Source organism: Moschus berezovskii, chromosome 4 (assembly GCF_049115385.1).
Source record: "Moschus berezovskii isolate FMDL1 chromosome 4, NW_MosBer_1.0, whole genome shotgun sequence".
Classification (NCBI taxonomy): domain Eukaryota; kingdom Metazoa; phylum Chordata; class Mammalia; order Artiodactyla; family Moschidae; genus Moschus; species Moschus berezovskii.
Window position 1 is genome coordinate 13,627,057 of NC_142463.1, and position 72,089 is coordinate 13,699,145.

Sequence of the window (72,089 nt, forward strand, 5' to 3'; positions counted from 1 at the left end):
ACTTTTACTGTGGTGGTCCAGGTTCAATTCCTGGTTGGGGATCTAAGATCCTGCAAGCCATGTGGCACAGCCAAAAATAAAAAAAGAGGTAGTTTAAATCCATCTAAATTAACATGAGATTTCTGCTTCTGGATGCTTGAAACACCCATTCATTCAATCATTCTCAAAGACACACCATACATACTAGGATGATCATATAGCACTGTTGGTAATGGTACAAAATCAGCAGCAACATAAGTGTTCAATGGAGGAATGGTTAAGTAAAGAATAGCACACCTTTTGTTTAGTTACTAAGTCTTGTCCCACTCTTTGTGACCCCATGGACTGTAGCCAGCTCCTGTGTCCATGGGATTCTCCATCCTGGAGTGGGTTGCCATGCCCTCCTCCAAGGAATCTTCCTGACCCAGTAATCAAATGCACGTCTCCTGTGTCTCCTGCATCACAGATGGCTTCTTTACTCACTGAGCCATCTGGGAAGCCCTGTCAAGTCATTAGCAACCTTTTAGTCCTGCCCCCTCTTAGACAAATTACTTGATTTTTTTCTTTTTTTAAGAGTTCTCATAGCCTCCTCTCTAAGATGCAGAGTAATAGCTGCCTTTCTGGGTTGTCAACAAGATTAACAATAATGCACATAAAGCACACCAAACAGTGACCTACTGACTCAAAACAGTGATGGAAAGTGATAATCAGTAGTCTGACAGATATGAAAAGTTTTTATTATCAGCAGAGTACATTATTTGTGGATTCTATCAAGCAATATCTATACCATATCCTCCTAAGAGCAAGTTCTTTTAGAGAACGCATTCCCTTGACACGGCATGCCTAGAAAAGAGCCAGTCTCTGGTTCTCACTTCACTTCCCTTTTCTCTCTTCCTCTTCCCCCTCATTCCCTCAGAAGAGCTCCTTCCTTAAACCCTAACTAACCCCTTTTGTAAGCAGTCGTTGAAACTGACAGCTTCAGGGGTGTTTGTTCTCTTTATAAAATTGTTAGCATTTGCTGGGACTTATCTGTTTCTTCATAGAGAGTTCTCCAGTTTTGATTTTTTCCCCCAGATGGCCTTTTTTATTCATTGGTTTGTGTTAGGGGCAAGTCAGTTTGCTGGGGATAGGAAAATGTTGAAAAACACAGCAAATAAAACAAAAGCTAAATAAGCTGCAATCGCTGTCCAAAACCTTGGATCTTTCAGCAGTGCCTGATCAAAGCAGCTGAACACGGTGTAACCAATGGACATTCCAGCAAATCCACCTGCAATGTGAGCTGCAAAAGACACCTTGGGAGAAAAGGGGAAAATACGTGAAGAAAATGCTAATTGTATATTTCGGCTGCATCTCTCTTATTAGAGAACAAATACCATCCCAGTCAGAGTCTTAAAAATCTGAACAGCAAGGCAGTGAGACAAGAGACAAGAAACCTCCATCATGCAAAGCTAAAAAAAATGTCATTTCACTGACTCTTGAGTACACGCAACAGCCATCCTGTCTCTCTTCTAGGCCATCACTGCATTTAGGATGGTTTTGTTCAAGGCCAGCCAAGAGAGTAAGAGTTGATATTAGTGAGGGTTCTTTTTAGGAGCATAATCTATCCCACATAAATGGAATGTCTGAATTAAAACACAGGTAATAACATATACACAAATACTCAAGAAGAAATTACCAAATTCAGGAACCAATTTCAATAAAACTGGAAATGTTTGTCAGTTTTCTTTATATTATAAATTCATCTGGACCCATATTATTGTTGCTTTCCAATCTGCATTTTATTCTCCATAGACAGTAAAGTCACTTCACTCCTGCTTTTTGGAATAGCTACCCGTATAGCAGGTGCAGAGAACTAGAGCCAGTTATCTGGGCTATGAGAGCAGTGAAAAGGACAACCCAAAAGGCTGGTTTGCTCAGGAATTTTCTTAACTTCCAAATGGAAATCTCACAGCTTTAAATCTCAGAATTATTGCTGCCCATATTTGGTGACCCTTTTTAGCTATTGCTAGTCTATGGGATCACACAGAGTCGGACACGACTGAAGTGACTTAGCAGCAGCAGCAGCATCATAGGTAAACAAATTTTCCTTTAAAAAATAAAGTGAACTTACCGGAGACCCATTTGCAGGAACAAAGAACCGTCTGTAGAGAGCAAATCCCATGTCCGACACAACTAGAAGGGAAAACAGCCTGATGAGGCCCCAGGACCCCCACAACAGTGCACCAGTTATTTTTGGTTCCCCTCTAGCAATGGTTTAACATTTATTGAGACTTCCTCTGTGCCAGGTACTGTTCTAAGAACTTTACATGTACTAACTTTGTGTCATTAATCCTCACAACAATGCCATGAAATTGGTAATGTCATCAGATTGTCAATTGGTAATGTCATTTTACAGATGCATTGATCCAACAAGTATTTATTAATGATCTCCCATGTGCCAGCCGCTATTCTAGGTGGTGGATATACTGCCATGAAAAGATTAGACTGCCTCATGCAACTGAAAGTCTAGCTGGAGGAGGCGAATGAATAAGTAAAACATGCAGTATTGTCAGAGGGAACTTAGTGCTGTAGAGAGTACACAAAGAGGAGAACTGAGAATGCTGGGAGTAGGGTGTGATGTTTAACCGGAGAGTCAGGACGGATCTCAAGGAGACTACACCATTTGATGAAGATAAGGGAGCAAGCCATGCTGACCTTTCAAAGAGCCTTCTAGGCAGACTGAAGTACACAGTCCCTAAGGCAGGACCAACAATGCCTGGTGGTGCGTTTGAGGAATACCAAAGCAGTTGATCTGATGGCACCGACGGTTTTCCCGCTGGGGATTCCCAGCTTCACTGGGAACTTACTAGAAATGAAAACTCTCAGGCCCACCCCAAACTTACTGAGCCAGAAACTCTGCAGGTACGATTCAACAATCTGTGCTTTACCAAGATCTGCAGATGATTCTGGACTGAAGCTGGGGATGAAGTTGTAGGTGAGGAGATCAAATTGAGGCAGATGCAGATCACGTAGAGCCTTATGACCCTTGTAAGGACTTTGACTTTTACCCTTCAAAAGCTTTTGAGCACAGAAGTGACATGTCTGACTTAGGTTTTTAATACTTTTTATTTATTTGCTTATTGGCTGTACTGGGTCTTCACTGATGCATGAGCGGCCAGTGGGGGCTACTCTCTAGCTGCGGTGCACAGGCTTCTCATTGCAGTGGCTTCTCTTGCTGAGCACAGGCTCTAGGGTTCAAAGGCTTCAGTAGTTGCGGTCCCCTAGGCACGATAGTTGTGGCACATGGGCTTAGTTGCTCCATGGCATGTGGGATCTTCCCTGATCAGGGATTGAACTGTGTCTCCTGCACTGGCGGGTGGTTTCTTTACCACTGAGCCACCAGGGAAACCCCCTGACTCACATCTTTAAAAGATGGTTCTTGCTGCCATATGGAAAACATGCTGTATCTAAAGAAGCAAAGAAAGAATCAAGCAGACAAACTAATTACTACTATTGCAGCGCCTGGAGTGAGGAAAGACCTGGTGTTTTATACATAAAGAAACCAAGACACGAAGGCTAAGTGCTCACCCAAGGCCACATATCTCGGAGGCAGCGGTGGGATTTGAACCCTAAGCCGTCTGACGGTGGGGGGCTTCACCCTCACCCACCTAATCGCCCCAAATTAAAGGATGAAAGCTTATACCTTGTCTTGAAGATCCCAAACGAGCCCCCAAGATGAAAGGTTGTGGCTATCAGCCATGAACGATGCCGGGATTCTTGGCCTCCAAAGGAAAAGATTTTGATGTGGAGCCAGAGAGAAGGCTCGACCACTTGGAGCTTTTATGTAGCCAAGTTTTATTAAAGTATAAAAGAGACAGAGAGAGCTTCTCACGTAGACATCAGAAGGGGGCAAGAGAGGAGCCCCTTTCCAGTTTTTTGCAAGGCATCTTACACTCTTTAGCAAGCTGTTGATCATAGATAAAAGAAACACCTCAAGGCTGAGAGTTGCACCAGGTGCAGCTCTCCCCACAACAGACATATCTACAGGCGGGGAGTCATCTCTGGACCTAGATGTCTCTGGGCAAGATACTAAAGGAAAACAGACCTCCAAGCAAGATACATAGTTTTATGAGCATAGCCTAAGAAAAACATTCCCATGAGTAAGATGTATTGTTTTGTTGGGCAATCAGCCCCTCAAGGTTGGGAAAAAGTAACTTTCAGGAAGAGCCGATTGTCTCATAGCAACAGAATTAAAGGCGCCTCCTACCTGGCTAAAGCAGGAGCAAAGGAAATGTAGAAAAAAAAGTTCCACCACTGCCCTTTGCCATTTGTCTCCTCCTGCAGCTTGGGGACCTCTGGGCCCCTTAGTGCGACCTGCCTACCCATTAACCCTTTCATAATTACCATCAGGAATACAGAAGACAGCCCAAGAAATGAAGTGATCCCACAGTCACTAATGGAACAGTAAGAGCCAGAACTTAGACATACCTTAAATAAGGACCTGCCAGGCTTCTTGGGTTAGAAGAACTCTGCCCTACATGTGTGCTTGGAAACATCTCCTGCCACTGTCACATTCCACACCCATCCCCCAATACCCTATGCTCTACTTAGTGAGTATCCTAGGAGACCGAAAGACCTAGTCCTTGCCTTTGGGAAAATAGCATCAGGACCATGTGTTCTGGCTAGCTTCCCTTTCAATACAGTATTGACGCTGAAGTCACTGGGTAGGAATTGAGGTCAAGGAAGTACTCAATATTAATTTAACTATAAATGACCATCACCCCAAATGCTAGATAAATGTGGCTGTTATTGTATTTTGAGTCGTTTGCATCTCCTGACGGAGTGTGAATAACAGATGCAGTGCTAGGGACATATATACGAAAACCACCACAGGGCGGGCTTACTTGAAACAGTTGCTTTGGTCTAGTCTTTCAGACAGACGCTCAAGCGACTTAGCAGCAGCCTGAGTCTTTCACAGTAGGAGGCCTCCTTTCAAAAACTCTGTAACTCAGCATGTCAGTTTCTCCAGCTTTTCTCCTGCCTTCTGATTTGTATCTGCCTGGCCCTTTCTGCTTCCAAAGGTAGTTTACTTCTAAAGTGCTGCAGTCTCTAAACTGAGACCTGTCTTCCCACCTGAAAAGAAGCCCTTCTTCCAATAAACCAAATAATTATCTTCAATAAAACCTAACACTCATTTTAAGGGAGTTGCCTTTATATGGGTTTTTTGAAGGATGAAAATCGAGATGTCCTGAACTTTTTCCAGGGAAGCTCAGTTGCTTTGTTGGAAAACATCTAAAATTTGGTGCTTAATGAAGGAAGGTCCTTAAGGCCAACGGTCCTTCACAATTAAGAATAATATTTACCATTTGAAAAATCTATAAATTTTCCCAAGGAAACATGTTTAAAATTAAAATGTATTTGTGTTTCATTAATCTGGAGTTTGTTGGAGGTGTGTGCGCGTGATGCTCAGTTGTGTCTGACTCTTTGGGACCCTGTGTGCTATAACCTGCCAGGCTCTTCTGTCCATGGAATTTTCCAGGCAAGGATGCTGGAACAGATTGCTCTTTCCTTCTCCAAGGGATCTTCCGAACCCAGGGATCAAACCCGCATCTTGCATCTCCTGCATTAGCAAGCAGGTTCTTTACAGCTGAGCCACGAGGGAAGCCCCAACGAGGCCAAAGAACCTTTAGAAACAATGGCATGTGGGGAAAGTTGATGTTAGCTGTCCTACCTGTGTTTGCAGGACATAATAAAACCACATCGTTCAGGTACTACTTACCTCAAGAATGACAGAATGTTACATAAACTGTATTTGGAGATAAATCTGTGCTTGAGGAAAGGGTTTTTACTCCACCGATAAAGAGTATTAGAGAATTAAAATCATTTCCCCACTGAGAGTTTGAGGCTTATTTTACAAAAGTCAATATTTGAAAGAAACAGATCAACTGAAAACCCAGGTAGCTTGGGTAGGAATATCTTTCTGTCTAAGGGCTTGTTCCTCGGTCCTGTTTCTGACCCTTAACAACTCAGATAGCTCCGCCCACATAGTGACTCCTCCTAACTCACTCCCAGACACAGACATCTGCCCTCCTTCCTGTGCTGACTGCTTTCCCTCTTTTTAAATTTTTCTGTGTCTATGGAAATGTCTGTGGAGAAAATCATTATATACGGTATGGTATAAACTACAAACAAGTCACTTTTCTATCTGGGTGAAATACTGCTTTATACCATTCATAAACTAAACTTAGTCTCTTTTTTGAACACTCAATACCAATTTGCGGGATCATGTTCTTCCTACCATGTGGACAGCCAAAAAAATTGCGTGCGCGTGTGCTAAGTCTCTTCAGTCATGTCAGACTCTTTGCAACCGATGGACCGTAGCCCACCAGGCTCCTCCATCCATGGGATTCTCCAGGCAAGAATACTAGAGTGGGTCGTGCCCTCCTCCAGGGTATCTTCCCAGCCCAGGGGTCGAACCCACGTCTTATGTCGCCTGCATTGGCAGGCGGGTTCTTTACCACGAGCGCCACCTGGGAAGCCCTGAAAGCCCAAAGTAGCCCGTATCAGATGTCACTTCTGTCTTTGTCTTCAAGACTGAGCCTCAAGGTCAGCCTTCTCCCCACACCCTCTGTGCAGATACATCTGCAGCAGGAGTAGGCTCAGATATACAGGTTATAAGCCCTGCCTTTGGTTGTTCGCTTCTGCTCTGTATGGCCTGCCATCATCCAAAATCCTGACTTTCAGACCCAGGTAAAATTCCACCTCTTCTCCCAAATGAGGCTTCCCAAGCTCCTCCAGCATGTCGTTCTCCACTATCATGCCTGAGATTTCCAAACCACATCAGTCATCCTCCTAGTTCCCTAACCCCTCTCTTCCTCCGCCTCCACTCTCATCATCAATCCTCAGCCACCACTCCATGCTTATATCCTAGATCAGTTTTTTTTTAATCTGAAAATGTAGAAATTGAAGAAGAAAATGGATAATGTTTTTAAGTTTTCCCTTTCAAACAAAATTGTATACAGAATCTAGTTTATGAATGAGTGAGAAAAAGTCCAGTGTATAAAAAATAAATGACAGGGACTTCTCTGGTAGTCCAGTGGGTGAGAATCTGCCTCCCAATGCAGAGGATGTGGGATCCCTGGTAGGAGAATGAAGATCCCACATGCCGCAGGGCAGCTGAGCCCACACACAACTAGAGAAGCCCTTGCACCACAATGAAGAGCCCACCCAGTCAAAAATAAATAGGGCTTCCCAGGTAGCTGAGTGGTAAAGAATCCACCTGCCAATGTAAGAGACACAGGTTTGATCCCTAGTCTGGGAAGATCCCACATGCCATGGGGCAACCAAGCCCATTCACCACCACTATTAAGCCTATGCTCTGGAGCCTTGGAACCGCAGCTACTGAAGCCCACACATCTAGAGCTCCTGCTCCTCAACAAGAAAAGCCACTGCAATGAGAAGCCCAAGCGCTGCACCTAGAGAGTAGCCCCCACCCCTACAACTAGAGAAAAGCCCATGCAGCAACAAAGACCCAGCACAACCAAAATAAAATTAATTAATTTTTTAAATTTAATAAAATAAATGACAGGAGAAAGTAACAATGTAAATCAACTATACTCCAATAAAAATTTAAAAAAATAAAAAACATAAGTGATGGTATGGCAGATGAAGTGGATGGAGTACCTCGAGCCCTACTCTCTTAACTCCTCACACCCCAGAAACAGGCACCTCTAAGAACCACCTACAAGGGTCTGTGAAAACTCCACTCATATCTTTCTGCTTCGGGCTAGTAGCCAAACCATTGTTTCAGACTCTGGGCTAAACACATCCTGATGGACATGTAGGATGTGTTTGGGAAATATGAGAAGGCCTTCTGAAAGCCGAACCCATAAACTTGAAGATGTGAAGTATTCACAAAATACACTTACTTATAAGAACAATGATGAGTAGTCTGACAACTCCAAAAGCAGGAATCATTTCTTGAAAATTCTTGCAAAGAGATAAATGACAGTAATAATAACACAAGTTATCTATTGGCAAAGGAAATCTCAACTGTACTCCCCCTCCATCTGCTTTTTCATTTAAAACCAGTTCAGTTCAGTTCAGTTCAGTTCAGTCGCTCAGTCGTGTCCGACTCTTTGCGACCCCATGAATCACAGCACGCCAGGCCTCCCTGTCCATCACCAACTCCCGGAGTTCACTCAAACTCATGTCCACAGAGTTGGTGATGCCATCCAGCCATCTCATTCTCTGTTGTCCCCTTCTCCTCCCGCCCCCAACCTTTCCCAGCATCAGAGTCTTTTCCAGTGAGTCAACTCATCGCATGAGGTGGCCAAAGTATTGCAGTTTCAGCTTTAGCATCATTTAAAATAAAGGGTGTCTAATGTTTGCCAATCTAAGCATTGGTGTTAACAGTCCAGTTTTCAAATGTATTTGGGAAATACAGTGCCAGTATACTTTGGAGTGAAAATGAAACATGATATTCCTTGATATAGCAAGAAATACTCTGGACATAAGTAATAAAAAAATCAACTCAATATGTCGCAGATAGTTAATAGATGCTCTCAAACTAAATCTGGTGAAAATATTTCCAAGTTTTTTGTTTAATATTCATTTGATACAGCTTTACCCTCTTTCTAAGTAGGAGTTAGCAAAGACAGCTAAAATTTGAGCATTACCTTGATTTTTTTTAAGATAATTTTTTAAAAATTTAAAACACTGGTCCAAAAACACTCAGTTTGATTTTAGTTTCGAAAAGCCTCAGACCAACTTGCATTTACCCTCATGTGTTACCAGAGGACCAAGCAGACTCAGAAAGACACCTCTACTTCAACCCAAATTGCTTGTCCCTTCCCTTTAAAGTTATTAACTCTCTTCCCAGAGAGAGATGCTAAAATAGCTGTGTTAATTCTAAATCAGTTATTTTCAAACTGTTGTGACCAAGACTTACAGTAACAAATAATTTACATAAAAATCCAGCACACACATAAACAGTACTTTTATTATACATGATGCATGCTGAAATTTCTGTGTAAAAGGATTTTCACAGTCCCTTCAACTGAGTTCACAACCACTAATGTGATATAACCCAAAGTCTGAAAACCATTTTTCTAAATGACTTCTAGTTTTGGAACAGTTTTTTAATTGCTTCACATTTTTCCTCTTAGGGTATTTTTAAGGCACACCTATATGGTTAAAGGGTTAATTTAATCAGGACTTTACCCTGTTTTAAAAAGTGATTGGCATCTCACATACTATATCATGGTTGTGTAAAATGGTATGCCAATTTTGGAGGCATTTATATATAAAAATGTAAAGCCTTCATCCAGTAAATCCACTTCTAAGAATTTGCCTACAAAAGAATCACACAAATGCAAAAAGACAGGTAAAAGAACATTCCTGACAGCATTATTTTGAAATGTAAAAAGCTGTAATCACTCTGAATCTTTTCTTTCAATTAAAAATTGAATAAGTAGAGCTACTATATAGAAGATGCTGTGGAGCACTTGAAAAGACTGAGGTTGATTTCTGTGTCCTACTCACGTATCCTATGAGTTGATAGGAGACTTTATGTTAAGACGCAGAATAATGTAAGGGTAGTTCCATTTTTGTAGTGTTACTATTGGTAGAATTTTGAATACATGCAGAAAACATCTGAATGGATGTATATCAGACTGGTAACATACTAAATTGGGGGCTTTGACTTCTGTTTTTCAATTTTGAACTTTCTTTAGTCTTTATTACTTTTGAGATCAGAGATGAAAGGAAAACTCTTGTGGTCAGATGGAAGATGTGTTCTTAGTAAATATTGATAAATAAGATTCCCTGAACCAAATACCAGTAATTATTTTAAATTTTTTTCTTAAGGTCCATAGATTCATTCCCAAAATTCTTACCACGAGAACATTCATAAAATAGCCTCCCATCAGAGCATAGACTCCTCCTGAAGCACCCACAAGAGATTTGAGTGGGTCAAAGATGGAGCTGGCAAGGGATCCTAAAGAAATAAAACACAAAGAATTTCAGACATGACTATAAGAATCATGAAGGATAAATCTTTCTAATCTAAGGTAAAAGTTGGGGAAGCTTGGGCCATTGTATTAACAAACAACAAATTCACTTTGTTCCTTTCATACTAGAAAAGTATAGCCGTGTGATCTCTCTCAATTATTATGAAACATTAAATGTTCAAAATGAAGACAATATAACAGTGACAAAAACAAATACTCTGAAGCCAGAATTAGCAACTGTGTGACTTGAGCAATTTTTTTAATGTCTCTGTGCCTTTGTTTCCCTTTCTATAAAAATGGAGGTGTTAAATAGAACTTACTTCAGTGAGTTGTCAGGGGAAGTAAACGAGTTTACATGTACATTATGATTAGAATGCTCCCTGACATGTGTTAAATACTTGTTAGCTGTTGTTTCAAAATATCCTACACATTTAACCAAAACTATCAAAATACGTGAGACATTCCAACATTTTATTATCTATGGGCTAGCTTTCTCAGGGAGTCAAGATGTGGTCTCAGAATCCTTCTTAATATACCATTCAGTCAGTTTCACCAAGCAAGATGAAATTGTTTGCTAATTGAATCTAACCTTGTCTGAATCAAAACAAGGCTTTAGAACCACCTTACTCCAACTCTGAAGTGTTCCCTATACTGCTTAGTTCTGTTATTCCCTTGCCTTCAAGTCCCTCCTTCATTTTTTAAGATACAATACAATTCAGTACCTACTTTAGGACTGCCCTAGTGGTGCAGTGGTTAAGAATCTGCCTGCTAGTGCAGGGACGGAAGTTCGATTCCTGGTCCCGGAAGATCCCACATGCCATAAGACCACACCCCAGAGCGCATGCTCCACAACAAGAGTAGCCACTGCAATGAGAAGCCAACTGCAGAGTAGCCCCCACACCCCGCTCACCACAACTAGAGAAAGCCCAGCAACAAAGACCCAGTGTAGCCAAAAAGAAATTAAATAATTTTTAAAAAAGAAGTTCTCATCAAAAAGTAGCTACTTAATGCAAAAAGGGGAAGTGTCTGACCTTAGGAATCTGACAAATGTATGATCAAACAGTTATCAAAAAATGCAGACTCTAATAAATACTGATTTTTTTAAAATGTGATAAACTTGCTATGGAAGCACTTAGGAAAGAATGACTTTCTAAGCAGAAAGGTGGAGGCCCTGCTACTCTGAGAGGAGAGAGACAGCATTTTTTTTTAATTAATTTATTATAATTGGAGGCTAATTACTTTACAATATTGTGGTGGTTTTTGCCATACACTGACATCAATCAGCCTCGGCTGGATTGTCCCAGTGCACCAGCTTTGAGTGCCCTGTTTCATGGATCCAACTTAGATTGGTCATCTGTTTCACATATGATAATATACATGTTTCAATGCTATTGTCGCAAATCATCCCACCCTTGCCTTCTTCCACAGAGTTCCAAAGTCTGTTCTTTATATCTGTGTCTCTTTTGCTGTCTCACATATAGGGTCATTGTTACCATCTTTCTAAATTCCATATATATGCGTTAATATACTGTATTGGTGTTTTTCTTTCTGACTTCATTCTGTATAATAGGCTCCAGTTTCATCCACCTCTTTAGAACTGACTCAAAGCATTCTTTTTAATAGCTGAGTAATATTCCATTGTGTATATGTACAACAACTTTCTTATCCATTTGCCTGCCGATGGACCTCTAGGTTGCTTCCATGTCCTGGCTATTGTAAACAGTGCTGCAATGAACATTGGGGTACACATGAGGAGAGAGCATTTTGATTAAATTCTGAAGACACTTTAAGATTTGGATGGGAAAAAAAGGGGGAAGAAGGCCAGGATTTAGGGATCTGGAAAAGCAAAGACATAGAAACAAAGTTATATGGGTTACTGAAGATCAATGAGAAGCAGTCCATTAGGGTTAAAGCAGTGGTTCTCAAATGTTAACCTACAAGCTAGAGCTGGGGCAGTTGTATCTTAGTTATGAGAAATTTTATTTTTAAAACATAGGTGTCCACTTCTGGCCACAATGAAGTAACGCGACAAGATTTTTCCTCCTGCTTGAAAGCAATGGACAAAATATATGAAATAGTGGTATTAAAGATACTGGACATCAGAAAACAAGGGACAATGAACCCTAAGAAACAAGAAATAAATGAGTTGACTAACTGCCCAGCTACTGCCTTGAGAGAGACTGCAGGTAGCCATGCATGAAGGGGAAACCTAGGCAGATAACAGTAACCTTCACGTTGATGAGATAGAGTCTAGAGTCTGGGTCTATATAGAGCTCAGCAGCGGGAGTTCAGACTCCTTCCAAGTAACTTAACTGAGTTATAGAACAAATCTAAAGAATACTTACATGAATACAATAATACCCACCATCCAAAGACAAAATGTCTAGCATCCAAACAAAAACTCAAGACATGCAAAGAAGCATGAAATTATGACCCATACTGAAGAGAAAAAAATCAGTTAAAACCTACCAAAACTAAAAAAAAACCTAAAAGTAAATTTATTTATGATCTAGCAGTCCCACCCAGAGGGAACTATAACTTGAAAAGATACACACACCCCAGTGTTCATTGTAGTACTAGTTACAATAGCCAAGACATGGAAGCAACCTAAATAACCATCGACAGATGAATGGATAAATAAGATTGGTGTATATACACAAGAGAATATTGTTGTTCAAGTCATGTCTGACTCTTTTGCAGCCCCCTGGACTGTAGCCCTCCAGGCTCCTCTGTCCAAGGGATTTCTCAGGCAAGACTACTGGAGTCGGTTGCTATTTCCTTCTCCAGGGGATCTTTCTGACCCAGGGATTGAACCCACATTTCCTACATTTCAGGCAGATTCTTTGCCACTGAGCCATCAGGGAAGCCTCACAATGGAATATTAGTCATAAAAAAAGCGTGAAATAATACCATTTGCAGCAACACAGGTGAATGTAGAGATTATCATACTAAATGAGGTAAGCTATAGAGAGAAAGACAAATATCATATGATATTGTCTATATGTGGAATCTGTAAAAAATGATACAAATGAAATTATTTTTAAAACGGAAATGGACTCACAGGATAGAAAACAGACTTATCGTTACCAAAAGGGAAGAGGGAAGATAAATTAGGAGTCTGGGATTAATATATACAACTATTATATATAAAATAGATAACTAACAAGGGCTTACTATATAGAACAGGGAACTATACTCAATATCTAGTAGTAACTTATAAGGGAAAAGAATCTGAAAAAAAAAGTGTGTGTGTGTGTGTTCAACTGAATCACTTCTGTACTCCTAAAACTAACACAACATTTTAAATCAACTATTTTAATTTTTAAAAAATCTACCCAAACTGACACAGGTGTAAGATTTAGCAAATAAGGGCAATAAATAATTATTTCAAATATATTCAATGTGTTCAAAAGTTAAATAGCAATAAAACAGGCTCAAATCAAACTTCTAAAGAAGAAAAGTACAACGTCTAAGATGAAATAATAAACTTGTTGAGTTGATTGACCAATTAGACACAGCAAAAGAAAAGTTTAGTGAACATGAAGATGTGGCAATAGAACTGTCCAAAATAAAACACACAGGGGACTTTGCTGGCAGTCCAGTGGTTAAGAGTCACCACTTCCACTCCAGGAGACACAGGTTCAATCCCTAGTCAGGGACTAAGATCCCCCATGCCATGGGGTTAAAAAAAAAAGAAGAATATTTTTTAAAATATATACAGCATCAATGAGCTATAGGTCAATTTCAAGCAGCCTCATAATATCTATAATAAGTGCATAATTGGAGTCCCCAGAAAAGAAGAATGAAGGCAGATAAAAGATACTTGAAGAAATAATAGCCAAATTTTTTCCAAAGTTTTGTGAAAACTATAAACCCACAGATCCAAGAACCTCAACAAACCCGACACAGGAATCATGAAGAAAACTACAACAAGGCATAACAAAATCACATCTTCAAAACAGTGAAAGTCTTAAAAGTATCTAGAATAAAAAGACATGCTTCATACTGAGAAACAGGTAAGGATGACAAAAGATTTACCATCAGAAACAATGCAAATGAGAATGACAGTAGAGCAACGTTTTAAAGCAAAGAAAGGAAAATACTGTCAAGCTAGGACTCCAAACCTCAAAATCTATTACAAAAATGAAGGCAGAAGACAGATTTTCTTTGTCAGACATACAGAGGCCGAAATAATTGATGACTAGCATTTCCATGCCATAAGAAATGTTAAACGCAATCTTCAGGAAGAAGGAAAAAGATATTAGATGGAAAAATAAAGCTACACAAAGGATAGGGAGCACTAGAAATGGTAAGAACATGGGCAAATATACAGGATTTTGTTATTTAAATCTCTTCAGAAGTTCATTGTTTAACAGTTAAACGATTGGACTACTAGAAATAATAAGTGACTTTATCAAGCTTAGAGGGTACAAGATCAATACCAAAAAAATCAACTGTATTTCTGTGTAATAGCAATGAAAATCAGAAATAGAAAATTTAAAAATAGTACTATTTACAGTACATCAAAAATATTAAATGTAGAAATAAATATGACCCCAAAAATGTGCAAGCCCTAAACACTGAAAGCTAAAGAAGATGCCGAAAGGAATTCTGAAAGACCTAAATAAACAGAAGTCTATACCTTGTTCGTCTGTTAGAAGACTCTGATATTGTTAAAATGTCAATTCTCCCCCAGTTGATCTAAAGATACATTTCCATCCTAATCAAAATCCCAATAGACTATCTTATAGAAATTGACAAACTGATTCTCAAGTTTACGTGGAAATGCAGAGGACCTAGAATAACCAAAACAACTTGAAAAAGAGCAAAGTTGGAGCACTGAGGTGTCCCAATTTCAAAACTTAATAGAAAACTAGTTAATCAAGATAGTATGGAATTGATATTCAGTTCAGTTCAGTCGCTCAGTCATGTCTGACTCTGCGACCCCATGAACCACAGCACGCCAAGCCTCCCTGTCCATCACCAACTCCTGGAGTTTACCCAAATTCATGTCCATTGAGTTGATGATGCCATTCAACCATCTCATCCTCTGTCGTTCCCCTTCTCCTCCTGCCTTCAATCTTTCCCAACAAAAGGGTCTTTTCAAATGAGTCAGCTTTTTGCATCAGGTGGCCAAAGTTTTGGAGTTTCAGGTTCAACATCAGTTCTTCCAATGAACACCCAGGACTGATCTCCTTTAGGATGGACTGGTTGGATCTCCTTGCAGTCCAAGGGACTCTCAAGAGTCTTCCCCAACACCATACTTCAAAAGCATCAATTCTTTGGCGCTCAGCTTTCTTTATAGCCCAACTCTCAAATCCATACAAAACTACTGGAAAAACCATAGCCTTGACTAGACAGACCTTTGTTGACAAAGTTTTCTGAATGTTGAGCTTTAAGCCAACTTTTTCACTCTCCTCTTTTACTTGCATCAAGAGGCTCTTTAGTTCTTCTTCACTTTCTGCCATAAGGGTGGTGTCATCTGCATATCTGAGGTTATTGATATTTCTCCCAGCAATCTTGATTCCAGCTTGTGCTTCTTCCAGCCCAGCGTTTCCCATGATGTACTCTGCATATAAGTTAAATAAGCAGGGTGACAATATACAGCCTTGACGTACTCCTTTTCCTATTTGGAACCAGTCTGTTCCATGTCCAGTTCTAACTGTTGCTTCCTGACCTGTATACAGGTTTCTCAAGAGGCAGGTCAGGTGGTCTCGTATTCCCATCTCTTTCAGAATCTTCCAGTTTATTGTGATCCACACAGTCAAAGGCTTTGGCATAGTCAATAAAACAGAAATAGATGTTTTTCTGGAACTCTCTTGCTTTTTCCATGATCCAGCAGATGTTGGCAATTTGATCCCTGGTTCCTCTGCCTTTTCTAAAACTAGCTTGAACATCTGGAAGTTCACGGTTCACATATTGCTGAAGCCTGGCTTGGAGAATTTTGAGCATGACTTTACTAGCATGTGAGATGAGTGCAAAACACAACAGAAAGTCCAGAAATAAACCCACATATATATGGACAACTGATTTTGACAAGATGCAAAAGCAATTTATTAAAGAAAAGATTGTCTTCTCAACCAATGATGCTGGCACAATTAGACATTTACATGCAAAAACGTGATATTTCAGTCCATACCTTGCACCATGTATAAAAATGGATCATATACCTATATGTAAAGTCTCAGATTATAAAACTTCTAGAGCAAAACACAGAAAAAATCTTTGTGATTTTAGATTAGTCAAAATTTCTTGAATATGACACTAAAAGCATAATTCCTAAAATTTAAAAACTGATAAATTATACTTAATCAAAATTCAGAAATTTGAGTCTTCAGAATGTACTATTAAGAGAAAAAACAAGCAATAGACTCAGAGGCAGTATTTATAAGTCATATATCTGATAAAGAACTTAGAATATATAATAAGGAATGTAAATCAATTTTTTAAAATATTTGTTTGTATCTGTGTCAGGTCTTAGCTATGGTTCGTTGCGGCCTTAGTTGTTCTACGGCATGTGGGATCTTAGTTTCCCAACCAGGGCTCGAACCCATGCCCCCTGCATTGAAAGGCAGATTCTTAACCACTGGATCACCAGGGAAGTCCCTAATTCAGTTTTTAAATTGGCAAAAGATTTAAACATACACACTTTACCAAAGAAGATGTATGGGTAGCAGCTAAGCACATTAAAAGATGCTCACCATCATTGTCATTAGGAAATGCAAATTTAAACACAATGAAATACCTTTATATACCTAACAGACTGGCTAAAATTAAAAGACTGATCATACCAAGTGTTGATGAGGAGATAGAGGAGCTGAAACTTACGGCGGGAATGTAAAACTATACACTGTTACCATATTGACTTAATTCCACTTGCAGATATTAATATATACACAAGAGATTCATGAAAAAACTTGTACACAAATATTCATGACAGTGTTATTCATAATAGACAGAAGTGAAAACTACCCTAATGTCCACCAAATGGTGAATGGATAAAGAAAATGTGGTATATCCGTACAATGGAATATCATCCACCAATGAAAAGGAATGTGGTACGGATACACACTACAACACGGGGGAAGGATGAAAACATTATGCTTAAAACAAGTCAAGGAAAGACCACATATTTTATTATTTCATTTATATGAAATGTGTAGAATGGGTAGATATAAAGAGACAGATATTAGATTAGTGGTTGCCTGCTGCAGATGCTGATTGCAGCCATGAAATTAAAAGACGCTTACTCCTTGGAAGGAAAGTTATGACCAACCTTGGTAGTATATTAAAAAGCAGAGACATTACTTTGCCAACAAAGGTCCATCTAGTCAAGGCGATGGTTTTTCCCGTGGTCATGTATGGATGTGAGAGTTGGACTGTGAAGAAAGCTGATCGCCAAAGAATTGATGCTTTTGAACTGTGGTGTTGGAGAAGACTCTTGAGAGTCCCTTGTACTGCAAGGAGATCCAACCAGTCCATTCTAACAGAGATCAGTCCTGGGTGTTCATTGGAAGGACTGATGCTAAAGCTGAAACTCCAATACTTTGGCCACCTCATGCGACGAGTTGACTCACTGGAAAAGACTCTGATGCTGGGAAAGGTTGGGGGCGGGAGGAGAAGGGGATGACAGAGAATGAGACGGCTGCATGGCACGACCGACTCTGTGGACATGAGTTTGAGTGAACTGCAGGAGTTGGTGATGGACAGGAAGGCCTGGCATGCTGTGATTCATGGGGTCGCGGAGAGTCGGACACGACTGAGCGACTGAACTGAACTGAAATGAACTGAAGTGATTTATGGGGTCGCAAAGAGTCGGACAAGACTGAGCGACTGAACTGAACTGAACTGAACTGATACATTAAATATGTACAAAGTTTTGTATGTCAATTACGCCTCAAAAGTTATTTTTTTTTAATGTTTTATGTTATGTAAACATGTCTAACATCTCCATATATATTCTTCCCTGAAGAAAAAGGAGAAAAGAATAAAAGGCAGTGGGGCCAGATGGTGGAGGGTAATACAGAGCAATCTGAGACATTTCAGGGACTTTCTGGTTCAATGGTTGAAAACCCACCTTCCAATGCAGGGAACCTGGGTTAATTGCCCCATGGCAACTAAAGCCCACCTGCCACAATGAAGACCCACCCAGCCCAGCTCCCCTTCCCCCCCCCAAAAAAAAAATCTTGGATGTTTCAACTTTTTTATCAGCCACTGTAAATGTTTTAGGAAGGATGTGTTTGAGGAAGGTGACCAGCAGCAGTGTGAAGGAGAGACCGATACAGCAAAGAGATACCTGCCAAAAGGTATTGCAAAAATAGGCAGAGGATGTGAGCAGGTTATTCACGTTCTCTCCTCTCTCTCTGTACACTGAAACTGGGGCACAGCTGATTCCACAGGTTGAAATCCAGCTGTGGGGGAAACAAGCATAGATACTGGAGCCAGGAAAAACGAATGTGTGCAGGAACACATGGAGGAGGTGGAACAACAGCATCCACAAAGGCAGGGGGGAAGTGAGTAGGGGAGCTGCGTCACTAGGCCTGGCCAGGCCCATCGGCGTCCCACTCTCCACCCCACTGCTTGGAAGCAGGCACAGTTGTGACTGGTAAAGTTTTGAGCACTGCCGTGGATCGGATGGGGTCCTCCCCCTCCCCAAAATACGTTTAAGTCCTAACCCCCAACACTGCAGAATGTGACCTTATTTGGAAAAAGGATTGTTACAGATGTGACTGGGTAAGAGGAGGTCATATTGGCCTTGGAAACTAATACAGCCATCCCCTGCAATACAGGTGTATTCACTTAGAAATTACATGTATCGATATATGTACCGCTTCTTTAATGTTTTGTAAAATCACAAACATAGAATTTTAAAGGATGGGACTTATTGATATTTTTATATTATATATATTATATTTATATTATATGATATTTTAAAATTATTTTTACTTCATTAATGATACAAAAAATTCTTATCAAGAAATAAAAAGACATGGGGGAAACTGAAATGCATATTACTAAGTGAAACCAATCTGCAAAGGCTACATAGTGTATGATTCCAATTATATGACATTCTGGAAAAGGAAACAGTGGAGACAGTAAAAAGATACCCTTTATAATAGTATAATGATGGATACATGTCAGTATACATTTGTCCAAAACCACAGAATGTACAACACCAAAGATGAACCCTAGTTTTAAAGGACTTTGGGTGATTATGATGTCATCAATGTAGGTTCATCAGTTGTAACAAATGTACCAATCTGTTGATAATGGAGGAGGCTATGGACATGAGGTTGAGTGAACTCCGGGAGCTGGTGATGGACAGGGAGGCCTGGCGTGCTGCGATTCATGGGATCACAAAGAGTCGGACATGACTGAGTGACTGAACTGAACTGCACTGATGCAGGTGTTGGGGCAGGGGATGAATGGGAAACTTCAGTACTGTCCTCTCAGTTTTGCCGTGAACCCAAAACGGCTCTAAAAATTAGTCTTAAAACAAAAAAAAATCTTTCAATGAGCAGTGTTATTAAATAAGGGCTTCCCAGAACCCACCTACCAATGTAGGAGATACAAGAGACACAGGTTCAATCCTTGGGTCGGGAAGATCCCCTGGAGGAGGGCTGGCAACCCACTGCAATATTCTTGCCTGGAGAATCCCATGGGCAGAGGAGCCTGGCGGGCTACAGTCCACGGGGTCGCAAAGAGTCAGACACGGCTGAGGCAGCTTTCCACGCATGCACATTATTAAATAAGCATCATTGTATTTTAAAACCCTGGTTAAATATCACGCCATAGAAATGCAAAGATTTTTTTTCAACTCAGCAAAGTTTTACTTTAATGTTATGTTTGCTCATAAATGACTCTGAAAAAGCTGATATTCTAGAGACTAACATGCTGAGGTCTAAAGCAATGTCAAGGCCACTGAGAACGTCCTTCAGGAAAGAGACTGTGCTCTAAATCTCCCCCACATGGGGCACGAGCAGCAGAAAGGGGGTACTGGGGCAGACAAATAAATACACATGGTCTTAGCTTTGCCACCAGGGCTGGCAACCCAGGACCCCAACGCACATGATCGGAGGTCAATTGCTTGGAACTTCCAAAGCCTCCCAAATGTTTGGGTCTTAGAGGGAAAGGCTGAGGTTTTGGGAGGGCCCGTGTGCCAGCTGGAAGGGCCCTCAGCCAGCTCCCTCCTCCTGCTCCAGCCCCAGGGAGAGCCTAACTCCCTGCTGGCCAGGCCTGCTGGGCCCTGGGATGGGGGCAGACTTTCACCCCAGCAGCCCCTGCCGAAGGGACATTTTGGTGTTCCCTGCCATGCAGTGTCAGGTGTTGAGCTCTGGCAGTGGCCCTGAAGCAGAAATAAGCCAAATGCACATGAAAAATGGTGACTGCCCAAGACACTCGTAGTTATACTGGCACAGGGTTGTCATTCTTCTCAGGGGTAGATTTGTGATTGCTGGGCCTTAGGAAGAGGGAGTGGGGGGCTGTTGAGGCTCCTTGCCTGGGTGGAATGGCAGGTGAGAGGAGGAGGCAAGGGTCCCGAGGCAGGGGGTAGGGGCTTGGCACCTGCAGCTAGGGGCTACCGATACCTTCATGTTTATTACCAGAGTGTGGGATGCTCTGGGGAGGGTGGGGCACATGGTGCTGGCAGCCTCTACCCAGTAGTGTGTGTGTTGGCTGTGAGGAAGGGCAACGGTCCAAGCATCTGTGGCAAGGCCCAATCAGGAATCTGCCCTAAAGGTGGCCGAAGCAGCCCACCTGTAACAGAGCCCTGCTCCCAAAGGCAAAGGGCCAGCCCAGCAGGGTGACCTCCCAGGCATGGGCAAGCCAGGCTGAACCCAGCCACAGCAGGAGATGCAAGGGAAAGTGGTGGTAATAACAGTGGTAGGAGAAGTGGGTAGGGCACAGTGAATGCAGGGTGGGCCCAGCGGCCAGGGCCCATCCATCAGAAGGCAAAGTAGCACTCCTTGGGGTGGCCCACATGGTCCAGGCAGGTGTACTGGCTCATGGGCAGGGGTCTGCACATCTGCACCAGCAGGCTCCTCCTCCAGGGATGGAAGGTGGCCCTGGATCATCTCCCCATTCATGAAGCCCTGGATGTAGTCCCAGGCTTCAGGGGCTCTGTCCACCATGTACCAGAGCTTAAAGCGTGCAGAATGTTCATTCCTCAGTTTCTCCAGCTCGGGCTGCAGCAGTGTCCTTCTCGGTCTGGTTGGCAAACAGCAGGTGACACATGGTGCGATCACTGGGGTCCTTCATGATGGCATGGATCACCTGCAGCATTGAGGGTGATGCCAGTCCCTCCTGCAATCATGCCCACAGACTTCAGCATCTTGAAGACAGGGTTGGATTTCTTGTCCAGACAGATGGCAAACTTTGCTTTGCCCTGGTAGACCAGGAGCCCATTGGAGCCCCAGCACTCAAATGGTGTCTCCAATTTTAGTGCTTTCCTCGTACTGGGACATCTTTCCTCCAGAGGGAAACGTGGGATGGGTGTCTTTAAAGTAAACCTGGATGACCAGGTCCACAAAGCCCTGGTCGTCATCACTGGAAACAGGCGTTTAGGGCCAAAGGACCAGGTTCCTGTTGATTCAAGCAGAGGGCTAGATGTGCTGGCCAACGGGGAGGCCCAGGATGTGCTGGGGTGACGGCAAAGCAAAGCAGAACCGCCGGGTATCCTGGCTGATGACCTCCTTGTTGATGAGCCACAGCGGGTCCTTGATGTCCCAACTCTGGAGCATGATGGCTGGGGTGGAGCGCTGAAACAGTTTCCTGAGGAGGCTGCAGAGGAGCCACACTGGGCCCCCATATGGCACCACTCTGCACTCACTCCACAGCCGCCACCACCAAGACCCACAAAGATGTAATTTTAAGTTTGGTTATTTTCCATAGAAATTTTTTTCTTAATCACTTAAAATATGAAATTAAACAAGTGATGCCCAGTTTCAACTGGAAGAATTGCATCATTGTCTGTGTGTGTGTGTGCGTGCGTGTGTGTGTGTGTGTGCGTGTGTGTGTGCGTGCGTGCGCGTGTGCGCGCGTGCGTGTGCACGCGCGTGCGTGTGTGTGTGAGCGCGCACACACTGTCTCTTCAGTTGCATCTGACCCTTTATGAGGCTATGGACTACAGCCCGCCAGGCTCCTCAGTCCACGGGATTCTCCACAACACTGAGTGGGAACACTGGAGTGGGTTGCCATTTCCTCCCCCAGAGGATCTTCCCCACTAAGGGATGGAACCAGTGTCTCCTGTGTCTCCTGCACTGCAGGCAGATTCTTTACCCTCTGAGCCACCGGGGAAGCCCCATCATTGTATATGCTTATTCCAATTATACAAAAAATTGTTGTAATATGGCTATTAATTCCCACCTTCCCTAACATCAGTCAGTTGTTCTTGCAAACTAATCAGAAAGTGTTACAATCAGTAAGTTTAAAATTTACTAAAACTCTCCACTGAGAAATTTTAAATCAGATGAGAAAAGTGTTTGCTGGCTTTTTTAAGTGTGAACTTAAAAGAGTTACTTCATCTTCTTCGGCAGCAAAAATCACATAATGATGGAATGATTTCCAATAACCAGTTTTCAAAATGCCCTTTTCAAAGCATGAGTGTTTCTGGAAAAGCAGTTACATTCTCACTCCTTAAGAGAAAAATACTACTGTGTCTTCAAAGGGACATCTTTTGTGTTTGCTTTTCAGCATCTGTAAAGTAGCTTACTAGTGAAAGCCTTTTGTTATCACAGAAAAAAAAACAGACACCCAACTTTTTAAAAGAAAAATACATAAACTAATCAGTAAATGAGCAAAAAATAAGAGGAATCCCTCTCGCTCATTTCAGGACTTAACAGCTACAGTGGTACTAACCGTGAGGTATTGGTAGAGAGATAGACACACTGATCAATGAAACAAAACAGAGAACCCAGAAACAGTTCCATGAGACTACAACCACCTGATTTTTGACAAGGTATAAAAGCAGCTTTTTGGCACCCTACTCCAGTACTCCTGCCTGGAAAATCCCATGGACAGAGGAGGCTAGTAGGCTTCAGTCCATGGGGTTGCGAAGAGTCAGACATGACTGGGTAACTTCACTTTCCCTTTTCACTTTTATGCATTGGAGGAGGAAATGGCAACCCACCCCAGTGTTCTTGCCTGGAGAATCCCAGGGACAGGGGAGCCTGATGGGCTGCCACCTATGGGGTCGCACAGAGTCGTACACGACTGAAGTGACTTAGCAGCAGCAGCAGCAGCAAAAGCAACTCAGTGAAGGAAGAATGATCTATTCAGCAGTTTATTCTGATATTCACAGACAAAAAGGAAAATCTGAACCTCATGCTTTAACTGCTGCTGCTGCTGCTAAGTCGCTTCAGTCGTGTCTGACTATGTGTGACCGCATAGACGGCAGCCAACAGGCTCCACCGTCCCTGGGATTCTCCAGGCAAGAACACTGGAGTGGGTTGCCATTTCCTTCTCCAGTGCATGAAAGTGAAAAGTGAAAGTGAAGTCACTCAGTCATGTCCGACTCATCATGACCCCATGGACTGCAGCCTACCAGGCTCCTCCGTCCATGGGATTTTCCAAGCAAGAGTACTGGAGTGGGTTGCCATTGCCTTCTCCGCATGCTTTAACTAGCCAACTCAAATAAATCACATATTTAAATGTAAAGTGCAAAACATAACTTTAGAAGATAACAGAGAATAAATTCAAAACTTAGGGCTCAGTGAAGAGTTCTTAGACATGACACCAAAAGCATGACTCATAAAAGGAAAAAACTGATAAACTAGACCTCATCAAAACTAAAAACTTTTGCTCTGTGAAAGATTCTGCTAAGCCAATGAAAACATAAGCTACAGACTGAGAGAATATCTGTAAACTACATATTCTATAAAGGACTGGGTCTGGGATATATAAAGAAGTCTCAAAATTTAACAGTCAAAAAAATCTAATAAGATAAGTGGGCAAAATTCACGAACAGATATTTCACTGAAGAGGATACATAAATGGCAAATAAGCACATGAAGAGATGCTTACCATCATTAGCCAACTAGGGAAGTGCAAGTTAAGACCATGATGAGATCACACACATGTGAGCACAGCTAAAATTAAAAATAGTGACAGTGGACTTCCCTGGTGGTCCAGTGGTTAAGAATCCACCTGCCAACTTAGGGGACACAGGTTCGATCCCTGGTCCAGGGAGATTGCACATGCTGCAGGACAGCTAAGCCCACGCGCCACAACTACTGAAGCCTGTGTGCCTAGAGCCCGTGCTCTACAACAAGAAAAGCCACTGTAATGAAAAGCCCGCACACCACAGCTAGAGAGCAGCCTCCACTCGCCGCAACTAGAGAAAGCCCGAGTGTAGCAGCAAAGACCCAGCTCAGCCAAAAATAAATAAATGTTTTAAAAAATAGTGACAACACCAAATGCTGGTGAGGATGTGGAAAACTGAATTGCTTACACAGTACTGGGAGGAAAGTGAAATGGAACAGCCATTCTGGAAAACATTTTGGCTGGTTCTTAAAAAAACTAAATATGCAACTACCATACAACTCAACCAACTTGCTCTTGGGCATTTATCCTAGAGAAATGAAAACTCAAGTTCACAAAACTATACTTACGTTTTAAAAAACCTGTAAACAAATGCTTACTGGAACTTTATTTGTAATAACCAAAACCTGGAAACAATACAGATATCCTCCAGTGAGTGAACGATTAAACCAGTGGTAGTACTCCATCCGTACCTTTGAATACTACCCAGCAATAAAAATGAATAAACAGTTGATATATGCAATAACCTACATGACTCTCCAGAGACTTATGCTGAGTGAAGAAAGCTAATCCTCAATGGCTATACACTGTATTATTCTATTTACATAACATTCTTGAAGTGAGAAAATTACAGAAACAGAGAACAGATTAGTGGGGTTGTCAGCGGGGTGGAAAAAAAAGGGGGTATGGCTATAAAAATGAAACTGTGAGGAATCTTTGTGATGTTGGAAATATTTTGTACTTTGACTGTATCAGTGTGGATATCCTGATTAGGATACTGTACTGTGGTTTTGTCAGCTGTTACCATTGGGGGTAACTAGTTAAAGGGTATATGAGACCTATAGGTATTTATTTCTTACAGTGTGAATTTATAAGTATCTCAAAATAAAAAGTTTAATTTTTTAAAGTTTCTGATAAATAAATGGATAGATAGGAGTTCTAATATTTCCTGCCCACACCCTAATGAATTTTCGGCATACCCAATTTGAGAGATCACTGGCATATGCTGCTAGTCCCTACCCAGTCTTTGGGTCCCTTTAGCTATTCTCGATGTTCTCTTGAAGTTATCTTTCTTGAATGCAAATTTGATCACGTTATTTCCCAAAATCATGAGTCTTGGGACATAAGGACCTTCTGGCTTTAGTCCTTTATCCAGTACATACACCTGGACACCAAACTACTCAGTTTCCAGTTGTGCAGAACTCTGACTCTGCGGTCCCTGAGAATGGCACAAAGACCTCTCGATGTGCTTACCTCTAGTGAACTTATTTCTAAACTTAACAGGAGCCCTAGCGCATATTAGGAAAGCAGTAAATCTTGATTTAAAAGTTTATTACCTTTGCTTATTACCTCCTAAGAGTGCAGAGATGTTGATTCTGTGTTATATTCGGAACACTAACCTGCTATCACTCCTGCCAGGTACACCAGCCCCACTCGGAGGCCTTTGTGGACCATTTCCAAGGGGATACCCAGACCGAGCTGCATAATAAGATTCCCCAGGATGTGCTGAACTCTGCAAAGACAAACACCATTGTCAAACATTATGACTAGCCCAGGCAGTTATTTCCTTGGGAGGTTAACAGGCATTGATATGTTGTTTCTAGTTTAGAACATGCTTAATATGAATTCCATTTTCTAATTTTTTCAGATGACTTTTTAAAGAGATAAAATCCTACATGGAGCTTCAATATGTGAAGCAGATAAAAAGACATTTTAGAAATATACATTTACTTTATAAGTTTTGTTTTACAGTAATTACTGATAATGTCAAACAGAGCAATGAGGAAGCTTTAAGGAATGGAATATAAGCTTGCAATTATGGGTTTAGCTGACAGTTGCCATCACATGCGGAGAAGGCAATGGCAAGCCACTCCAGTACTCTTGCTTGGAAAATCCCATGGATGGAGGAGCCCAGTAGGCTGCAGTCCATGGGGTCACTAAGGGTCAGACACGACTGAGCGACTTTACTTTCACTTTTCACTTTCACACATTGGAGAAGGAAATGGCAACCCACTCCAGTGTTCTTGCCTGGAGAATCCCAGGGAAGGGGGAGCCTGGTGGACTTCCGTCTATGGGGTCACACAGAGTTGGACACGACTGAAGTGACTTAGCAGCAGCAGCAGCAGCCATCACATGTCAGCCTCAGCACTTGATTTTGTTTTAGTTGCACAGTAATATTGAGAGAATACTAATTCACTCACATTGAGTTGAAATTTCAGTAGGTTTTTAAACATCTCTTGCAAGCTCAGGGTAGTCTTTGATAAAACAGAGGCGGTGGGACTTCCCTGGTGATCCAGTGGCTAAGATTGCACTCACTCCTAATGCAGGAGGCCTGGATTTGATCCCTGGTCAGGGAACTAGATCCCACATGCCACAGCTAAGACCTGGCACAGCCAAAGAAATAAATAAAACAGATATGGCAAGAGAAACCTCATTGCCAGTTCTGTATTTAAAAGGTTTTAAATTTACCAGAATGGAAAAAAATAAAAATGTTTACCTAGTAACACTAGCTAAACTTGGTTTCTCTCATATAAATATACTATAATTTGGTATATGACACCGTTGAGTACAAATGCTTTTTATTATAGTTTATAAATATGGAAAAATATTTTTAAGTGATATTGACATTATTTTGCTTGTCAAACCCCATAAGCACCTATGAAAACTCCCTGAATGTCATTTGGCAAATTTCCATATAACAGTAATCCTTAATTTAGTTTCTATGTAGCAAAATGCTTTAGTTTTTTTGAGTGGGCATGGTGAATCAGAATTCTGAGCGAGGTCATAAAAGGCTATTAGCATTTAAGAGACTGTAAGCAAAACTAAAAGGCAGGCACTGCATCACCCATTGCTTGTATTATTCTAAATTATTTTACACCCATCAAAATGTTGATGAATTACGTTTTTAACTTTGGTAGAGGTGGGAAGGAAGGCACTGGCAATTCACATTTTAAAGGAAACATTTAACAACACCACACAACTTGGGGGACACAGTTCTGGTTTGGTGACAATTTGGTCTCTTTTCATTGGTATTCCTCCATAAATACCAATATTAGGCAGTTACAGTACAGAGTCCACTGGACTTGGAGTTAGCACTAGTGGGTGGAGGTCCTCACTCTACAAATGACTGCATCCCGTGAGCCTCACACAAAACAGCGGGAGCAGTGCTCACCTCCTAGGGTTGCCAGGAGCATCAAACAAGAGTATGGATATAAAAGTGCCTGACCAATAATAAGGGCTTCCCTGGTGGCCCAGGGGTTAAAGCGTCTGCCTGCAATGCAGGAGACCTGGGTTTGATCCCTGGGTCGGGAAGATCCCCTGGAGAAGAAAATGGCAACCCACTCCAGTATTCTTGCCTGGAGAATACCATGGACAGAGGAGCCTGGTGGGCTACAGCCCATGGGGTCGCACCAACTATAGCACAGGGAACTGTGCTCAATGTTCTAGAACAACCTCACTGGGAAAAGAATTTGAAAAAGAATAAATACATGTACATGTATAACTGAATCACTTTGTTGTACACCTGAAACTAACACAGCATTGTTAATCAACTACAGTCCAATATAAAGTAAAAAGTTAATAAAGGACCAAATGTTCAGGGTTATGGTTACTTACAGTCACCTCTGACATCAGTGACTCAACTGTCATTCCTTACCCAGCATGAACCAGCATGTACGAGATAAATCTCCAGGCTTCCTCCCGCTTCTCAGGACGGTAGATAAAGGGACTCTCCAAGATGCCTGTGTCCAAGGTGATCCACTGTTTCTGAGGCTTCCATACAGCATAGTAAATAAACACCGCCAGCTGACAGGGAGGGGCAGACACTAAAGTTAACCATACCTGCTGCAGAAAGCGGCCCCATTAAAGCCCGCGGGCACTACCTCTGTTTGAAATAATTTGCTCTTAAGAGGGCTGCTCCACAGCATGTGCCCAGACGGCAGGAATTCAGTTCCCTGCGTGTACCTGACCATATAACTGTAGGCATCTCCTTCCTCTTCCAGCAGTTAGGAGCAGCCCTAGAGCAGACTTCAAAGAATCTTTCCTGAACCCACTTTCCCCTCCTCCTCTGCCCTCCTCTTCCCACATGCACCATTTGGCCATTCATTTACAACTAAATGTGAAATTAGGTCACTGCTGGCTTCTGAAAAATAGAGGCAGGAAAGGGAAAAATAGTGACTTTACAGTGGGAAAACCAGGCAAACATGACCTTAACCAAGTGATGAAGGCTCATGTCACAGGGATGTCATGTGGATGTCCCCCATTCCCTAATGTGATGTGATGAGAAGGGTACTTCACTTCTGTGGTCTTCCTCCCGCAAACCCATAACTCCAGTCTAACCATGAGAAAAAAACATCAGACAAACCCAGACAGAGGGACATTATATAGGATACCTGGCCAGTACTCCTCAAGACTATCAAAACCATGGAAAGCAAAGACTGAGCATCAGAGATCAGAGTAGACTGGGGAGATGTGACAACTAAACACAGTGTGATGCCCTGGGTTCGAAAGTACAAAAGGGACAGAAAGAGGTCACCGATGGAAAAACTGGCAAAATTCAAATTAAGCCTAGAGTTTAGTTAATACTAATATATCAATATGAGTGTCCTAGTTTTGACAAATGTAAATCTATGAAAATGTAAGATATTAACATTGGGAGAAATTGGGTAAGGGGCATAAGGAACTCTCTTACTATCTCTGTAACTTTTCTATAAAGCTAAAATTACTCCAAAATAAAAAATTTGCTTTAAAAAATTATTTGGCAGCACCACTCAGTCTGCAGGATCTTAGTTTCTTGACCAGGGATTGAACTCAGGCCCCTGCAGTAAAAGTATCGAATTCTAACCTCTGAACGGCCAGGGAATTCCCCCTTTTCTTTTTTAATGTACAGTCTATCACCTCCAGCATAATATTGAGTAGAAATGGTGATGGTGGGCATTCTTGTCTTATTTTTGGTTCTAAAGGAAAAAACAATTTTAACATTTCATTGTTTGTAGTATTAAGCCCCTAAGATGGTCCTCAAGGGTCCTCACCACTTAATATTCACACCCTTGAACAGTTTCCTCCTTCAATGAATCAGGGCTGGTTTCTGTGTCTGCCCCAACCAAAACAGCACTGACAAAAGCTTCTTTCAGGAACGCCACATTTTGCCCTTATCTTTATATAAGCCCTAAGAGGCCAGGTCCCTATGATAGTTAACTTTATGCAACAGTATTTGGTCAAATATCATTCTACATGTTTCTGTGACTTTGCATAAAGCAGACTACCCTCCGTAATGTGGGTGAGCTCATATCAATTGAAGGCTTAATAGAACAAACACTCCTTGAGCAAGAAGGAATTGTGCCAACAATTGGCCCTTGAACTTCAACTTATCCCCAGGTTGCTAGTCTGCTGGCCCACCCTGTAGATTTTAAATTTGCCAAGCCTCTGCAATTACATAAACCAACTCCTTAAAACCAGTCACTCTCTCTCTCCATATATGTGTATAGACAGATGATAGATAGTGGGTGCACGTGCACATCCTACGGATGCCGCTGCTTTAAAGAACCTGACTAATACAGCCCTTGATGAGAAAGCTGAGGCATCAGTGGAACTAAGAAAATAACTTCAGGAACTTTCTCATACTCTTAACTCGGGGCTTCCCTGGTGGCTCAGAGGGCAGAAACATCCACCTGCAATGCAGGAGACCTGAGTTCAGTCTCTGGATCAGGAAGATCCCCTAAAGAAGGGAATGGCAACCCACTCCAGTATTCTTGCCCGGAGAATTCCATGGCCAGAGGAGCCTGGAGGGGTGCTCATCACGGGGTCACAAAGAGTCGGACGTGACTGAGTGACTAACACACACAGTGCCCCTAAGTCACATCCCACAGGCAGCCATCCTTTGTCAATTCCTTTATGAGACACCATGGTGTGGGAGAAAAAGCTGGGTGAGATAAGGCTCAGGAGAAGCCCACATACGGCCTTGGGCAAGTCACCCCACTCTTTTCTGGAAAACAAAACAGCTGACTGGACCAGAGTCTGATACTCGCTACATGCTGCCCAGAGCCGACATCATTAGAAGATCCCAATCCCATTTTTTCCTACTGAAATCTGGAGGCAACCTATAGCTCTTTTAAACATTGAGCTCCTGATAGACCTTACCAATCAAAGTTGGTTCATAAGATCAAACCAATTGGAAACCCAGAGATTATTTGATCTCTAAAGCCCTCCACCAACCGAAATGAAATGAAGCCACCTCAATTGTGGTCACTGCTGGGCAGAGGAGTTGTTTGAAAGATAAAACTCAACACTCGACTGAAAGCGCCTGGGAAGGTAGAAGAACCTGGGAAGGGAACTCTGAAGAGGACGAAGTCTAGCTCTGTGTGCTGTACTTGCCACCCCCAAGCTCTCTTCACATGTTTCCCAGTCTTTCCTCTAGATCTGATCTAAAGCCCCAGCGTGTCTGCAGCCCCCCAGCCGTCCTTGCGCCAAGGCCCCCAAGGACCTTGCCGTGGTCCTTACACCAGCCGGCGTGTTTACCTCGGCTATGCTGATGGAGATGATGAACACAGGGGGCGGGAAGCAGTTCGCTCTTTCCAGGTATGTTCTTCGCACTGGTTCAGGAAGCATCCATTTTGAGACAATCCTGTGGACTTTTCTAGGCTTGAAGGGATCTTTATCTGCCCTGCCCTCTCTCACTTTCTCCTCTTCCAGCTCTTCCTTCATCTCTCTATCCATATTCAGATTCACATCCTCCTCTATCTCCAAATCATGAGCAGCAGCCATTGTCCTGGGTCCTCCTCCACCTGAAAGGAACAAGACTTTCAGGGGAAAACAGATGACCCCACAGTCTTCAGGCCGTAGCTCTTTCCTGGGCTCTCTGGCACAACCACCAGTTTCCAGTGCCTTCCCAGTGAGTCAGTAGAAGGTGGCTGAAGATCTGTTGCCCAGATACACGTAATATCCATACCCTCACCATCCGGGTATAATTGTGAAAAAGGACTAAGTTCTCCCCAGCTGAGGAAGAGGACTCCCCAGGGTCACTTATGGAATTACCTACTGTCATCACCAAAGGATGGACTGGAGCTTTGGGATGGCAGCTCCACCTCATACTCCCTTTCCTTCCCCTCTGCCGCTGACTCCCAAGGCAATTAGTGTAAGAGAGAGCTTTGCCACGAGGTGATGCATCTCAGAGTCTAAGCCACACGCATGCGTAACCCGAAGTCAGTTTTGACTAGCTTAAGTAAATAGTCTCCTCTCAGCTCTTAGTTTCATCTTGCTTCTACTCCCAAGCCAAACACAGGTCTCTAGTTTCCGATTTCGAATCAAAACTTATTTCATGACCATGAACTATGTATCAGGTACTATGCTGAGAGGTACTATGTATCAGGCACCCATTTTAGTTTTAAAAATTCTCCTCCCCTCAAAAAGGATTTAAAACCACATCTTCTCTTTTTGAATTACCAGTGTCCTTTCTAACATGCCACCACTGCCATTCTGTGGCACATGAGTTAAGTGGGCCACTGCTTGCTGGTCCTCCAGGTGCAGCGCTGCAACTCTCGCTAAAACACATCTTCCCAACAACTCTTTGACATCTGACACTCTTGGCTGAGTTCCTACTAATTTCTACACCCAGTATCCCCTTGAACTCAATCCTCAATATCTAGACACTCAAGCATTTATTCAACAGATACCTGTTGAACACCTACTATGTATCAGGCAGCCAATCCTATCCCAAAGTGTTTACAATGTCATGGAGGAGGCTGAGGTCAATAAAAATCACACAAATAATTGTGTAATTACAGCTGTGCTAAGAGACACCGAGCAGATGCCTAAGGCAGCATGTCTGTAACAGCGAGGCCTGAACTACATACCCCCTCCTCTCCACGTGCCATGGTGCTATCTGTACAGTCTTTCTCCTTTTGGTTTAGCTCTGTTATATGTTACTTCTGGTTGAACTACTTAATCAAATATTTTCATAGACCAAAAAAATGGGTGCTGCTGCTGCTTAGTCGCTTCAGTCGTGTCCAACTCTGTGCAACCCTATGGACTGCAGCCTGCCAGGCTCCTCAGTCCATAGGATTCCCCAGGCAGGAGTACTAGAGTGGGTTGCTGTGACCTCCTCTGGGGGCTCTTCCCAACCCAGGGATCGAACTCGGGTCTCCTGCATTGCAGGCAGATTCTCTACCACTGAGCCACCAGGGAAGCCCCTGGCAGGGATGGGGGAGGCTCAAATACATTAAAGAAAAAATAATGTTTCCAGACACTACACAGAGTACAATCCAATTTTTTTAAAGTAATGTATTGATATACAGGGAAAACATCTGGAGAATTAACCATGATTATATTTGCATGATGGTATTTCACTAGATTTTTGCCCTTTATGCAGGAGTGGGTCTACATTTTGTGTATGCTGAAGCTTAAACAATATGGGGGGAGGGCTCTTTGGGAAAAAAAAACATTAAATTAAAATTATAAAATAGAAAAACTATAAAAGTACTTGGGCTTCCCTGGTGGCTCAGACAGTAAAGCCTCTGCCTGCAGTGCGGGAGACCCAGGTTCAATCCCCGGGTTGGGAAGATCCCCTGGAGAAGGCAATGGCAACCCACTCCAGTACTCTTACCTGGAAAATTCCATGGACTGAGGAGCCTGGTGGGCTACAGTCCATGGGATCGCAAAGAATAGGACATGACTGAGCGACTTCACTTCACTTCTTCATAAAAGTACTTAGAGTGCTTCAGAAGAAGTCTGTGTAAGTAGAAATCTGAAGCTTAAGCTTTGTTAGCATCATAGATAACCCAGCCAAAACAATCTTAAAAAAGAACAAAACAGGAGGTACCGCATTCTCTGATTTCAAACTATAATTTAAAAAACTACAGTAATCAAAACAGTATGCTACTGGCACAAAAACAGATACAGAGCAAAGGAATTGAATAGAGAAGCCAGAAATGAACTCGCACCTATACGGGCAATTAACCCACGACAAAGGAAGCAAGAATATACAGTGGGGAAAAGATGGCATCACACCACATCCAAAAATAAACTCAAAATGGATTAAAGACTAAAATGTAAGAACTGAAACCATAAAACTTCTAGAAGAAAACACAGGCAACTCTTTGACATCAGTCTTAGCAATATCTTTTCTGGATATGTCTCCTCAGGAAAGGGAAACAAAAGCAAAAATAAACAAATGAGACTATATCATACTAAAAAACTTTTGCACAGCAAAGAAAACTACCAACAAAAGGAAAAGGCTGCCTACTGAATGGGAGGAGATATTTGCAAATGATAGATCTGACAAGGAGTTAATGTCCAAAATATACAAAGAACTCATAATACAACCCAACATAAAAAACAAACAACCCAATGGAAAAACGGTCAGAGGACCTGAATAGATACTTTTCCTATAAAGAAGACATACAGATGGCCAACAGACACATGAAAAGATGCACAGCACTAATCATCAGGGAAACACAATCAGAACCACAATGAGGGGAATTTCCTGGCATCTCAGTGGTTAGGACTCCACATTTTTCACTGCTGTGGGCCAGGTTCAATCCCTGGTTGGGAAAATAGATCCAACAAGTTATGTAGTGCAGCCAAAAACAAACAAAAAAAAACACAATGAGAATCACTTGACACCTGACAGAATGGCTGTTATCAAGAAAGACAACATAACAAGTGTTGGCCAGGATGCTGAGAAAAGAGAGCCTTCATGCACTGTTGGCAGAAATGTACATTGGTACAACCACTGTGGAAAATAGTACATGGTGGTGGTTTAGTCGCTAAGTTGGGTCCAACTCTTGAGACCCTGTGGACTATAGCCTGCCAGGCTCCTTTGTCCACAGAATTTCCCAGGCAAGAATACTGGAGATCCTTCTCCAGGGGATCTTCCTGACCCAGGGATCAAATCAGAGTCTCCTGCACTGAAGGTGGTTTCTTTACCAACTGAGCCACCAAAGAAGTCCATGGAAAACAGTATATGGATTTCAAAGAAAAGTAGAATTACCATTAGATCCAGAAATTCCATTTCTAGGCATTTATCCAAAGAAAATGAAAACGTACCTCTACGTTAAATGCTAAAGTATTTACAATAGCTAAGATATGGAAGCAATCTAAGTGTCCATCAATAGATGGATGGATAAAGAATATGTGGTATGCACACACACACGAATATTTCTCAGCTGTGAAAAAGAATAAAATCTTGCTATGCAACAACACGGATGGACTGAAAGGGTATTATGCTAAGAGAAATGAGTCAGGCAGAGAAAGACAAATGCTGTATGATTTCATCTATATGGGTAATCTAAAAACACGTGAACAAGCACAAGCAAACAGAAACAGAGTCATACATACAGAGAGCAAACAGGTTCCTGCCAGAGAGGAGGAGGTTGGGAGGAGGTAAGAAAAAGATGGGAGGCAAAGAGGTGCGTTTCAGTTACAAAATAAATGTCAAGGGAATAAAATGGAGTGTGGGGAATACAGTCAATAACAGTGTAACAGCTATGTATGGTGACAGATGACAACTAGACTTTTCATGGCGATCATTTTGAAATGTACAGAAATAACAAATCACTATGCTGTATACCAGGAAGTAACAGTGTTATGGGTCAATTATTTCAAAAAGAAATAAAGTCATAGAAATAAAGATCAGCCGCATCAGATATACGTGACTACCAAAGGTGGGGGTGGGAAGGGGAATTAGATGAAGCTGGTGGGCTGCCGTCTATGGGGTCGCACAGAGTCAGACACGACTGAAGCGACTCAGCAGCAGCAGCAGCAGTCAAAAGGTACAAATTCCTGCTGCTGCCGCTCACTCAGTTGTGTCCGACTCTGCGATCCCATGGACTGTAGCCTGCCAGGCTCCTCTATCCGTGGGATTCTCCCAGAAATAATACTGGAGTGGGGTGTCATATACTCCTCCAGGGGGATCTTCCCAGCCCAGGGATCGAACCCACATCTCTTAGGTCTCCTGTGGTTATAAGATACACATGTAATAAGGATGTAACAGTACAACATCATGAAGATAATTAACACTGCTGTACATTATAAATGCAAGTTAGGAGAATAAATCCCAATAGTTCTCATCATGAAGAAAAAAAATTTTTTTCTATTTCTTTAATGTTGTGTCTATATGAAATGATGGATGCTCACTAAACGTATTGTGTTAATCATTTCATGATATATGTAAGTTGTACAACAATCATTATGTTGTACACCTTAAACTTAAAAAAAAAAAGATATAATAAAAACAGAGCCCTATGTATGAGACCTTTTCTGGACACTAAAGTCTCAAGCACTGTACTATTTCTTCCCTCCCCTTGTGGATCAATGTCTTGAAGGATGAGTTTGTACCCACTAAATACCTTGTCATCTGCAACCATGATCGAAACTGCTCTGCTAGATTATGCCCTTTAAATAAATCAAATTCTGTTGTAATGTGAGTTCTAACGAAATGTGCAGAGCAGACCAGTCTCTTCAAAGCACATCCTCATGCAAATTCTCACGTACTCCTCTGAACAATCTGGGAAGAAAAGCAAGCAATACATTCCCAATTCTCACCTTCCACTTTCCTAACTGAGCTTCCTGTTGAAAACCCTTCATCCCTGCCTTTCATCCCAACCACATTCCACTGGCTGACTTCTTTTTCCTACTACCCAGCCACAGGCATCCCCTCTGCGCACTTCAGCAACAATGTCCTCCTGCAACTGGCCTTCTCTAACTTGGTGGGAAAAGGCAGTGTCAAGGTCACTAAAGGGCGGGTACACAGGCTAGACAGACCTGGGCAAAGGCCATGTCTTATTTTTATATGCCACCCCAGTAAATAGCCCTGGATCTGGGACTGTGAGCCATAGAATGGGAGCTTCAAGGGGTGGGAGACAGGGGGAATGGAGAAGTTTATGTTTAATGGGTACAGAGTTTCGGTTTGGGAAGATGAAAAAGTTTGGGAGATGGATGATGGTAATGGCTGTACAATAATGTGAATGCTATGAATTAGTTATATACTTAAAAACAGTTAAAATGGTAAATTTTATGTGTATTTTACCGCACACACAAACTAAACAATAATATTAAATTTTCAAGGTCACTGTAAAGACTAGATAGAATATAGTTTGTCATTCAGTTCAGTTCAGTTCAGTCGCTCAGTCGTGTCTGACTCTCCACGACCCCATGAATTACAGCACGCCAGGCCTCCCTGTCCATCACCAACTCCCGGAGTACACTCAAACTCATGTCCACAGAGTCGGTGATGCCATCCAGCCATCTCATTCTCCGTCGTCCCCTTCTCCTCCCGCCCCCAACCTTTCCCAGCATCAGAGTCTTTTCCAGTGAGTCAACTCGTCGCATGAGGTGGCCAAAGTATTGCAGTTTCAGCTTTAGCATCAGTCCCTCCAATGAACATCCAGGATTGATCTCCTTTAGAATGGACTGGTTGGATCTCCTTGCAGTATAAGGGACTCTCAAGAGTCTTCTCCAACACCACAGTTCAAAAGCATCAATTCTTCGGCGATCAGCTTTCTTCACAGTCCAACTTTCACATCCATACATGACCACGGGAAAAACCATTGCCTTGACTAGACGGACCTTGGTTGGCAAAGTAATGTCTCTGCTTTTTAATATACTATCAAGGTTGGTCATAACTTTCCTTCCAAGGAGTAAGCATCTTTTAATTTCATGGCTGCAATCAGCATCTGCAGTGATTTTGGAGCCCAAAAAAATAAAGTCTGACACTGTTTCCACTGTTTTTCCATCTATTTCCCATGAAGTGGTGGGACCAGATGCCATGATCTTCGTTTTCTGAATGTTGAGCTTCAAACCAACCTTTTCACTCTCCTCTTTCACTTTCATCAAGAGGCTTTTGAGTTCCTCTTCACTTTCTGCCATAAGGGTAGTATCATCTGCATATCTGAGGTTATTGATATTTCTCCCAGCAATCTTGATTCCAGCTTGTGCTTCTTCCAGCCCAGCATTCCTCATGATGTACTCTGCATATAAGTTAAATAAGCAAGGTGACAATATACAGCCTTGACGTACTCCTTTTCCTATTTGGAACCAGTCTGTTGTTCCATGTCCAGTTCTAACTGTTGCTTCCTGACCTGCATACAGGTTTCTCAAGAGGCAGGTCAGGTGGTCTGGGATTCCCATCTCTTTCAGAATGTTCCACAGTTTATTGTGATCCACACAGTCAAAGGCTTTGGCATAGTCAATGAAGCAGAAATAGATGTTTTTCTGAAACTCTCTTGCTTTCTCCATGATCCAGCGGATGTTGGCAATTTGATCTCTGGTGCCTCTGCCTTTTCTAAAACCTGTTTGAACATCTGGGAGTTCACGGTTTACATATTGCTGAAGCCTGGCTTGGAGAATTTTGAGCATGACTTTACTAGCGTGTGAGATGAGTGCAATTGTGCGGTAGTTTGAGCATTCTTTGGCATTGCCTTTCTTTGGGATTGGAATGAAGACTGACCTCTTCCAGTCCTGTGGCCAGCACTGAGTTTTCCAAATCTGCTGGCATATTGAGTGCAGCACTTTCACAGCATCATCTTTCAAGACTTGAAATAGTTCAACTGGAATTCCATCACCTCCACTAGCTTTGTTAGTAGTGATGCTTTCTAAGGCCCACTTGACTTCACATTCCAAGTTTGTCATTAGCATGTGCTTAATCAACAATACCCAATGTTACTGACATTTTCAGCCTAATCCAGTGTATCTAAACTTCCTCTTATGCACGTGCTCAGATGCTCAGTCGTGTCTGGCTCTTTACGACCCCATGGAGTATAGCCCAGCAGGCTCCTCTGTCCATGGGATTATCCCAGCAAGAATACTGAAGTAGGGTGCCATTTCCTTCTCCGGGGGAACTTCTGACCGAGGGATCAAACCCAGGTTTCTTATGTCTCCTGCACTGGAAGTGGCACATCTTCCCAGGTGGTACCACTAGCACCACCTGGGAGGCCCCTCTAAGTTTTTCACTGGAATTTTCTTTTTTGGGGGGGTGGAGGGCCACATAGAGCAGCATGCGGGATCTTAGTTCCCTAACCAGGGATCGAACCCAGGCCCCTTGCAGTGGAAGCACAAAGTCCTAACCACTGGACGGGCAGGGAAGTCCCTAAAATTAACCATTTTAAAGTATACAATTCAGTAGCATTAAATACATTTAGAGTGCTGTATAACCATCACCACACTATCTATTTTCAAAAATTTTTCATCACCCCAGACAAAACTACTCAGTAAGAAGTCACTTCCCTCTTGCTCCATCCCTGCAGCCTCAGGCAACCATTAATCTGCTTTTGGTCTCTATGGATTTACCTATTCTAGATATTTCATATAAATGGAATTATAAAATATGTGGCCTTTTGAGCCTGGCTTCTTTCACTTAAAGTCTTCAAGGTTCATCCATGCTGTAGCATGTGTCAGCACATCATTCCTTATGGCTGAATAATATTGCACTGTATAGATAAATAAATAAAACTTCACTGTTCATCCATTCATGGGTTTAAGGGCATTTGGATTGATTCCACCTTTTGGCTACTGTGAACAGAGCTGCTATGAATATCCCGATACAAGTTTGTATTAAATACATGTTTTCAATTCTTTCAGGTATATACCTAAGAGTGGAATTGCTGGGTCATATGGTAATTCTGTGTTTAATTTATCAGGAAATCTTCAGATCCCATTTTAAAGTGGTTAAGACTCTGCGCTTCCACTGCAGGGGACACAAGTTTGATCCCTGTTTGGGAAACATAAGATCCCGCAAGCCAAGTAATGAGGTGGAAAAAAAAAAATTAAAGTGGGGGTAAGGATAGCACTTACTTCATAACATCTTTAATTGTTTTTTTATTGCAGTATAGTTGATTACAGTGTTGTGCCAATCTCTGCTGTGCAGCAAAGTGACTCAGTTGTACACGTATAGACATCCTTTTACTTGTATTATTCTTTATGATGGCTTATCACAGGATATTGATTACAGCTTCCTGTGTTACATAGGAGGCCCTTGTTGTTTATCCATTCTAAATTCAATAGTTTGCATCTAGCAGCCCCACCTCATAGCACTTTGGGAAAGATTATTTGAGATAACGCATATAAAGCCTTAGAAAAGTTCTGGCACACAGTAAACATGCCTTAATTATTAGTCTTATCGGCTATGGATGGATGAGTGGGTATGTGGATAGGCAGATAGATGGCTAGAAGGAAGGGTGGGACTGAGTCTGGGGTCTATTTTCACACTGCAAGTTACTAGGAATTAGGTCACATTTATTTTTTTTTCAAATGCATTCCATTAGGCAAGTTTGCACATTATAATAGATTATAGTTAATAAATTTAAGGAAGTCACCTTTTATTACTTTTTTCCCAGTAACTTTGCTGAAAATAAAGGCTGCTTCTCTCACAGTCACCCAGTCTCCGAGGGTCAGACTCGTAAGTGTATAGAAATAACTATTGGGTTGGCCAAATATTTCATTCAGGCTTTTTGCAATGTTTTGTGGAAAACCTGGATGAACTTTTTGGCCAATCTAGTATTTTATTAATTTTCCTTGCATATTGATGATTATCTCTAGTTTGTTTCATGTCTCATAAATGGCAAAACAAAGTATGGATTTAAGATCAGCAGCTCTTAAATGCAAATACTAAGGCACTTTTAACTTATGTAAACCCAGGGCGAATTCATGTCAAGTATGGCAAAACCAACCAATATAATATTGTAAAATAATTTGCCTCCAATAAAAAATAAATTAATTACCAAAAAATAAAAATAAATAAATAAATAAAAGAAGTTCAGGGACTCCCTGGTGGTCCAGTGGCTAGGACTCCACACTCTCAATGCAGGGGGCCTGCGTTCAATCCCTGGTCAGGGAACTAGATCCCACATGCCACAGCTGAGACTCGGTGCAGCAAAATAAATAACTAAATATTTTTTTAAAAAATAAGTTCAAGTAGGAGTGATTAACATTTTGTTTATAAGCCCTAGTCATACATGATCATTTCACGAGGAAATAAAATTCCACATTGTTAATAACACAACTTTATATCTATAAAAGGGCTTCCCTGGTGGCTTAGACAGTAAAGAATCTGCCTGCAATGTGGGAGACCCACGTTAAATCCCTGAGTTGTAAAGATCCCCTGCAGAAAGGAATGACAACCCACTCATGGACAGAGGAGACTGGCGGGCTACAGTCCATGGGGTCACAAAGAGTCAGACACAACTGAGTGACTAACACACACACACACACACACACACACACCCCTATAAAAAGAGCTAGAAAAACAAGGATTACATTTCTCCCCCAATTTTTTCTCTTTTTTACAGACTTCAAAATTTCCAGAAACTTTATGACCTCAAGGCCATTTGATTTATTTTAGTGAAATATATTTCCTGTGTTGCAAAAGTATCTGACCCATTCAGTTTAGCTGAGCTCACTGTCTGCTTTCTTCCTTGGTATCTGCGTGTGTATTAGTCACTCAGTCGTGTTCAACTCTTCGCAACCCCATGGACTGTAGCCCACCAGGCTCCTCTGTCCATGGGATTCCCCAGGCAAGAATACTGGAGTGGGTGGCCACTCCCTTCTCCAGGGGATCTTCCCAACCCAGGGATCGAACCCAGGTCTCCTGCATTGCAGGCAGATTCTTTACTGTCTGAGTTACCAGGGAAGACCTTCTTCTTTGGTACATGCAGTAAAGGGATCTGACATCTAGGTCTACCTAGTATAGCAGATTCTAGAAATAGATGAACATGTCGGTAGAGATGGTTACATTTTGTTTTGATCTCTCTTCTCAAACCCTATCATGCTCTGACTTCCGTACCTGTCTGTGTGCCTGTTGCATGAATATAGAGGCCTCACTCTGGTTCATCTCCACAGGTGCTGCTTCTCGTCTGACATTCCCTGTCCCTCCCACTCCTGTTTACCTTCTGCTCCCGCAGCTGAATTTCTGAGCTCAATTCACCACCATGGAAACACTACTGACCAGACTGGCGACAATGAAAAACACTGATCCATACTTATGAGGCTATATGGAAATGGGTGCCATTTATGAGGTATAATTGATGCAGGCTTTTCACAAGGCAATTGGGCAGTTTCTATAAAATATGAAACTCATATACCTTTCAACAGTCTTATTCTACTTCTAGAAATGTATTTGAGCAAGTACTCAAGGCTATCGTTCAAAGATGTTCAGAGCAGAACTATTTAGAGTAGTGAAAAATTACAAAGAACCTTATAAAGTACTTTAATCAGGTTGTATTTTCTGACAGTTCTACTTCCTTATACTGTGCTGAAATCTGCTCACCAGCACTTCCTGGATCAAAGGTTCCCCTCTCCAGGGCCTCACAAAGCAAGTATAAGCTAGGGTCATGTCATTAATCATGAGGGTGTAGCCTATATAGGCCATGGGTTCTATAAGTCAAAGTTGGGATAGATAATCTGAATTTTCTAGATTACCATAATTTTCAGAGGCTCAGTGCATAGCACAAGATCTCAAAACAAGTCAGCAATGGTTACAATACATTATAGTCTCAGAAATATAAAAACATCTACAGCTATCAAATTATTTACTTGGTCACTCTCATCACGATGTTACTCATGGAGTGAATTGTTTACTACATTGACTGCTTCCTTATTCATTAAGCAAAGATGATGCAGGTTTCTTAAGCTTTCTTGACTTGATATTATGCCTCAGCTCCTACCTTTTATCTGCAGCAAGTGGCTGTCAACTCTTTGTTGAAATCACACACACACACGAACACACACACACACATTCAGATCAAAACTGGATGCAACTGCTGTGAAATATTCTCATCCTACACTTAGAGAACAACTGGGGTAGATTATTAAAAAGAATACTGGAAAAGTAGAAAAGACTCAGAGCCTTCTGGTTAAAAATGGACATGTTCCCCTGCACACAAGACCTGAAGACCTTCCCTTCAAGTTAGCAATTATTCTTAAGAAGAGGAAAAACGGAAAGAACTTTTCTACTTCCGGACCTTACCTGGTATAAGCCTTGCTCTTGTTATGAATCACAGAGCCAGTGTGCAGGCCAAGGATTGGAAAGGGGAGGGCTGTGCTCATTTACCCAGAATAGTGATCTGCCTTTAAAAAATATATATCTGTAGAAAAAGAGATTTCCATAAGAAGATTTACATAGGCGACTCTAGGCATTGATTGGCAAGGGATTTTTCTGAAGACCGCTTGTGAAGTGAAAGTCGCTCAGTCATGTCCGACTCTTTGTGACCCCATGGACAATACAGTCCATGGAATTCTCCAGACCAGAATACTAGAGTGAGTATTCTTTCCCTTCTCCAAGGGCTCGAACCCAGATCTCCTGCATTGCAGGCAGATTCTTTACCGGCTGAACCACAAGGGAAGCCCAAGAATACTGGAATGAGTAGCCTATCCCTTCTCCAGTGGATCTTCCCAACCAAGGAATCAAACTGGGATCTCCTGCGTTGCACATGGATTCTTTACCAACTGAGCTATCAGGGAAGCTCAAAGACCTTTTAGGTGCCCTTATTCAATATTGAGAATACTGACATGGACGGAGTAAAGAGACAAAGTTGGTAATTGAACAGTTAATCCCACTAGGGGATTATAAGTCAAGAAAAAAGTATGGGAGACCCTTGTAAGTTAATGATCACTCAAGAAAGCAGGTTTGCTTAACCACAAAACCAAGCAGGGCTGCTTAGCAACAAAACCACACAACAGAAGCATGAGACATGCCCCCTGACAGTAAAACCATGGTGGCATGAGACCCACATCTTGTCTAGTGAGCCTGGTAAGTTAATGACCCCTAGGACATGCTCTCTGCACACATAAAAAACAATAATTTATGGAAAAGTAGCATTTCAAAGTGCAAGATCCTCAATGTACTGAGATCTGAGATAATTTTTCCATAGTGTCATGATAGTCACAGTGTCTTGACCATGTAGGGACAAAAAAAACTCCACCTGACATAGAGGAGGAGCTGACGATGGAAGCATGACATCTACTCAAGAATGAGGAAGAAAGTGGTTTTCTCCCTTTCTGACTTCTCCTTTGATTATAAAACTGTAGCCCACTAAGTTCTTGGGGTGGCACACCTTCTTGCCTGCCCACTTGTAAGCTTCACAAATATCCTGTTCTAATAAATTACTTCTTATCTCTCACTTTGCCTCTCACTGAATATTTTCTGCACTGAGACGTAAAGAAGGACTGGAGCTCCATGGAGTCCCTCAAAATGCCATGTAGCATTTTCAATATCACATTCTCAAAATTATGTCATAAATTAAGTCAAAAAAATTTAAGCTAAGGACTTCTGTAACTGAGCAGGACCCCATGGGGCCTTCCCAGGACAGACCTCTCTGCCATATCCTCTGCTTCAGCTCCTCTCTAAAGTACCTAGATAACAGTGTCTGATGCACATTTCCTGAGTTGTTTTGCAGATACTAAAACCCCCACCAAATGAAAGACGTTAACTACCTGGTGACCATGAGCACAGAGGCTCCAGGCCTACTGAACCTAAGGATTGATAATGTTAACCCTGTGACACCACCCTGTTACCTCATCAGAGACCAGCTGATCACATACCCTGGGTCGTCCCTTCCTCGCCTTGCCTTTAAAAAATGCTTGGCTGAAACCCATTAGGGAGTTCAGGTGTTTTGAGAACTAGCCACCCTGGACTCCTTGCTGGATGCCCTCACTAAACACAGCACTTTCCTTCACCACAACCCAGTGTCAGTAGATTGGCTTCAGTGCATGGATGAGTGAACCCAAGTTTGGTTCTATAACACTTCCACTGAATTATTTTATAATGCTTATATAACGGTCATTTGTTAATTTTCTCAGCCAATTACTCATTTCATGAATCTGGGTGGGCAGCAAGGACCACTTCCCAGTACAAAAGCTAAAAATGTCCAATACTCACTTTTCCAGGTTCCTAGGCTCAGGTATGTGACCTGGGCTTGAGCAATCAGCTGCATTTGCTTAGAATTTGGAGGACTGGAGCAGCGGATGGGGAAGATTCTTTACATGGTGCACTTTAAAGCAATGGCAGCAGTATCTCGTATCCATCCGCTGTGCCACTGGAGTCAGTGTGGCACCCAGCATCCGATGCCAGCTGTGTCTTTTGTGCAGGTTGAAGCAATGAGCATGCAGCAGCGACAGTGTGGCTCTTCTTGCCTCCCTGGCTCTGTAATTTTGGTGTACTTCTAACTGCCTGGTCTCCATTTGTTTCTGCTTATTTCCTTCCAGTGATCTTGTAATCTACCATGACATTGTGATATATTAAGAAATATATATATTTGGTCTTTCTCCCCAGCTCCCGGCACTGAGCTCCTAAAACCCCTGAAATTTCCTGAGTGATAGGTGTGAGAGGAGTATCTTTTGCTATTCTTAATAAGCCTCTTTCAACTGTACCTGAGTTTATGCAAATCAAGTTATTCTTAGAGGATGGGGACTGGTCACCAGAGGAAACAACCATGTGATTAGAGGGCTGGAACTTTCAGTCCCCCACCTCTGGGATGGGAAGAAGTGCTCGAAACTGAGTTTAATCATCAGTGGTCAATAATTTAATCAATCATCCCTATGTAATTGAGTCTCCATACAAACCCTAAACAAATGGGTTTGGAGAGCTTCCAGGTTAGGTGAACAGTTCAAGGTGCTGGGAGGGTGATACATTTACAGAAGGTGTGGAGGCTCTACATCCCTTCCCACACACCTTGCCCCACACATCTCTTCCATTTGGCTGCTCCTGAGTTGTAGTCTTTAAAATAAACTGATAATAGTAGGCAATGTCCTGTCCTGAGTTCAGTGAGCAGTTCTAGCAAATTATGGAACCCAAGGAGGGAGGTGACAGAAACACTGAAATTATTTGCTCAAAAGCCCTGGAAGCCTAGGCTTGCAACTGCATCTGAAATAGGGAGCAGCTTTGTGGGACTGAGCCCTTAATCTGTAGGGTAGTCAGCATCAGAATTGCTTAACATGGAAAACCCACACGTTTGGTGTCAGAAGTGTGAATACTATTAGAGGTCCACTCTATTTCACAATCTCTGTGATCTTCCAACAGGAGGCTGACGCAGTTTTGTTGCTGTATTCCTCAAGCCCAGAAAGTTCCTGATGCATCAAAGGTGTTCAGAAAATACTTGTATCTGAGTAAAAGGTAAACAAACTCTCTGAAACTTTGATGTCCTAGTAAATCTACAATTGTTCCAAAATACCGTTTATTTAAAAGAATACTGAAAAGAGGGAGGGAAGGAGAGAGCAATTCCATGTACACCATATTAACTAAGAGTTTTGATTATTTCTCTTATACTGAGAAGCACTTACCCTCATCCTTTTCCTACGCACACCAACCCCCCATTGTCATCATTCTGCCATCACTGAGCCTTCGTCGAGACCTGCAGAGCTACCATGCTGTATTGCTTACAAAAGGAACTGTCACCTGTCTTCAGGGAGCACTATTCCTTGTGCTTGGCACTGTGAAGACTCGAGTTCTACTCCCCTCAATGTCTTACAGAATTACTGTAAGAATCAAATGAAATTCTAAGAGTTGCCATAATAGTGAGCACTTATTGTGTGCCAGGTTCTATGGCAAACACTTCAAGAGCATGCTCTCCTTTACTTCTTATAACAGTCTTGTAAGTTGGGATAATAACATCCCCAATTTATGGATAAGGTAACTCAGGCTTTCCAAGTACTTTGCTCAAGGTCATAGAGCTAGTGAGAAGAAGGCTGGAACAGGAGACTTTGCAGGCATCTGACTCCAAAGACCCCATGTGTTCCTCTGCCTTGTGATTTCCATGTAACAAGTGTCCAAGAAGTGTGCATAGTTTTGAGTATTTTCATCCCATCCTTCCCTCTTTCGTCCTCCCACTTCCTCCTCCAGCTCTCCGATCAGATCCCGACTAGACCCTGAGAGTTCCCAGATGGGAGCTGTAGAAGAACTGGCAAGCGGGGCTGGGAACACACACCACTCCCATTACTTGCTGCAAGGAGTCAAGATGGAGAAAGATGTCCAGGAAAGAAAAAGGATGTGATTCTCTGAGAACCCGAGGACTAAGTCAGGCTCACCTTCCCTTCTTCACCTCACCCAGGAGAGCACTGCCAAGGCCACCAACCTTAGGACAACTCCTCTTTGGCAGAAGAGGCTTTCGATCACTAACTTGTGCTGCTTTCCCAGCTGCACGCGAACAAGTAGGTTTCAGACATCTGAATTGTTTTTTTAAACAGCTGGCCCCACCCATTCATTGGTACCAGGCGGGCCCTTGCAGAGGCTGAGTCCAGCCTTGATGTGGCTGGGGTGTCCAGAAGGCTGGGCAACAGACTATGCTGGGTGTACCCAATTACTGCCCAGCTGGGCCTGGTGGGGAGGCTTTGGGTGGTGTTGCTAGGCAACCTGGGTAATTGGAGAGGCCAGGGATTGGGCTTCTGGGCCACAGAGACGAACAGCCTCCTTCATCACACTGCAGACCATCATTATGCCTCATTCCAGAGTCCTGCAGCAATCTCTCTGTGGTTATAGCCTGAAAGAGGGCTTTTTTAGCTACAGAAATTAAGAACCAACCTTTCCAATTTATGGGTTTGTGGTTGTGGTTGTTTTCTCTTCGCTACATCTTGAAATAAATAGGCAAAAGACTTTAAAACAAAACAGAAAGTACCTTCACAAATTCCCTTTTCAAAAAGTATTCCTTATTCCTGAAGCAAAGCACACTTGCCCTCAATTGTGAGGGCACCTAAGGTAGGGATGCTCTTCTTCCTGAGATCTCTGCATGCCCACTATGTGTTAAAAGATTCTTCTTTGGAATCCCACAACTGTGGCTATGGTTCAAGGTGGGGGGACCAAGACTCTGGTCATGTATAAGACCTCTCAGTGGAATAATTTCTTTGTGTCTCTCCCATTCAAAGACTATCATGGTACTGCCCCTTCCCAATCCACAGAACCACTTTCACTTGTGGGGTTTTTAGTTTGTTTTTTTGTTTTTGTTTCATTCGGCTGTGCCTCAAGGCTTGCAGGACCTTAGTCGCCTGAATGGGGATTGAATTTAGGCCCACAGCAGTAAAAGTACTGAGTCCTAACCACTGGACCACAAGGGAATCCCCATCACTCGTGGTATCCTGATGAATCCTCCTAGCTGCCCTGTGAAGAAGACACCACTTTTATTCCCATTTTACAGATGAACAACTAAGTCAAAAAGAGGTGTCTGTGACTGCACATCAAAAGCAAGGCCAGAGCACTGTCCCATTCTTCTGAGGCTAAATCCTGACCCATTCCACTATTAATATACCCACTGCCTCCCCACAGAGCTATTTGCTGCTATTGCTGCTAAGTCACTTCAGTCATGTCCGACTCTGTGCAACCCCACAGACGGCAGCTGACCAGGCTCCGCCGTCCCTGGGATTCTCCAGGCAAGAACACTGGAGTGGGTTGCCATTTCCTTCTCCAACAGAGCTATTTAAGTACCCTATTATAACATTTTTGTTTTCTATTATAATGATAGAAATAATCATACATACCGTAAAGACTAAAGCTTTACACTGTATCTCTTACTGTCCTCAACACATTTTCCTTGTTGATTATGATCAGACTTGCAAAGTTGCCACACACACACTAAGAAATAGAATATGGAAGAAGTCCCAAAGACAGACCCACTATTTAACTAGGCTAATGACCTCGCCCGCCAGAGCACAGAGCTAAAGGAAAACTCCCAGATGGTGTGAGTGGTAAAGAACCTGCCTGCCAATGCAGGAGAGGTAAGAGACACAAGTTTGATCCCTGTGTTGGGAAGATCCCCTGGAGGAGGAAATGGCAACCCACTCCAGTACTCTTGCCTGGAGAATGCCATTAACAGAGAAGCCTGGCGGGCTACAGTTCATGGGGTCACACAGTCAGACACGACTGAAGTGACTTAGCATGCAGCACGCAATGACCGAGCCCACCAGCACGGGCTGAAAGAAAACTCCCAACCTCCTTAATTCAAGGAGTTGGCTCTGTTTGATAACATTATGATACTATTTCAGTCCCTTCAGTAAGGAGGCAGAATCACTGCTCTCATTAGGTATTTGTAGGTATTCTTCAAAAAGGCTTTCACTGCCTCATCTTCAATGTTTCTTAAATAATGGTCCATTGATGATAACCAACTGTGCTGCTTTGCATGGGAGGAGGGATATGTGATTTAGGGTGCTAAAATTAGGACAGTCTTGGGCACACCAAGGACAGCTGGTCACCCTGACATAAACCAGCTACAGAATCATCTGAAAAAGTCAAGTGGAAATGGCTAGTTCTAATCCTAGGGCAGTGGTTCTTAACCCTGGCTACACATCAGAATTGTCTGAGGAAATTGTAAAGCAGTATTAATGTCTGAGCTCACCCCTGATCAGTTGAACTAAGGCCTGTGGAGCTAGGGCCTGGGCAGTGGGATTTTTTGATGTGCAGCTAAGATTGAAACCCCCTGCCCTAGAAATTTGGATTCTGGGCTGGGGTCTTGCCCATGAATCTGCCTGTCTTTGTAATAGCTCCCCAGGGGATTCTCATGTACACTATGATTTGATAACCAATGAATTCTTACATGATGTGTGAATTTATTGGACAACATACCTTGAATGCCTTGTATATGCTATACTCTGGAAAAACACACAAAAAAAAACAAAAACAAAACCACCTCCTGTACCCCAAGCTCTTTTTATTCCCCAGTGGAGAACAAAGACCTACAAATTGTTCCAACACAGTATACAGGAGTCGCCCCTTATCCACAGCAATACATTCCAAGTCCCCAGGGAATATGTGAACCTGTGGGTAGCACCAAATTTTATCTATACAATGGTTTTTCCTATACACACATACCCATGGTAAAGTTTAATTTATAAATTAAACATTAACAACAATAATAATAAAATAGAATTAAAACAATATTCTGTAATAAGAGTTGTGTGAATGTGGTCATCTTTCTCTCTCCAAATCTTATTGTACAAATTTAACGCTGTTTCCACCTTAACTAAGCACTTATCACACATTCTGACTGTAACTTTTGCAGTTTGAGGTGAGACAGCAAACCTAGCATGAATTTTTTTTTCCTTCTTCACAATTTCATAGATGATTCATTTTTACCACAGATCTTAGCAGCCTCAGAATGCAATTTTTTTTTCTTACCATTTGTTGTTGTTGGTGGTGGTGGTGGTTACACCATGTGAGTTGTGGAATCTTAGTTCCCTGACCAGGACTCGAACTTGTGCCCCCTACAGTGGAAACACAGAGTCCTCACCATTGAACCACCAAGGAAGTTCCCTTTTTTCTTTCCTTATTAAGTCAAGAAGTTTCACCTTTTCACTTAAAGGAAGCACTTTACAGCTTATCTGCGGCATATCCAAATTGCCAGCATTATTACCCTTGTGTTTTGGGGCCATTATTAAGTAAAATAAGGGTGACTTTGGCAGACCTCAACTGATAACCAAGACTGCAGCTAGATGACTGGGCAGGATACACTAGCCAAAGAAATGATTCACATCCCGGGCCAGATGGAGCAGGACAGCTTGAGATTTCATCAAGCTACTCAGAAGAGTGCACAACTCAAAGTTTATGAATTGTTCATTTCTGGAATTTTCCACTTAATATTTTCAAACCAAGGTTGACTTCAGGTAACTGAAACCAGGGAAAGCAAAACCTCAGGTAAGAAGAGGGCACTACTGAACTGTGGTTTAGATTTTAAAGTGGGTCAGTATCATCAGGGCAGTGGTGGTTATTCAGTTTCCAGAAGCCCAGTGTGGTAGATTAAAGACAGAGCATATTACTTGCTGTTTCTCCACTTAAAGGTGGTTTTGTTTCCCCACCTTGAATCTGGGCCAGACCTGTGACTAGTTTTGACTGATAACATGAGGCAGAAGTAGTGCCGGACACCTCCAAGGCCAGGCCTGCAGAGATCTGCAGCCCTACTTCTGTTCCTCTTGGAGTGTTCCCTCTTTGAGAGCTGACATCATACAAGAAGAATGACCTCCACTGAGGCCACCATCCAATGAGGAAGTCCAAGCTACTCACAAGGAGAGAGAGACCACATGGAAGAGCACCAAAGTGCCAGACCTTCGAGTGAAGCCTTCTTGGACCTTCCAGCCCAGCTCATCCACCAGCTGAATACAGCCAAAGGAATGATCTCAGCTGACACCACTTGCAGCAGAACTGCTCACTTAAACTCAAATTCCAGACCCACAGACTCGTGACAAAATCAAATGGCTGTTGTTGGAAGCTACTACGCTTTATAGTGACTTGTTATATAGCAATAGTTACCAGCACCCCTCATCAGAACTAGAGGATGACATGACATTCCACACCATTCTCCCTTCCCTTTAACACCATTCATCTTCACACCCCCTCAGCAGAGTAGACAGCGGCTGTCTCACCTGAAAGAGCCTCTCAGTTAATCTCCATCTGTTTCCATTCCTGCCCCCCTTCCAAAACAAAACACAATCAACTGTTTAAAAATCCTTCAGTGCGGGGCTTTCCTGGTGGTCCAGTGGTTAGGAGTCCACCTTGCAATGCAGGGGACACTGTTCAATCCTTGGTCTGGGAGCATCTCACATGCCCTGGAGCAACTGGGCCTATGCATCCCAACTACTGAGCCCATGCTTGGCTACTACTGAAGCCCAAGCACTAGAGTCCATGCTCTGCAACAGGAGAAGCCACCTCAATAAGAAGTTCCCACAAAGCAACTAGAGAGTAGCCCCTGCTCACTGCAACAAAAGAAAGTCCACGCAGCAACAAAGACCCAGCACAGCCAAAATACATACATAAATAAAATCCTTCAGTGTTTCCCATTGCCTTCAAGGTAAATACAGGATCCATGGCATGGCTGAGAAATCCTGCACCACCCAGCTCCAGCCTTCTTTTAACCTTCTACTACTCTCCCAACATCTCTGCGCTGCAACCACAGGGGTTTCTTTCTGTTTCAAGCACACAGCAAGCCCTCTCCTGTCTCAGGGTCTTTGCACTTGCTGTTCCCTCTACCTAACCCTTTCTCCTCCCCACCCCCCACCCCCCAAACCCCAGCACATACACTCAAGGCTAGCTCTTTTTCTGGCCTCTCTGTAGTGGCAGCCCAACCTCTGCTCACCCCATATACTCTATCACATCCCCCTTCTAACTCACTTTCAGCACTTAACTATCTAAAAAATACCTGGTTTGGGTATTTCCCTGGTGGCCTAGTGGTTAATAATCTACCTTCCAATGCACGGTACATGGGTTCAATCCCTGGTCAGGGAACTAAGGTTCCGCACTGGTTGGTTGGTTGGTTTAGTCACTAAGTCATGTCCGACTCTTGCAACCCCATGGACTGTAGCCCGCCAGGCTCCTCTGTCCATGGGATTTTCCAGGCCACTTCCTTCTCCAGGGGATCTTCCCGACCCAGGAATCGAACCCGGGTCTACTGCGTTGCAGGCAGATTCTTTCCTGACTGAGCTCTGAGGGAAGATTCCACGTGCCACGGGGCAACGAAGCCTGTATGCCACAACTACAGAGCCGACACGCTGCAGCTACTGAGCCAGGCTCTGGAGCCCATGTGCTGCAACAAACTGAAGCTCACATGCCACAGTCAATAATGAGCCCGCATGCCGCACAGATCTCTGGTACGACAACTAAGACTCACTGTTGCTGCTGTTGTTGTTTTCAATTGCTAAGTTGTGTCCGGCTCTTTGCAACCCCGTGAACTGGAGCATGCAAGCCAGGCTTCCCTGTCATTCACTATTTCCTGGCGTTTGCTCAAATTCACGTCTGTTGAGTTGGTAATGCTTTCACATCCGTTGAGTTGGTAATGCTATCTAACCATCTCATCTGCCATTCTCTTGTCCTTTCACTGCCTAAGACTCGATGCAGTCAAATAAATATGTAAAAATAAAAATCTGGTTTATCTGTTGTCTGTTTCTTTCTACTAGAATATAAGCTCCAGGAAAGTAGGAAATTTTCTTTTTTATCCTATCTAAAGGGGCTTACTGTTTGCTGAATAAACCGCCGAGTAGAAGAAGAAGGAGGAAATTTGGAAAGAACACTGAATTGCTACACTCAGAAAACTCTGGTTCTTGCTCCAATTCTGCCCCCTGCTTATCTCCAGACAAGCCACTTCACCTCACCTGATCAGTCCCCACTGTGATGCCCCTGGACAATGATGTTGTGTGTGCCATTCACCTGTAGTGCTCACATTTGTTGCTCGTGAAGCCCCATAAGAATTTCGGCCAAGCTATGTTACTCTCATACATTTTTAAGTCAACAATAAATTATTTCTCACAAATTAAAATCAGTTGCAAGATAGAACTTTCTAGCATAGTCTTTTATTAGAGAAATGCTTTAGATATGTCTTCCTCTAAACCTTGGAGCTACAGATTTAGCTTGCTCAGTTTATGGAAAATGTCTGCCATATAATCCAGTTGTCAAAACCAGTCCTCACTGTCAAATCGATCAGCCAAACCAGAAAAATCTTCTGTCTGTAAGAGAATCCACCTTCATTCTTTTCTTCCTTGTTACCTCCAATTATTTTTTTATTGAGGTATAGTTGACTTGTGATACTATGTTAGTTTCAGGTGTACAACATAGTAATTCAAAATTTTTATAGGTTATACTCCATTTAAAGCTGTTATAAAATATTGGCTATATCCCCTGTGCTGTATAATATATCCTTGTAGCTTATTTATTTTACACATAGTAGCCTGAACCTCTCAGTCTCCTACTCCTATCTTGCCCCACCCCTTTCTCTCTCCCCACTGGTAACCACTAGTTTCGGTCTTACTGAGCGCCTAGCAATTCTAGCTCCCCCCTCCACTAGGCCTTTTCATGAGCATCTCTCTCTAGAGATGAACATCTTCCCTCCCCAATTTGTTCTCCTGGCCAAGTCCTAACACCCCGTCCAAGACTCTGTTCTAACATTTCTTCTGCAAAGCATTATTAAGCCTCTACCATGCACCTGCCATCGTGCTAAGCAAGGGATACACTAACGAATAAAGCAGACATGGGAGAATTAAATGTCCCTTAGGGTACCACTGTCTTTTTGGTATTATCACTGTCTCCTCCACAATGCTGTGAAAGCCCTGAAGATAGAACTTCCGTTTTATTCATCTTTTAAGGTTATTTATTTATTTATGTTTGGCTGTGCTGGGTCTTTGTTGCTGCGTGGGCTATTCTCTAGGTGTGGTGTGCAGGCTTCTCATTGCAGTGGCTTCTCTTGTTGTAAAGCATGGGATTTAGGGCAAGTGGGCTTCGGTAGTTGCAGCTCCCAGGCTCTAGAGCACAGGCTCAATAATTGTGGCGAATGGACCTAGCTGCTCCACGGCATGTGGGATCTTCCCAGATCAGGGAATCGAACCCGTGTATCCTGCATTGGCAGGCATATTCTTTCCCACTGAGTCGCCAGGGAAGACCTATTTTATTCATCTTTGAATCCCTATTATGGAACTCACAGAACGAATCAGATTATGTTTGTTGAGTTAACTTACTCACAAAAGATTCCTCGAACATTTCTGTATCAGGAACATACAGGGTGCTCACTATAAGCTGTGAATATATACACAGGACCAACAGAGCACGTGGCTGAACGAATGAAGTACGAGTGAGTGACTGAAGGGACGAATCAGGGGAGGACTGTGCTCTTTCCCACTTGGATGGAGCAGCCGAGAGCAGGAGATGTACTGATGTAACGCAAGTGAGAGGCCAGTGTCTAGGAAGCTGGGAGAAGGCTGATGGCCTTTTGTTCTTTCTGATACACAGAAATTTGAGGACAATAAGGATTTGAACAAAGTGCACAGAATCCAGAGTCTGACCTAGAGTTGAATTCTGGATCCACTACTTACTATTAGCCATGTGACCTTAGGCAAATCCCTTTGTCTGTTTGTATCTTCCTGTTCTCAACTGTAAAATGGGGCTGAGGATAATATAATAGGGTTATGATTAAATGAGATTACGCATTTAAAAGGCTGTAACCCGAGGCCAGGCAGAGTTGGTTGTAGAAAGGAACTGAGGTTCCCATCACCAACTCTTAAGTATGCAAAGTTAGAAACACAGCAGGAGAGCCTTCCTTTCCTTCCAGCTAGAGGTCCCAGCCCTGATTGCTGTTCTAACCTCAAACGGCAGGAGGCGATTTCCCCATTCAGCCCCTCCCTTCACCACCTGCCCCTTCACTCCCATCTCAGTGTTTACAAGTCGGCCCAAGTGCCTTCAAGGCCAAGGGCATCTGCTACATCTTTACAAGATAGAGAGGGGAGGGTGGCAGTTAGGGCGGGCCATGGCAGGAAGTGGGCCAAAGAAGCACAGGTGTTTCTGGAGGCCTTGCTGTGTGCCCAGCAATGGGCTAGGTGTTTCATATGTATAATCTCATGTCCATGGAGTCCCAACAACAAAACAACATCTCGTGTCCTCTTCATAACAATACTATTTAGAGATAAGGTAACTGACCTTCAGGAAGAGGTGGGATATCAATCCAAATGCCTCCAAGAACTCCAAAATGTTTCCCCTCTGCCATGCTGGCCACCTGCTTATAGATGATCACCATACATTTGTGAAATAAATTTCAGTTCTCTTATTCCCAGGAAGAGCAAAACTGTGTGTCCCACCTCTAACTTCACCCCTGCCCCACCTCACCCCCACCCCCACCCACACCCCCCTCAGAGAATCATTAATAAAGAATAAAAAGTAACATATTAAGGAGTGAACAGAATCATTCAGACACGCATACCAGGAAGGAGGAAACCACCTCAGAGACTTGCTGGGCAGGAAGCAGCCAGAGACTGTCCGGCCCTGGCTGTGGTCTCCCGGGGCAGAGGTCTGGGGAGCACTAGGATCTGGCTCAGTTGGAAGGAGGAGAGAACTGTGGGAGTGGAGTTGGGGACAGGTTACTGAGGAGAATGGGATGAAGGGAGAGAAAGAAGGCGAGAGATTGACCAGGGCTCAGAGGGGCAACGGCATTACCTGGTCCTCCCACCATCCGGGAGAGGGGTGAGTCAGAGACAGCCCCCTGACTCCTGACCCAACCTGCTGTCAACTTTTAAAATGAAAGTAGCAGGAGCGGACACTCCTGAAGCCTCCTCCGGAAGGAGGTTGCCAAGGGAGCACTCCTCGGTCGGCCCTGGGCCTCGGGCGCTCCCCGTCCCCACCCCCCACCAGCCCGACAGAGGGACCCGGTCGACGGCTCCCAGCGCCCCCAGCTTACCTGGGGGAGGCCAAGGTGCGTCCCAGGCAGGACAGGCTGCTCCCTGCCTTCCAGGCCAAGGGGCTGCCTCAGGTATCCTGAAGTTCCCGCCCTGCCAGACACTCCTAGGTCGCTTCTCAAATTAAAATCCTCCGCACAGGTTCCCACTCGCCCAGCCCCCGGGGGAGGGAGCCTGAGGAAATCCCCTCCCAGCCCTGAGAGGGCCTGGGCCGGGCCAGCCAGCTCGGCAACCTCAGCCCTGGGCTGGCCCTGGATGAATGAGCCCTCCTGCTCCGCCTGTCTGGGTTTGAGCCAGCGAGCCTGTGACCGCCCCTTTGCTCTTTCTCCTTGGCCCTGGCCCTGAACTCCGATCCTCTTCCTACTCCTATCCTCCCAGGTCTCTTGCTCTGCGTTCTCAGCTCTCTGGAGAAAGACCTCAGCCAGAGGACTCCTTTCTTTTCGCACCTTCTTATTTCCTGATTCCTTATCAAAAAGATGCAGGAGAGCAAGAGAGCTTATTGATGCATCCCACAGAGGTCTGCGCCCCAAGACCCAGAGCAAGACAGAGCCAGATAGAGAGGGGGTCTAAGGAAAAAATAGTCTTCCCTCTGGTGTTTCTTCTTTACTCACCTAGGAATACCATCCAACACTCCTGACACCAGATGTGTGGGTTTCAGTTCAGTGGGTTTAACCCACCCCAAACAATTCTGCAATAGCAGCTGGGCGTCCTCCAATTTAATTCAGTTCTGACACAATCTACCCGAAGCGAATGTCAGATCCCACAGGTGAAGGCCTCAGACTGCTGCCCACTTCAGAAGTCAATTGCAAGAAGTAGGTCCCCAGGTCACCCACAACTTTCGTCCAACTTAGCTACACATCCGAGGTTCCTGTGTTCCCTTCCTGAGATCTATAGGGTGAGGTCTGGATGACTACCAAGCACATGAGTGTCTGTCCTCGTGGAGTTGGGATGCAACACCCTGCCCATAAGTGGATGCATTTACCAACCTGGAAAGTCCCTGAATGCCTAATGTTGGGATTTTATGGAGTCCTCCTCACATAGGCATGATCAATTATTCACTCCATGTCCAGGCCTCTGTCCTGTCAGGATAATCTTCTAATCCTGCCTGGCTTGGTTTTTCTAGTGACCAACTCCCATTCAGGAGCTCACCCAGAGTGGCCTCATTAAAACAAAAGATGTTCATTGTGCTCTTATCTGGACTGAGAAGTTTTACAAGTGTTTTAAGAGCCTTGTGTCAGGGACAGAGTCAAAAACCAAATATTAGAACAAAAAGATGCTGGCAGCGCTCTTATCACTTGGGAAATTACAAGACTTTTAGGCCCTGTCTCTAAACCAGGAACCTGGGACAGAGACCAATATATATATATACATTTTTCCTATTATCTCACACAAGGGAACTAAACAGCTGAAGAAAAGATATTTAGGAGTGCTACAGAAATAGCAATTGAAGCCCTGGGAGTGGGTGAGGTCACTCAGGGAGAGAAACCAGAGAAAGGAGAAAAGGGAATCTAGGACAGGACCCTGGGAAATACCAAGGGACTTGCAGAGGATGGGGCAGGAGAGAGAAAGAGGAAAGGGGACTTGCATGGTGGTCCAGCGGCTGACTCCGCACTCCCAATGCAGGGAGCCCAGGTTTGATTCCTGGTCAAGGAACTAGATCCCACATACTGCAACTAAGAGTTTGCATGCTGTGACTTAGACCTGGCTCAGCCAAATAAATAAATAAAGAGGAAATAAAGAGGAGAAGGCAATGGCACGCCACTCCAGTGCTCTTGCCTAGAAAATCCCATGGACGGAGGAGCCTGGGGGGCTGCAGTCCGTGGGGTCACTACGAGTCAGACATGACTGAGCGACTTCACTTTCACTTTTCACTTTCACACATTGGAGAAGGAAATGGCAACCCACTCCAGTGTTCTTGCCTGGAGAATCCCAGGGACGGGGGAGCCTGGTGGGCTTCCGTCTATGGGGTCACACAGAGTCGGACACGACTGCAGTGACTTAGCAGCAGCAGCAAAGAGGAAAAGGCCAGAAGTGAGAGCCAAGGGTTTGAGTCAGTTTGGGCTCCTATAACAACATATTATAGGGACTGATGCGAATTGGAGCGGACAGAGCAAGTAGGCTGAAGTGGGGAGGGGTGGCCCTGGGAGATGCCCTAGAGCACTAAAGATGGATAGTTGAGCCTTTCCTCATGAGCTTAAGGGAGTAGCACTCCACCCTTATTTCCTAACTAAAGTAGGTGGCACGGTCACCTGTTAGGAGTTAGAGGGACAAAGTTTGGATGGAAGATTGTCAAATGTTTGAAAAAACTGTTGGGAGGAGAGACACTTGACCAAAGTAATGTAGAGGCTCACAGAGGAGTATGCAGAGTCCAATCAGAACAACACACATACGTGGAGACTTCCCTGGCAGTCCAGTGGTTAAGAATCCTTCTGCCAGTGCAGGGGACGTGCATTTGATCCAGGGTCAGGAAACAAAGATCCCAAGCCTGGGTGCTGTAACTACTGAGCACATGCACTCTGGAGCCTGCGCCCTTAAATAAAAAGAACAACACAGATTAACAAGGAGGCAAGGTTGAGGGGCCCTCAGGGCAGCTCCTGTCCTAAGTGACATGATGGTAAGATCAATGGGAAATGGATGCGACTCATAGGGAATGCCACCAACACCGTTCAGCTCCCAGATCTGGGGGGAGATTTTCCATAAGATGGGAGCTTTCTACAGAGAAAAGTTATGCTTTAAGGGACTGTGAAGTGAAGTCACTCAGTCGTGTCTGACTCTTTGCGACCCCGTGGACTGTAGCCTACCAGGCTCCTCCAACTATGGGATTCTCCAGGCAAGAATACTGGAGTGGGTTGCCATTTCCTTCTCCAGGGGATCTTCCTGACCCAGCGATTGAACCCGGGTCTCCTGCATTGCGGGCAGACGCTTTAACCTCTGAGCCACCAGGGAAGCCTTTAAGGGACTGTTTGAAAGTGAAAGAGGAGAGTGAAAAGGTTGGCTTGAAGCTCAACATTCAGAAAACAAAGATCATGGCATCTGGTCCCATCACTTCATGGGAAATAGATGGAAAAACAGTGGAAACAGTGTCAGACTTTATTTTTTTGGGCTCCAAAATCACTGCAGATGCTGATTGCAGCCATGAAATTAAAAGACGCTTGCTCCTTGGAAGGAAAGTTATGACCAACCTTGATAGTATATTAAAAAGCAGAGACATTACTTTGCCAACCAAGGTCCGTCTAGTCAAGGCAATGGTTTTTCCCTTGGCCATGTATGGATGTGAGAGTTGGACTGTGAAGAAAGCTGATCGCCGAAGAATCGATGCTTTTGAACTGTGGTGTTGGAGAAGACTCTTGAGAGTCCCTTATACTGCAAGGAGATCCAACCAGTCCATTCTAGAGGAGATCAATCCTGGATGTTCATTGGAGGGACTGATGCTAAAGCTGAAGCTGCAATACTTTGGCCACCTCATGCGACGAGTTGACTCACTAGAAAAGACTCTGATGCTGGGAAAGGTTGGGGGCGGGAAGGGAAGGGGGCGACAGAGAATGAGATGGCTGGATGGCATCACCGAGTCTGTGGACATGAGTTTGAGTGTACTCCGGGAGTTGGTGATGGACAGGGAGGCCTGGCGTGCTGTGATTCATGGGGTCGCGGAGAGTTGGACACGACTGAGCGACTGAACTGAACTGAACTGAGGCAGCCATAAAAGTGCAAAGAGCTTCTGAGGCCAGCAGTGGCAGTGCTGGGTTGCAGAACTGCACAGGAACAGTGGCTGTGCCAACTCAACTCCAGGATCCAGTTCTCCCCACCAAGGAAAGCAGGATCCAGGCTGTCAGAGACACCACTGAGCAGTCCAGCCTGCAACCAACCTCCCTTGTTCTTGTCTCACCCTCAACAAGCTGCTTCCTGACTGTGACTTGGTTTTTCAAGCTATGTGATTTCAGAGAAGGAAGGTGTCTGCCCACACCCAACACACACAAGTTATGGAGCTCTCAGAGAGCAAAGCCTGTATCTAGTTTATCTCTGTGTCCCCAGCACCCAGCACTGGGTTCAGCATTCATTTGGGGTTCAAAACGGTATTTGAAAAACAGACCTGGGGAAGACCAATATGCCTTTAAATACATTTTGTAAATTAATAAATTCTCATTTAGGATTTGTGTATTGGTTGCTGTTGAAACCCCATTCATATGGATCAATGCCTACAAATCATGTCAGTTCTGAAACACTGACAAGCTCATGTTTCTAAATCTGCAAAATTCAGAGCCTGGCCCTGCACTGTGGTGAATTCACCAAAATCATACTCATTTCTGTTTATAAAATGTATTTTATCGAAGTATAGCTAATTTACAATTTGTGTTAATTTCTGCTGTACATCAAAGTGATTTTATATGTGTATATATATATATACACATACATTCTTTTTCATATTCTTTTCCATTGTGGTTTATCAGAAGATATTGAATGTCCCTGTGTTATACAGTTGCTGCTGCTAAGTCACTTCAGTCGTGTCCGACTCTGTGTGACCCCATAGACGGAAGCCCACCAGGCTCCCCCGTCCCTGGGATTCTCCAGGCAAGAACACTTAGGGCTTCTTTATCCATTCTGTATATAATAATTTGCATCTGCTAATCCCAAACTCTCAATCCATCCTCCCCCATTCCCTCCCCCTTGGCAGCCGCAAGTCTGTTCTCTATGTCTGTAAGTCTGTTTCTGTTTTGCAAAGAAGTTCATTTGTGTCATACTTTATATTCCATATATGAGAGATATTCTATGGTATTTGTCTTTCTATTTCTGACTTACTTCACTTAGTATGTTAATCTCTAGCTCCATCCACGTTGCTACAAACAACATTATTTCATTCTTTTTCATGGCTGAGTAGTGTTCCATTGTATGTAAAGATCATGGCCCTTCAAGATCAGTGAACCAGGCTTCTTCTTTGTAAGGTAACATACCCAGCACCACCCCTCCTCACCCAGCCAACGTCATAAGATCTAGATCTTTTGCCTGGGAATTCCCAGGCAGCCCCAGTGTTTAGGACTGGGCTTTGCTGCTCTGGCAAAGAACATAGTAGGATGGTAGGACTGATTTGGGTTTGGGTGCTATAGGAAGGCAAGGGTCACGCATCTTTCCAGCTCACCAAACCCAGCTCCTCCTGATTCATCCCTCAAAACTTTGGCTGTCATATATGTAATCTGTGCCCAGAATTTGTTTCATTGGTTTTTCAATGTCCTCAGAAAGAGGACATTTGACTCAGGCTGGGCTAATTTGTTTCCTTTTCCTAAAAATGGCCATAGGGGAAGGGAGACTCTACTTTGTCTCTACTGAAAGCTGTAACTAAAAGAAGTAAGCCTGGGAGCTCGAGAGAGTTCCTTATGAAGAGACGCAGAGTTAACCAATCTTTTCCGTGGCACTCTGAACTTGCCACACAACTTCTGACACTTCTGGTCACCAAATGTGTGACCACTAAGCAATTCTCTGTGACCCCAGCTGAGCGTCCTACAGTTAAATCTCTGTTCTGACATGATTGCCCTGAAGAGAGTGTCACATCACACAGATGAAGGGCTCAGTCCCATGAGACTGTCCCCACTTCGGATGCCAGTCCCAAGTAACAAGTTACCCACGACTTCTAAACAACTTGGTTACAAATGGGAAGTTCCCACATTCCTGTACTCAGATTTTAATAACTTGCTACAGTGGATCACAGAACTCGGAAACACATTTACCAGTCTGTTAAAAAATTATATGATAAAGGATACAGATGAAGAGGCAGGTGAGACACACAGGATGAGGTCTGGGAGGGCCCCAAGAGCAGGAACTTCTGTTTCTATGGAGTCAGGGTACACACCTTCCCAGTATATGGCTGTATTCACCAGCATGAAAGCGCTCAGAAGCCCGTGCTATTGGCATTTTACAGAGGCTTACTTGTATAGGCGTGATCAATTATTAACTCCCATTTCCAACCCTTCTACCCTCACTAGAGAAGTGAGGGTAGACGCAGGCCTGAAAATTCCAAGCTTCTAATCATGGCTTGCTCTTTCTGGTGACCAGCCCCCATCCAGGAGCCCATTCAAAGTTGCCCCATTAAAAAGAAAGATGCTCTTATCTATTAAGAAACTACAAGGGTTTCAGCAGCTGAACCAGGAACTGGCTGCAGAGTATTATGTTCTATTTTCTCACACACACCATAACACCTACCACAATGTAGTTAACATACTTGAATGTGTGTCTTTCTCTTTCCCTGCTAAAGAGATTATGAGTTCTTCAAGAACAGTAACCTTCACTGTTTCATCTTTGTATCCATGCAATTATGCCCCAAATCTGACACGAAGTAGGAAACAATGAATGTTGAACTTTCAAACTGGGCAACAAAAATGAGGTTCCTACCTTTACGAGGTGAAGACTCCTTCAGCCACCAGCAGGTGTCAGGACATGTCTCTGTGGCTTCTGGCTACCAAGCTCCTTGTCCGATCCATAGCAATTGGTAAAAGTACAGGGGAGTCACTGCGAATAAGAGTGACCTCCTGGACAACTCTAAGGCCAGGGTGTCAGGCTCGAACAAGAAGTGGTATAACTGAGGCTGCAACAGGCTACTCAGTGTATTCCTCCAGACTCCTGATAGCATGTTTCCCGAATGCTGAGCTCTTGCCTAAACAGGATGTGTGTGTGTTAGTCGCTCAGTCATGTCCGACTTTTTGGGACCCCATGGACTGCAGCCTACCAGGCTCCAGTATTCTGCCAGGCAAGAATACTGGAGTGGGATGCCATTTCCTCCTCCACCTAAACAGGTTAGATGAACTGCAAAGAGAAGTCTCCCAATAAGTGATCTTTCCTTATGGGTTTTAGCATTCTATGTCTAAAGGAAAAATAAATTGTTAAAAAGATACTCATCTATGAAAAAGTACAGAAAATCTAATACAGAGGAGCTGGTAAAGAATCCACCTGCAGTGCAGGAGACCTGGGTTCGATCCCTGGGTTGGGAAAATCCCCCGGAGAAGGGAACGGCTACCCACTCCAGTATTCTGGCCTGGAGAATTCCTTGGACTGTAGAATCCATGGGGTTGCAAAGAGTTGGACATAACTGAAGACTTTCACTTCACTTCACTTCAAAAAAAAAGCAAAAACAAAGCAAACAAAAGAAACTAGATAAAATGAAAAGAAAATCTTTTTAATGCATGACTGACCTTGACCGGAGTATGAGTCGTCTCTAGGAGAAAACAGGAGTAAGCAAGTGTGAGAGTCATATTTGTGCCAGTGTCATATACAGATTCCTAGTGACCCAGCATCTGTGTTTTCATGGATCATGGAGGTAAGGAAAAGTAAAAGTTACTCAGTCATGTCTGACTCTTTGCGACCCCATAGACGGTGATGAATTCTCCAAACCAGAACACTGGAGTAGGTTTGCCATGCCCTCCTCGATGGAATCTTTGCAACCCAGGGATCGAACCCAGGTCTCCCACATTACAAGTGGATTCTTTACCATCTGAGCCACCAGGGAAACCCAAGAAAACTGGAGTGGGTAGCCTATCCCTTCTCCAGAGGATTCTTCACTACCCAGGAATCAAACCGGGGCCTCCTGCATTGCAGGTAGATTCTTTACCATCTGAGCTACAGAGAAGCCCATCCTGGGCCTAAAGAGAGCAGAAAATAAAGTCAGAGGGCGAGGCTGAGCCTCTCCAGTACCCAAGCCACTAATAGCCTCAGTGGACAGGGAGCAAACTGAAAACAAAAACTGGGAGAGTGGGAGTGGGGATGCAGGCCTATCTTCACTTGGATCAGAGAAGAGTGAAAAATAACACAAAACTGTCTCTCCCGAGAATTCTCTATCCCATGACTCCACTTATACGCGTTTACCTTGGGACATACTCTCCTTATCTGTATGAACCAAATACTCCAAGATGAAAATTTAGAGTGTTTCTGGATTGGCAGGACAGAGAGACAGATGGGAAAAGCAAACCCAAACTTCCTCTTGAAGGATATGATCAAACTCAGGCCTCAAATATTTCCCACAAAGTTTCAACATGACTCACAATTTTTTAAAAAAGCCTCTGACTACTCGAAGAAACAAATCCCTACAAGCAGAAACAACCAGCTAGAGGATCATACCCGTAAAGATCAGAAATACGTTTTTTTTTTTTAAATAAAAAAAAACTTTTTGGCTGCGCTGTCTCCGTAGCTGCACATGGGCTTTCTCTAGTTGCGATGAGCAGGGTCTACTCTCCGTTGTAGTGCCTGGGCCTCTCATTGCAGCGGTTTCTCTTGTTGCAGGACATGGACTCTAGACACTTGGGCTTCAGTAGTTGCAGCCCCCCAGCCTCTGGGGCTTGGGCTCAGCAGCCGGGATACACAGGATTTAGTGGGATGTGGGTGGGGTCCTGTGCCATGTGGGATCTTTCCAGACCAGGGATTCAACCTGTGTCCCCAGCATTGCAAGTTGGATTCTTAACCACTGGACCACCAGGAAAGTCCTGAGATACTGCTATTTTGAACTATAAACTATAGTTTAATTATGTTTAATATGTTGAAATAAATTAGAAGGAATTAAAAGTACAACCAAGAAAAAGCAAATAGCAATGACTGGAAGTCTAAGCAAGTAACAAAAGAGTCTAAAAATCCTGGATATTTTCCCTTGTTTAATTTCACTAGAGAAATTTAGGAACCCTTGAATGCCAGAAAAACCAACAGCAGGGTAACTGGAAGGATTGGTATATGCAGCATGATTCTTGGCTGTATTCACCATATAGAAATTCACTGTGCTAAAAGTTGGTCAGGGGATGTAGCTCAGTGGTAGAGTACATGCTTTGCATGTATGAGGCCCTGGGTTCAATACCCGGCATCTCCAAATTTTGGGCTTCCCATGTGGCTTAGTGGTAAAGAATCTGCTTACTACTGCAAAAGATGGCACAAGATGCAGGTTTGATCTCTTGGCTCAGGAAGATCCTCTGGAGTAGGAAATAGCAACCCATTCCAGTATTCTTGTCTGGAAAATTCCATCGGCAGAGGAGCCTGGAAGGCTACAGCCCATGGGGTCACAAAGAGTTGGACATGACTGAGTATACGCATGCACACACACATACACATGCCTGCAAGTTACAGAGATTGGTGAAGGTTTTAATTTAGAATTTCTGACCTTAGTTAAATTTCTCAGAACTTTTTTTGATAAAATATATGTAACATAGTATTTACCATTTTAATCATCTTTAAGTGTAAAACTCATTGGATTCTCATTGCTTTTTAACTCTTCTCTTTGTTCTTGATGTTTTGTTGTTCAGTTGCTAAGTCATAACCATCTCTTTGAGACTCCATGGACTGCAGCACACGAGGCTTCCCTGTCCTCCACTATCTCCTGGAGTCTGCTCAAACTCATGTCCATTGAGTCAGTGATGCTATCTAACCATCTCATCCTTTGCCTCCACCTTCTCCTGTTGCCTTCAGTCTTTCCCAGCGTCAGGGTCTTTTCTAATGAGTCAGCCCTGTGCATCAAGAGGCCAAAGTATTGGAGGTTTACCTTCAGCATCAGCCCTTCTAATGAATATTCAGGGTTGATTTCTTTAGGATTGACTGATTTGATCTCCTTGCAGTCCAAGGGACTCTCAAGACTCTTCTGCAGCACCACAGTTCAAAAGCATCCATTCTTTGGTGCTTAGCCTTCTTTATGGTCCAACTCCTACATCCATGCATGACTACTGGAAAAACCATAGTTTTCACTAGACAGACCTTTGTTGGCAAAGTAATGTCTTTGCTTTTTAATATGCTGTCTAGGTTGGTCATAGCTTTTCTTTCAAAGAGGAAGCATCTTTTAATTTCATGACTGCAGTCACTATAAGCAGTGATTTTGGAACGCAAAAAATAAAATCTGTCACTGTTTCCATTGTTTCCCAGGTATTTGCCTTGATGGGACCTGATGCCATGACCTTAGTTTTTTGAATGTTGAGTTTTAAGCTAATTTTTTCACTCTCCTCTTCCACTTTCATCAAGAAACTCTTTAGTTCCTCTTCACTTTCTGCCATAAGGGTGATGTCATCTGCTTATTTGAGGTTATCGACATTTCTCTTGGCAATCTTGATTCTAGCTTGGGCTTCATCCAGCCCGGCATTTCCCATGATGTACTCTGCATATAAGTTAAATATGCAAGTTGACAAAATACAGCCTTGATGTACTCCTTTCACAATTTAGAACCAGTCTCTTTTTCCATGTCTGGTTCTAACTGTTGCTTCCTGACCTGCATACAGATTTCTCAGGAGTCAGGCAAGATGGTCTGGTATTCCCATCCCTTTAAGAATGTTCCACAGTTTATTGTGATCCACACAGTCAAAGGCTTTAGCATAGTCAATGAAGCAGACATTTTTCTGGAATTATCTTGCTTTTTCTATGATCCAACAGATGCTGGCAATTTGATATCCAGTTCCTCTGCCTTTTCTAAATCCAGCTTGAACATCTGGAAGTTCACGGTTCATGTACTGTTGAAGCCTGGCTTGGAGAATTTGGGGCATTACTTTGCTAGCGTGTGAGATGAGTGCAATTGTGTGGTACTTTGAACATTCTTTGGCATTGTCTTTCTTTGGGATTGGAATGAAAACACCTTTTCCAGCCCTGTGGCCATTGCTGAGTTTTGTAAATGTGCTGGCATATTGAGTGCAGCACTTTCACAGCATTATCTTTTAGGATTTGAAATAGCTCAACTGGAATTCCATCACCTCCCCTAGCTTTGTTCATAGTGATGCTTCCTAAGGCCCACCTGACTTCACATTCCAGGATGTCTGACTCTAGGTGAGTGATGATCACACCATCGTGGTTATGTGGGTCATTAAGATCTTTTTTGTATTGTTCTTCTGTGTATTCTTGGCATCTCTTCTTAATATCTTCTGCTTCTGTTAGGTCCATACCATTTCTGTCTTTTATTATGTCCATCTTCACATGAAATGTTCCCTTGGAATCTCTAATTTTCTTGAAGAACTCTCTAGTCTTTCCTTGTCCATTGATTTCCTCTATTTCTTTGCACTGATCGCTGAGGAAGGCTTTCTTATCTCTCTTTGCTATTCTTTGGAACTCTACATTCAGATCCTTATATCTTTCCTTTTCTCCTTTGCCTTTCGCTTCTCTTCTTTTCACAGCTATTTGTAAGGCCTCCTCAGACAGCCATTTTGCTTTTTTGCATTTCTTTTCCATGGGGATGGTCTTGGTCCCTGTCTACTGCACAATGTCATGAACCTCCGTCCAGAGTTCATCAGGCACTCTATCTATCAGATCTAGTCCCTTAAATCTATTTCTTACTTCCACTGTATAATCATAAGGGATTTGATTTAGGTCATATCTGAATGGTCTAGTGGTTTTCCCTACTTCTTTCTATTTAAGTCTGAATTTGGCAATAAGGAGTTCATGATCTGAGCCACAGTCAGCTCCTGGTCTTATTTTTGCTGACTGTATAGAGCTTCTCCATCTTTGGCTGCAAAGAATATAATCAATCTGATTTCGGTGTTGACCATCTGGTGATGTCCATGTGTAGAGTCTTCTCTTGTTTTGTTGGAAGAGGGTGTTTGCTATGACCAGTGCGTTCTCTTGGCAAAAGTCTATTAGCCTTTGCCCTGCTTCATTCTGTGTCCCAAGGCCAAATTTGCCTGTTACTCCAGGTGTTTCTTGACTTCCTACTTTTGCATTCCAGTCCCCTATAATGAAAAGGACATCTTTTTTGGGTGTTAGTTCTAAAAGGTCTTGTAGGTCTTCATAGAACCGTTCAACTTCGGCTTCTTCAGCATTACTGGTTGGGGCATAGGCTTAGATTACTGTAATATTGAATGGTTTACCTTGGAAACAAACAGAGGTCATTCTGTCATTTTTTATTGCATCCAAGTACTGCATTTCGGACTCTTTTGTTGACCATGATGGCTACTCCATTTCTTCTAAGGGATTCCTGCCCACAGTAGTAGATTTAACGGTCATCTGAGTTAAATTCACCCATTCCAGTCCATTTTAGTTCATCGATTCCTAAAATGTCAATGTTCACTCTTACCATCTCCTGTTTAACCACTTCCAATTTGCCTTGATCCATGGACCTAACATTCCAGGTTCCTATGCAATATTGCTCTTTACAGCTTTGGACCTTGCTTCTATCACCAGTCACATCCACAACTGGGTGTTGTTTTTGCTTTGACTGCATCCCTTCATTCTTTCTGGAGTTATTTCTCCACTGATCTCCAGTAGCATATTGGGCACCTACCGACCTGGGGAGTTCATTCAGTATCCTATCATTTAGCCTTTTCATACTGTCCATGGGGTTCTCAAAGCAAAAATACTGAAGTGGTTTGCCATTCCTTTCTCCAGTGGACCACATTCTGTCAGACCTCTCCACCATGACCCGCCCGTCTTGGGTGGCCCCACACGGCATGGCTTAGTTTCACTGAGTTAGACAAGGCTTATCTAACTCAATACAGATATATAGATGTATCCAAAGAACCCTAAATAATACAAGTAATAGCATAGATGGATCTATGCTATCACTTGGCCATACTTCAGTAATGAAAAGTGTGTTCCTTCAAATCTTGCTGGCAAAAACCCTACCTAAGTGGTAGGATATTTCTTCTTTCTTTGTATCCATCAAGATTCTTTTTCTTTCCAGCCACTTGGGATGTGGGATCTTAGTTCCCTGACCAGGGATGGAACCTTTGCCCCCACAGTGGAAGCACAGAGTCTTAACCACTAGACTACCAAGGAAGTACCTCCGTCGAGATTCTTAATTTCAAGCAACAAAAACTAGTTCTGGATGTTTTAGGCAGAAAGAAATTTATTAAAAGATATTAAGTTGCTCACAGAATCAGTGGGAGAACTGAAGAGAAGACTCACACTCCGGGTCACACAACAAGAAACAGCTAAAGTCAAGTTACAGAATTGGTCTGGTGACAAGGACACTAGTGCCATGGCTGCAGAATGCTGGACATGAAGCCTGTGTTGATGATTCAACCAGCACTGAGTATTGGACTGACCACTACCCCTGCAGTCACTGCTTTTCCAGCAAGTGATCTTCCTGAAACCAGTCTTTCTAGCTATCTTTGAGGCTGGTGTGCCAAACTGGCAGAGCCTGGTTCATGTACTGATGTTCTGGCTGCAAGGGATGTCAGAAAGAAAGTTCCTAGCACTTTAGCTTTTATAGAGGATGATAAGCCCTATAGGTTAGATTCATAACCTGAGGGAATTTCACAAATGCAGGACAAGGGGCCCCAACGCACTTAACATTCAAGAGCAGCCCTGCTTGGGACATCAGGTCAAGACTGGACCAGTATACTTCACAGAGCCTACTGCAAACAAGACTACAAATTGTAGTGATCTACAAAAGAGAAGACTCTACACATGGACATCACCAGATGGTCAGCACCGAAATCAGATTGATTATATTCTTTGCAGCCAAAGATGGAGAAGCTGTATACAGTTAGCAAAAACAAGACCAGGAGCTGACTGTGGCTCAGATCATGAATTCCTTATTGCCAAATTCAGACTTAAATTGAAGAAAGTAGGGGAAACCACTAGACCATTCAGATATGACCTCAATCAAATCCCTTATGATTATACAGTGGAAGTGAGAAATAGATTTAAGGGTCTAGATCTGATAGATAGAGTGCCTGATGAACTCTGGACGGAGGTTCGGGACATTGTACAGGAGACAGGGACCAAGACCATCACCATGGAAAAGAAATGCAAAAAAGCAAAATGGCTGTCTGAGGAGGCCTTACAAATAGCTGTGAAAAGAAGAGAAGCGAAAAGCAAAGGAGAAAAGGAAAGATATAAGCATCTGGATGCAGAGTTTCAAAGAATAGCAAGGAGAGATAAGAAAGCCTTCCTCAGTGATCAATGCAAAGAAATAGAGGAAAACAACAGAATAGGAAAAACAAGAGATCTCTTCAAGAAAATTAGAGATTCCAAGAGAACATTTCATGCAAAGATGGGCTCGATAAAGGACAGAAATGGTATGGACCTAACAGAAGCAGAAGATATTAAGAAGAGGTGGCAAGAATACACAGAAGAACTGTACAAAAAAGATCTTCACGACCAAGATAGTCACGATAACGTGATCACTCACCTAGAGCCACACATCTTGGAATGTGAAGTCAAGTGGGCCTTAGAAAGCATCACTACAAACAAAGCTAGTGGAGGTGATGGAATTCCAGTTGAGCTATTTCAAATCTTGAAAGATGATGCTGTGAAAGTGCTGCACTCAATATGCCAGCAAATTTGGAAAACTCAGCAGTGGCCACAGGACTGGAAAAGGTCAGTCTTCATTCCAATCCCAAAGAAAGGCAATGCCAAAGAATGCTCAAACTATTGCACAATTGCACTCATCTCACACGCTAGTAAAGTCATGCTCAAAATTCTCCAAGCCAGGCTTCAGCGATATGTGAACTGTGAACTTCCAGATGTTCAAGCAGGTTTTAGAAAAGGCAGAGGCACCAGAGATCAAATTGCCAACATCTGCTGGATCATAGAGAAAGCAAGAGAGTTCCAGAAAAACATCTATTTCTGCTTCATTGACTATGCCAAAGCCTTTGACTGTGTCGATCACAATAAACTGTGGAACATTCTGAAAGAGATGGGAATCCCAGACCACCTGACCTGCCTCTTGAGAAACCTGTATGCAGGTCAGGAAGCAACAGTCAAAACTGTACATGGAACAACAGACTGGTTCCAAATAGGGAAAGGAGTACATCAAGGCTGTATATTGTCACCTTGCTTATTTAACTTATATGCAGAGTACATCATGAGGAACGCTGGGCTGGAAGAAGCACAAGCTGGAATCAAGATTGCTGGGAGAAATATCAATAACCTCAGATATGCAGATGACACTACCCTTGTGCCAGAAAGTGAAGAGGAACTAAAAGCCTCTTGATGAAAGTGAAAGAGGAGAGTGAAAAGGTTGGCTTGAGGCTCAACATTCAGAAAACAAAGATCATGGCATCTGGTCCCATCACTTCATGGGAAATAGATGGAAAAACAGTGGAAACAGTGTCAGACTTTATTTTTGGGGGCTCCAAAATCACTGCAGATGCTGACTGCTGCCATGAAATTAAAAGACACTTACTCCTTGGAAGGAAAGTTATGACCAACCTTGATAGTATATTAAAAAGCAGAGACATTACTTTGCCAACCAAGGTCTGTCTAGTCAAGGCTATGTTTTTTCCCGTGGTCATGTATGGATGTGAGAGTTGGACTGTGAAGAAAGCTGATCGCCGAAGAATTGATGCTTTTGAACTGTGGTGCTGGAGAAGACTCTTGAGAGTCCCTTATACTGCAAGGAGATCCAACCAGTCCATTCTAAAGGAGATCAATCCTGGGTGTTCATTGGAAGGACTGATGCTAAAGCTGAAACTGCAATACTTTGGCCACCTCATGTGATGAGTAGACTCACTGGAAAAGACTCTGATTCTGGGTAAGGTTGGGGGCGGGAGGAGAAGGGGACGACAGAGAATGAGATGGCTGGATGGCATCACCGACTCGATGGACATGAATTTGAGTGTACTCCAGGAGTTGGTGATGGACAGGGAGGCCTGGTGTGCTGTGATTCATGGGGTCGCAAAGAGTCGGACACGACTGAGCGACTGAACTGAACTGAACACTTAAGGCTGGGCTTCCCAGGTGGCACTAGGGGCAAAGAACCTGCCCTCCAATGCAGGAGACATGAGAGACAGGAGTTCGATCCCTGGGTGGGTAAGATCCACTGGAGGAGAACACGGCAACCCTTCTCCAGTACTCTTGCTTGGAGTATCCCATGGACAGAGGAGCCGGGCGGGCTACAGTCCAGAGGGTCACAAAGAATTGGACACACCTGAAGCAACTTAGCACGTGTGCATGCTTACTTGGAGCTGGTTATTGAATGAGGATTGATTCAAGTCAGGCACAACTTTCACCAAGAAAACTATTATCTCTGCCACATTAGAGAAGTGGGGAAACAGGAAGTTGACATAACTATTGGTTCTAAGAACACAACACCTTAGCCAAGATCTAGGGAAGGGGAAACCACAGCCAGAGCGATGACTTCCTAAATCATCACATGTTGCTTCACTTCTCCGTCACTTAACTCAGTTCCAGATTCAACAAAACCTTCTTACACACGTAGTGGGGAATTTAAAACACATCCAGGTACAAGAAGGTCTAGGAAATGCAGTCAGATTTCTAGGCTTTGCAGTATAGGGAGGCAGGACAAGAGGGAATTGGCGATAGCTGTCTATCCTACCTGCTGAGATACTACTCATTCTACCTTTATTCAGTCTCTGAATGCTATTTTTGTAAAAAAAAAAAAATCAATTTTACAAAAAGATGCTCAATATTGCTAGTTAATGCTGCTGCTGCTAAGTCACTTCAGTCGTGTCCGACTCTGTGTGACCCCATAGACGGCCTCCTACCAGGCTCCCCGGTCCCTGGATTTCTCCAGGCAAGAACACTGGAGTGGGTTGCCATTTCCTTCTCCAATGCGTGAAAGTGAAAAGTGAAAGTAAAGTCGCTCAGTCGTGTCCGACTCTTAGCGACCTCATGGACTGCAGCCTACCAGGCTCCTCCGTCCATGGGATTTTCCAGGCAAGAGTACTGCAGTGGGGTGCCATTGCCTTCTCCGATTGCTAATTAATAGAGAAATGCAAATCCAAATTACAATGAGGAATCATCTCACACCAGGATGGCCATCATAAACAAGTCTACAAGTAACAAATGCTGGAGGGGTGTGGAGAAAAACACCTACACTGTTGGTGGGGATGTAAATTGGTGCAACCATTGTGGATA

General features: G+C 43.2%; 1 protein-coding gene, 1 non-coding gene and 1 pseudogene across 4 annotated transcripts; 1 reads left to right on the forward strand and 2 right to left on the reverse strand.

Annotated features, from left to right (window-relative positions):
- Window positions 1-1,091: 1,091 nt before the first annotated feature.
- Window positions 1,092-55,569, reverse strand: RHBDL2 (rhomboid like 2). 3 transcript variants are annotated; one of them, XM_055401840.2, is made up of 10 exons: window positions 55,337-55,569; window positions 54,863-54,994; window positions 54,583-54,661; window positions 30,741-31,006; window positions 27,880-28,028; window positions 25,625-25,737; window positions 9,855-9,955; window positions 7,887-7,947; window positions 2,090-2,151; window positions 1,092-1,271 (listed from the first exon to the last, which is right to left on the reverse strand). In XM_055401840.2, the coding sequence occupies exons 3-10, from the start codon at window positions 54,647-54,649 to the stop codon at window positions 1,092-1,094; spliced, it is 999 nt and encodes a 332-aa protein (XP_055257815.1). In that variant the 5' UTR covers window positions 54,650-54,661; window positions 54,863-54,994; window positions 55,337-55,569. The 3 variants fall into 3 exon arrangements, with proteins under 3 accessions (XP_055257815.1, XP_055257817.1, XP_055257816.1); XM_055401842.2 differs by lacking the exon at window positions 54,583-54,661; XM_055401841.2 differs by lacking the exons at window positions 54,583-54,661; window positions 54,863-54,994.
- LOC129540630 (NADH-cytochrome b5 reductase 3 pseudogene) lies at window positions 19,727-21,808 on the reverse strand (annotated as a pseudogene).
- Window positions 55,570-64,098: 8,529 nt separating the features above from the next.
- TRNAA-UGC (transfer RNA alanine (anticodon UGC)) lies at window positions 64,099-64,170 on the forward strand. The gene has a single exon. It is a non-coding gene; the product is annotated as a tRNA-Ala (tRNA).
- The last annotated feature ends 7,919 nt before the right edge of the window (window positions 64,171-72,089 follow it).

Coding starts and splice junctions, on each gene's coding strand:
- RHBDL2 (XM_055401840.2), bottom strand. CDS start 54,649: ATGGCAGAGGGGAAACATTTTGGAGTTCTTGGAGGCATTTGGATTGAT. Junction 31,007..54,582: donor TATCCCACCTCTTCCTGAAG/GTCAGTTACCTT, acceptor TGTTCCTTTCAG/GTGGAGGAGGACCCAGGACA. Junction 28,029..30,740: donor TCTCCATCAGCATAGCCGAG/GTAAACACGCCG, acceptor CCTCCCTGTCAG/CTGGCGGTGTTTATTTACTA.